This window comes from Solanum lycopersicum, chromosome 3 (genome assembly GCF_036512215.1).
Source record: "Solanum lycopersicum chromosome 3, SLM_r2.1".
Lineage (NCBI taxonomy): Eukaryota > Viridiplantae > Streptophyta > Magnoliopsida > Solanales > Solanaceae > Solanum > Solanum lycopersicum.
Window position 1 is genome coordinate 33,049,011 of NC_090802.1, and position 72,089 is coordinate 33,121,099.

Below are 72,089 nucleotides of genomic sequence, written 5' to 3' on the forward strand. Positions count from 1 at the left end.
TTATCCCAAAATACTTGAAACCATGATTTGCTACAACACTAACATCAAGGAATAATATCACAAGAATGAATAAGAGTCAAATATATCATGATAAGCAAGACAACTACTCACAAGTCCTTATCAAGTAAAAAAGTGCAATGACCAAGCAAAGCCCTAAAACCTTACTCAATCAAGTATCCCAACAAGAAAATATGACCAATGTACAACTTTACATATCATGGCATTTAGGTTTACATTTCATCATATATTAACATTACAACCCAAGGCATATTCATAAATGAACTAATCAACATATAGTATCAACAATCTGCCATGGTCATCATGTATAAATTATATATTATCATCACATAAATATATATAATAACCTCTTCCTAAGAATCCCCTCAAGGATAACTAGTGCAATGTTCAGGTAGAGTCACATACCCCTACCTAGAGTAAGCTAGACCCCTTAGGTTATCCAAGTTAAAGTTCAAGTCCTTTAATTCATTTTACCTTCTCGGAACATCTTGCCCTAACTGACGTAGACCACATGAGCTGGTGTAGAATCCGGTTTCATAAAACCCTACACCAAAAGAAGGCGGACTACTTGCTAAGGTAGTACCAAAAATATGAAACGTAACAACTACGTGGATCCACTAGCTAGTATTCCTATGGGGGCAACATAGTTCAAGAACTAGAAGATATAGTTGGGACCCTCTTTATGCGCCATGCATTATAGTCTCCATTCTCTCGAGTAAATAGCGTTCCTACCTTCCTTATGTGGAAAAGGACACTCCTCAATCTAGTTTACTCAGTGCTAAGCTAGAGTCCCTTTTTGAAATGTCTTTAAGCCTTTAATTATCAAACATAGCTTAATTTAGGCCATAGGGTATACCCCTTGTATAATCATCATCATCAATAGATCAATAAGAATTCAATGAGTATAAGTTATTTTATCACAATTAATATAAGTGAGGTTAACAGATTAACATTTCATAGCATATTAAGGCACTTTGATAGATTTCACCATCCTTATATCACATACACCTTAATCAACCTCACAATAGTCAAGACATTTTAATTCAACATCATACCACCCTATAATCCTAGTATAAGGCATACTCCAATGTAATATCATGACTTAACAACAATTAATCACAATTGCAAATAAAGATAGAGATTCTAAGACTTACCAAGTCTTCCTCAAAGTCTATTATCAAGGTCTTACCATCAACCTATAACTAAACCCAATTTGGGGAGTAACATCATCACACAATGATAACCAATAATATAACAAGGCCAATTGCATCTCTATAACACAATTCAACTCTAGATCACAACTTGAGATAAGATACTTAGGCTAATTTCACATTATAATTCATAACCTAAATCACACCTCAAGAACTGGAATGATAGGCCTATAATTCATCTTAATTTAATCATAATAACACCATAAGATAGAAATCTAATCAACAACCAATTCAATTGAATGATCACAATACAATATAGGTCAAGATCACTACCTAGGATTTGGGTTGGAGGATCATATTCTTCAATTTAGACCAAACCATCAACAATTACCATAAACAAGTGGAACTAAATGTTAATATACTCAATATAACAGTGAGAAATCATTAACAACTCAATCCATAACTTCAATTAACCCATAAGAAAACTCAACTTTTGAAATCTATTTTGAAAAACCCCTTTGAGGAAAGAGTCTGAAAGGTGAATAGAACCCATACCTTAATGTTTTTCAACAATTTTATGGTGAATTCATCCCTTTTTAGCCCCCAAACCCTAATCCTTTCTATTCTTCAATGGTGAGTTCATGTAGAGAGAGAAATAAGAGAGAAGGAAGAGAGTTTATTTATGAGTTGTCTTTAGATTAATGAGGGTTGAGGGTATTTATAGTGGGACTTAATCAACTCAATTAGTCTCCCTTTAATACCCAACTAACCCCTAAACAACTTAATTTATTAAATAAGGTGAATTAAAAACATGCAGCAACTTAGGACCCTCAAAGACGAGACCCCACTTACGGGCCGTCTGTGAGTCAACGGACATCCCCCCTTCATCCTACACTCCGTAGTCTTGGTCAGAGACTGTGCAGGTGAGGGGATTCCTCCAATTGTCTAAGTATGGGACTATGGTGGCACCGATTCCCCGTCAATCCATACATAGACCGTAGCCTGAACCTCTTTACTCCGTCGATGAGTTCAGAAGTTGTGTGGGTGAAGGGGCCTTCTATACAAGACTAAGTGTGGGATGACTGTGGCATCGATGCCCCGTCGATCCACACATGGTCGTCTTCTGTACTGTTGATGCACACTGCCAGGCAGTGTTGCATCAATCTACAATGGTCCTCCTCAAGGGCCCTTGGTTGGTCCTTGGGGAGTCGTACCCGTACGTTTCAACCATGAAACAACTCAAACACCTATTTTCTACCTTTTCACCATTTTTCGTACACTTTTGACTCCTAAAAGTTAGTCAAATAGGCTAAGACACACTAACATCCCTTTGAATCAACTTCTCGAACTTCATGGACGTTCTTAGTTGTTTTGGTTCTTAAACCTCCTAAATTACCTATATTCATTAAAATGGACTTAGAAACATTACTTAGACTTTATGAAACCTATGTTAGGTTTTACGACGTGTCTTGGATTTTCAAGGTGTTACAACTATCAAACCCAAACTTTTTGTACAATGATGTTGGCATCAAGTTTATACTTGCTACAAGATCACATAATATACATGCATGGATGCTCTACTCTATAGTGATCTAAACTGTAAAGCTACCCAGATATTTCTATTTCGGTGGGTAACTTATTTTGTATTTGGGAGCTGCACTCTTTAGTAAGTGATACAATTTCATATTCTTACAACCTCATTTTATTTGCCTCCATCTCCTTGATATACTTTTCATACCTAGATAAAACCTGCAAAACATTTACTAATAAAAAATTAATGTGAACTTGGTTAAAAAGAGAGAGAAACTTACCGAAACATTTGTCCTGCTTTTATTTTTTAAACTATGGAGAAAATGTGGAGGTATCTTCATTATTATTTTCACTCTCCTTGGTTTCACTATATTTGCTTGCAGGTTCCACATTTCGTTTCTTTGGAGCCAACTCCTCCAACTGCAACCCGCTGAGTGTACCTACCAAATTTACTTGGTTGGGATTAGGATCAGTGTTCCCAACAACCCTCTTTGAGGTCGTAAGTTGTGGGCACTAGATAATTACCCAAATTGTTTCTCCATAATCTTTGTAGCTAATTGGGTATGTCTCAAATAGGCAGCGAAATGACCTTGATCAGCCATGATCTTCTTGAACATCTCTTCCATGCTCATGTTACTTTGCTGAATATTAGGCTTCTCCCTTTCGGTTTTTTGTTGATACCCATATGCATTTCTTGGGGTCTATATTGATTTTGGCTTATGCCTTGTTATGATTTACTCCCCAAGAGAAGTTTGGATGATTCTGCCAATTGGGATTATAGGAGTTCCCATAATTCTGATGACCTCCTTCACGTTGTGCATTACCTATAAAATTCATAAAATTTGTGTTTACTCCACATACCTCGGCATTGTGATATCCTCATCCACAAATTTCACACCATATAAGTGGTTATTAGAATGCATTTACATGAGCTGGTTGTAGGCCCAATGATAGGTTGTTGAAATGGGTGTTCACCATATTCTGCATCGCAACAATTTGTGCAGTTAATCCTGTCACTGCATCTATCTCCAACATTCCAACAATCTTCTGTACTACCGGTTTAGCACCTCCTCCATTCCACTCAGCATTGCATCGTGAAATCTTGTTCAACAGGATAAACAACTCAACATAAGCTTTCTCCAAACTCTATCATGTACCAGCACTACGTTAGACTGATGATGGTGAGGAAATCTCAACAACATCACTTTAAACTTGTCCCAACCATGGTACAAGTTCTCAACCTCTTTGTCGAAAGCTTAGGATGTCACTCCTTAGCTTAGCCATTTTCCTAGATGGAAAAAGTATGATAAGGAACTTCTGCAAGATCGTCCCACAAGGTTATGAAGTTCACAAACTCTGAAGCCAACCATCATTTTACTTCCCCCAGCACATAAAAGGGAAATAAAGTGAGCCTCGCGTAATCTATATTCACTCAAACTGGAGTGTAAGTATCAGTAATTACAATGAAATTTTGGATATAAACTTGTGGATCCTCGTGCGATAAACTTCTGAAATTCCTATTAGTGTGCAAAAATTACACCATACTTTACTTCCTTTCAAATATTTCACCAACATTAGGGTTTTGAATGCATGAAATCACACTAGTGGCATGTGGAATTGCCACGTCTCTCCCTTTCATCTTAGCCATACCGCTATAGGTTTTTTGTGTTCAACTCTTGCTACATGAGTTACTAGTTCACTAGCAATAGAAGGGATTGGGTAAGTGAGTCTTCTTTTCCTTCTCCCGTAATGAATAAATCTTTCTGGTTCAGTTAAAGGCTCTACCGAATCCTGACCGTCTTCTAATTTGTGAATTAAATACCACCTACAAACTGCATAACTAAGATAAAGTTGTCAACACTTGCTTCTCAACTTCAGAAATTAGAAAAATCAAATACTTTCTAATTCTGAAGTCCCCTGCACCGGCGCAAAAAACTTGTTGCAACAAAATCACACACACAAGTGTGTGTGGTCGTTCAATTATTGAAGTAGTTCTTACTAAGAGTTTAGTATTTTTCCACAGACTTAAAAATAGAATGTTCGATTTTTCAAGTGCTTTCAACTGAACACAAGTGTTATTAAGGTCGAAAGAGTGATTGAATTTGTACTCTAAACTTTAAATAAAGGTTAAATAAAAGTAATTCAATTTCTAAGGGTTTCAACAATAATAAGTTAAAGTCCAGGGCTGTAGCTCACATCAGGAACCATGAAAATTATCTTGTTGAACGGATATTTATTACTATCAAGTCAATGATCACAGGGTTAAAGATATAATTATGGTATCTCGGCCTCTAATCGCCTACGATAAATGAAAACCTAACTACATCGTTGAGCGGGGATAAACTAGACCAATTACTGAGCATTACTATTTCTTCCTGTATAATGACCAAGCAAGGTTTCTAGTTATATACTTATCCTATATACAAATCAATTCTAATTCTTAATAGAAAATCATGCTCCTCATGCCCCACGTTTTATCCTCTTATTCCTCTCCTGAGTACAATATAGATAATATATTTATTTAAGTGGTGATGAAGCACGAAATACGAAAAATAAGAAAATAAAAGAGATTCATATGATAGTTAATTTCAATCCATTAAACTTGGATATTCATGTTTTCCATTGCCCATTTTAGTGCTCGTTTCTTTATCTAAGCTCACCTACACAACTTATCATATTGGTTAATATAGATGAAGTTAAAAAACTTGACACATCTATAAATTAACATAAAACTATTACAAACTTAGCCAAAATAGGGTGGTATTAGGTTCCTAGGCATATAAATACGCCTAAGATCATGAAACACCAACTCGATTTGACCCAAATGACTCAAGAACAAAATAAAATAAAAGAAAGAAAAAGAAAAATATTTTTCTCTTGGAAAGAACTGTGACATAAAGAAAACCCCTGGAGTTTATTAAATTAACCACTATTAATAGAGACAATTCTAATTTTAGCTTATATGCAATATATTCATTGTGAGAACAAAACCTTCTTGAAAAGCACCAAGCACAAATTCTACGCAAGCATGGGTAGTAAAACAACAAAAATGTGAGACCAACTCTCCTATCAAGAAATCAATCACCCACACAAGCATGCCCAACAAGACATATTTCAATATTCACAAAAGAAAATTATGAAATCAACTGTCAAACTGTCACAAAAATTAAAATTTACTCCCTTTGTTTAAAAAAGAATCACCTCCTTTCCTTTTTAGTCTGTTTAAAAAAGAATGACCTTTTTTTTACATTTTAATTTCAGCTTTCCACGTGGCATGTTTAAGCCACAAGATCAAAGGGAAATTTTGTACATTTGACCTAACTTTAATTTATGATCATAACATTCAAAAGTCTTCTTTATATTTTTAAACTCCGTGCCAAGTCATAGCAGGTCGATTTTTGTGAACGGATGGAGTAACACATTAGTAATTTGAAACGACCCCTAGGAATTTTCGGTGGCTTAGCTGGTTGGTTACCTGAAATCCCACCTTATTGATGAGGGTTAAATTCCCACATTATGATGCCCTCCCTATTTCCCCTTCTGCACCCCTATTTTTAAAAATAAAAAGATGTTTTAAACAACCCCCTTCCCCCGAAACAAAACGTATCATTGTCCTTAATGCTATTGCTTGCTCAAAATGAGGGATAAAGGAAAGTGATCATACCCACCTTGTATACTTGAACCTATTTTGCCTTCAATAAGTTGGGACTCACTTTTCTCTATTGTATCACCCTCTCAATGTCAGGTTAATATTCCATGGAGACTTTTCCCTTTCCTTATCAATTGCAGATTGCATGGTCGTGATTTTGTCCTCAAAGAGCTCAACACTTGTGCTCAATTTTTCTACTTTTGAATCAGTCCCTACATGATATCTCTTGACATGGTATCTAATATCAATTTTTTTTCCTCTGACACATATTTTTCTCATGTATGTCTCATGGTGATTAAGAGTCTTGATCGCACATATTCATCTATCCTTTTTATGAATGTGCATCAAAATTTATGACAATGATTCATGATAATTTTGGGATATGGTAAATGTAACACCTCAAAAATGGAAAATATAGATAGGGATTGAAACTTGATAGAACATTGTTGATGCACTGGTTCTATGATCTCATGTATGGACCATGAGAGGCAATACACATTGGGAAACCATTTGTGGGTGACACTTGGAAAGGTTGTGTCTATGAAATTGATACACAAGCGCAAAAAATGACTCGCGGATGATATAACAACTCGTGTTTTTGTCTCATAGTCGCACCTTTAGACTTAGTGATTCAAGAAAGTTTGGATTACGAGTGAGTGTATATGAGTCATACATGGATATACGTTCAATAGTCAGTGTTCGTATTACACTTTAGGGAATCCTTGATACTCAAAGTATGAGAGGGTCTATGGTTTGTATAAGGTTCTACAGATTGTGGTAATCAATTCCTTGTATGAAATCAGATATTTGGGCTTTCTTGGTTCACAAAGAACTAGTACGGCCTGTGTTCGAATGTACGAACCATACATGGATTCGTAAAAGTGATTTGACTGTTTTAGTTCAAGGGTATTTATATATCTTCCTACCCTTTAAATCTCTATGCTACTTCATTTTATGTTTGACACTATAATTGTTTCTCTTAAGACTCTAACCATACTATTCACTCTCATTCTTTCAGAACCCTAAAACTTTATAATGTTTTGTTCTCTAAGTTTCTCTCAAGGTGATTCAAGGGCTTCCATAAGTTCAAGTCTTCTTTACAAATTTTAATCTAAGGCTCTATCAAGGTATATAAAAACTTCATTGATATGTCCTCTTCACCAATTGAGTCCCAAAGAAACCCTAAAATCTCTTTTATGAATCCCTAATTCTACGGTTTCATGGTTTTTTTGTGGATTCAATTGTGATTATAAGTTTATTCTAATTATTGATCTTATCATGCATTATTTGATCGTATTTACAGGTTTTCAATGATTTGCATATGAAACCATACTATACAAGTGATTTTGATATGAAATCAAGCTTTGATGATATGCACACATTGTAAATTAAGGATGTTTATAAACTAAAGATGCTTTTGAATAAAGTATCATCATATTTTATGAAATTAGATTACTTTCAATTGAAGTATTCTAATTATGAAAGATTTTCATTATTTAGATGCCTTAGGTTAAGTATCTCTTATGAATTGATTATGTTATGAAATAATGATATTCTAAGTAGCTATGATTACGATATTTCTATGATTGACTTGTTATTTCTAGATTCTTACATTTAAAGGAATATGAACATGAATTTGATATGATCATGTATATTCTCTATTAGGAGCTTACTTAACATCAAGTTGTACTAGTGACGATTACCAAGTTCCAAAACTACGTCTCTATGATAGGATGTTCCAATTGGGAAATAGCTAGTGGATCCACATAAACTTATAATTATGGTCCTTACTTTGCTGATTAAGACATTCTCTTTTCAGTGTGGAAGTAGTACACTATCTTTATGTCATATTATTCATGGTTTATGTAGGTTAACAATATCTCCCACATAGTTATGAAATGATGTATAATTTAAGCATGATCTAATTTTCAGAATATTGCATTGACTTTGTCCTATGTTTATGAACTCAATTTATCAAATTCTATCAGGTTTTACTTATTCATTATGTGAAGAGCATCCTTTGAAGGTACCATGATTCTTCCCGAAGTCAAACCGTACTTGTGCTTTAGGTTTTAAGTCTTGGCGGTGAATTTGGCCTTTAGTCTATGTCCATATCAGGGAGCCTGTTGCAATAATCTTAGCTACTGATATGTGTTGATACTTTTCCCGAAAACCAGTAGATAAAGAACGACTTGGGTGTGACATCAACTTCCTTTGCTCTTATTGATTTCACACTTATGTGAGTGTTAGGGTCATCTTGCTTTGCTTGTTGATTCAACCTTCTAGATATGAAATATGAAATTTCCATACTATTTCAGGAAAATATGGATCTAGAGAGTTGAGAATATTTCTCTAATAACGTAATATCTAACTCTAAATCAATATGTTGGAAAACTCCCTCTTGAATGAGTCACATCTAAAATCTCTTCCTTTATGATTTTATATTTTTTCTAGACATGTTAATAGTGTACTTCCATGCCAAGTATCCCAAGCCGCAATTTATGAGTAGATTGATCAGTTTGTTGAGATGGTTGTGTACTAGATAAAGTTATTACGTTACAAGACAATTGGGAGACAAATCCAAGCAAAAGTATCTATTTGATATTTTCTATAATGAAAAAGGGAAATAAACCTACAATAATTTACGATAGAAAAGTAATAAGAGTGTAAAAAGAAGTCAACAATGAAACTCAAAGTGAGACGTACATTTTCGCATACACGAGATTGTAAACCTCCAATACAAGCGCCATCTTCAATCAGAAAATTGACAACCATTTGAGCATAACACTGTTAATTGGTATTTCACCAATTGAAAACTAAAGTTTGCAAGTGAATTTATAGTCCAAGGTTTAAGAAGCAGTGAAGTTCCTCTCCTGAACAACATTGCACCTTCGAAATACTGGCTAGCCATTGCGAAGCGCAAGTGTTTCCCAGTTGGTGCCATGACCAAAATTGGTCCAAATTCAACATATGAATTCATAATGCAACTCCAATAGATACTCAGACTTCCCCAAAGGATTCACAAGCCATTCATATACAATTTTCAGTGATTTATATTAAGAAGAACGTCGATTTGTATATCATTGAAAATTATCCAGCACACAAATAGGTAACTTAGGACTTTTACAAACTCTTATTCACAATATCATCGTCACCACAAGATTAAAATCACTGACATCATATCATAAACACAAAGTAATAGCACTCATTCACAAATTTTAGCCCCAAAATTACATATTTAGATAATGACAAATTTTCCCTTATGAATGACATCAACATTTCATTGTAGAACAATTTCGTGTACTAAATAAACACAGTGGGTTACTCAAACTTCACCCGAAAATAGGGATTTTAAGCAAACAAAGGCCTATTTTACATGATAAACATCATATTTAAGCACATTTACTTCAGATCTCACAACTTTACACAGTAAAATTTCTTTTCAAGACACAAATTTAAAGTTCAAGCAAGTGGATTCTGGAGTAAGACTTAACTAAAGAATGAAATCATTACCATATTATCAAATTATGAAACTTAAAGTTAGGAAATAGAGTAACATACCAGATTTGTAGATCGTGAAGTAATATATCAAGAACTCCAATGGTGGGTCTTCAACTTTGAACTCAAGAACACATTCAAAAATTAAAATTTTTAGATTTTCAAAGTAAGTTTACTAATTTGGGGAAAGAAGGATTGAGTGTATATAGGGAAAAGAGAGATGTGCATGGGAGATTTAGCAGTTGAGATAAGAAGGATTTATGTAGGTGGATGAATGTGCGAATGGAGGTTAAGGGAAATATACAAGGAAAGACGTGAAGGTTTTAGTACTTTTGGGGGGAAATGTGGTCAAAATAAGGTCCTTTGAGTTTTCAACAGTCAAAAAAAAAAATTCTTTATCAAAGTTGACTGTGATAGGCGACAAGCCAATCACATTCAGCGCGATGCCATTCATAGAGCAAATCTTGTGAATTAGTGTTAGTGTATTGTGTTAGACTAGCGCTTCAAATACGTTGAACAATAGTCAATTGGTTGTTCATCGTTCAAGCACATATTCTAAAGAGTGTTTTTCTCGAATATCTGATGAGAACCTGCGTTTAATTGATGATGTATACCATGCAACCATTGTTTCACCTGTCTAGCCTCGATGGTCTGTACTCTCAATCTTTCATTACTATTGCTTAGCATGTTTCCACAAACCATAAAAACACATCAAACAACAACTATTGTAAAAAGACATAAAGAAAAATAGTTCATTTGCCTCCAAGAAGCTCTTGATTTAAAATCGCGTCACGATGCAAGTACCTCAAGCTAGCTTAGTGTTGGTGGCAATTTCCTTTCTCGTGGATGTTTCATCAGCTCATGCACATAGTATTCCACGGATACTACCCTGCACTCAGCATGTGTCTTTATAGTCATGCCAACCTTCATCTTTACTAATTCATGACCAACTATAAATTGGAGCTCTCCAAGCTCCACATTAACAATTTCTTTTTCTTTAGCGGGTATGGTCGGCCCATAATGACAGGTACCTACAACTCAACATCACAGTCTAACACCACAAAATCCATCGGCGAGCCTTTGATTAATACGTCAAATAATATAGTAACCAGTTTCGCATAGAGAAACCCGCCATCAATAATTTCATAGGATTGAGTTTGAGATTCCATAGACCCAATGTTTTAAAAATCATGAAAAAAAACATCAAGTTGATACTTACCCCTAAGTCACATTAAGGCCTTATCAATTTTCGGCACCCCAATGGTGCACTGATTGGTAAAAGCTCTCAAATCTTCTTTCTTTGTGGCAAATTAATTTGCCAAACAGTGTTGAAAAGCTGAGACATTTCAAGTGTGTTCACGTTAACCACCCTCTTCTTTTAGAGCAAATTTTTCATAATTATTTAGTACCTTGATATGTGCAATTGAGCATAAATAAATTGAGTATTCATGGAACTTTTTTAAGATAACTACAAACTTCTTGAAAAGATCATCATCTTTCTTCTTCATAACCTTTTGAGGATAAGGAGAGGGAAACTCTAGGAGGATTGACCAGTCCATGATTTGGACTCATTTAGGGTTTTGTTTTAATAAATTTAGTGTCTTCAAATGCATATTTTGTCCCTATAATTGATATAAATTCTTGATTTCAAGGATTTGAAATGAAGAACAAATAATGAACACTAAGGGGCAAAAAGGAATAAGGCAGCTTAAAGAATGAAAAAAAGAGGACATGAGGATCACCTAACCTATTAGGCAAGTCATTGAATGGCCTTGGTCCTACCTTATATTCCAATGTGCTAATTCTTGCAGGAGAAAATCATTTAAGCGATCGAAAGGAGTAATTGGTGAGTTGCTAAACTGTTCCGCGATACAGTGTTTTATCGCCCAAAGTAACAGAACCTCAAGGATGTTGAAGGAAAAGGCGAAATGATGATACAAATGACGAAGGGTGGATGCCGAGTGTAACAAACTTTTTCGAAAACTATAAATAAAATTTTAAATTCTTAGTTTACTATCTAAAAATTGAGAAATCAGATAGAGAGTAATTCACCTAGATGTCAACATTGTCTTAAGCTTTTGGAATATTTGAAAATTTTCAAGAAATTGGAAGTGGATGTTCAAGATTCTTCATTGTAAACTTGTGTAAAGACAATATCAATAATACCCAGTTAATGGAAACACCAGTTGGTATCGATTCCTTGCATTTTACTATGTCTAGATAAAACTCCAATTGTTATAGTGTGACTATGGGTTGATATAACTGTTGGGTATTGCTAATTGATAGTTTATTGTCATGTAAAAGTGATTTCGTGCAGTATTTGTGGTTGAATTTAATGGGTTGTAGTTGCATGGGTTCAACGAGAGAGAGTGAATCCTAAACCCTTTCCACACATTCAGCTCGAGAGAGTGAATAGACTAAGGTGAAGGTTGTGCTTAATTGTTGCTTATTGGTGTTCGAGAGAAACTGATTTGATTCGAGGTAAACTACTCAAGAGAGAGTTCATCCCACTAAAGTCTAGCTTATCTACTAATATGCAGTTGTTTTCCACTAATTTTAATTACCCGGTTGTTTGTCTTATCCCATAATCGTATCACATCCGAAGAATCGCATGTCCATACTTGTGTTTTCGTGTATTTTCTATTTTAGTTGATAATTGAGTGAAAAAACCCTTTTGATAACTGACACTTGTGTCACCCTTTTAATTTGTGATGTCGTTACTCGTAAATGTCTTTAGTCATGATTAACTTGAACTGATTTACACGTGGCTACTAATTCTCCAACCACTCCCTATGGGATTCCAACCCAACTCTTGATTGAGTTATATTACTGACTAACAATTGTTGACAATTAGTATTGGATGAAGTGATACATTAATCAAGGATCAACACCCCTTTCTTCACAAACATTCACTTTTTCCTCCTTGGACAACTCTTCATCGGTCAGAGCACAAATAGATACACTAGGCTTTACCTCATGTCAACTTCTTTTCTAGAAATTTCCTTTGACATTACATTGGTTCCTTCATGAACTTTACCAATCCTTGTGACTATTTCCATGCAATGAATATCATTCTTTCGGTTTAGTGGGGTGTCACTTCGGAGTATGCCTTTGGCGGTAGGATTCATTTGAGATGATAAATGGTTCATTTGTGTCTCTAAGTGTTTGATTGAAGCAAAGTGAGAGCTAACAGTTTGAGTCAAATTCAAAACATCTTTCTTGAGTTCCTTGACCCCGTTGTCCGTAGACTCAACTCTTTTTAGAACTCAGTTCAACATCTCTTCAATTTAAGAACCACTTGATCACTCACACTTCTTTTTTCTTGGTTTTGAGGAGGATTAGATTTTTTGGAAGGTACATATGGATTCAAACTTCGATGGTTATACCCATCATCTCCTCTAACTCTATCTTGATTGCACAATTGTCTTCGTGGTCTCTCCATTGACCATATCTATCTCTTCAACCTTGATTATCTTTTCGAGGACGCTAAGAACTTTGATTTATCACTTGATATCCTAGTCAAGATCCCAAACCTTGATTTTTTTCCAAAAATCTAACATCCTCATCAAACAAAGCATAATTAGTCTCATCTTGGTTATTTGTTAATCTCGTTCCTCCTCTTTCTTTCTCATATCATTTGTCATTGTTGAGGCAATAGCTCTAGCGCCTTTAACCCTATCTTAATTATGCCATGCTACATTAGTTTTTGTCACTTTGTTAAGAGAGATGGTATCTTGAAGGTAGGTAAGGTTCATGAAAGAACCTCCAGTCAAGTTGTTTACTACTCCTTGATTCACATAGTAGAAAATTTGGAGTAAAACTTGATCCGATAGCCTATGGTTTAGACATTATGTTAACTTCTTCTTGAAACTCAGTCACACATCGTGTATAATTTCTGTCGAGATTTGTTCATAATTGTTTATCTCATCCCTCAATTTCAACATCTCAGAGGAAGGATAAATTCTATCGAGAAAATTAGTCTTTAATTTCTCTCAAGTGGTAATTGATCCTCAATGTAACTGTCCAAGACATGTGGTAGCCTCTCTGGTCAATGAGAAAGGAAACAACCTTAGTCGAACTGAATTTTGGTTTATGTTTCACATCTTGAAATGGAGACAAACTTCCACAAAATTTCTGAAGAGTTAGTTTGCGTCTTCCACTTCTTTGCGTTTGAATAACCTCTCATTTGTAGCAAATGAAGCATCCGACTTGTCACTTGATATACGACATCATGTACCTCTGTTGATTGGTGAATTGCTTAGGCTACACCTAAATCCATGGGTGTTTTTTCAGTGGTAAATTCATTTGCAAAGCCCACACCATCAACACTTTCGTTGTCACCTGTTTGGTCCATTTTACCCCCTTTTGCAAGCAACAACACAAAATAACAATAACACAAAATGCATAACAATGCAAATCTAGGAACGAACAAAAGACAATCGTTAACAAATCCCCAATAATGACGCCATTTTTTATAAACGCTCAACTATGTCTCTTTTTCCAGGGCATAAGTGATCGATCGTATGCAAAATAATAAACCAAGTCATGAGTTCAAAGGGTTGTGTCTTCTAGTAAAGGTCAATACTTTTCAGATAAGACATAAAAATCGCTTGTACTATCCTTTGTTGACTATAAATAGAGGGGTTTCGTTTGATTTTTCAACATTTTTTTTATCTTCTTCTTCTTGCATTTTTTTTGTCTGATTTTTTACGGTTGAGTGAGTTCGAGCTTTAGCGAAATATGAGGTACCACTATTCTAATGAAGTAAATTGTCTATCCTCGGAAGGTATATTTCATAACATCGAATACTTTAGGAAAATAATTTTGCTGATATAATATTAATTTTGTGCTTAATATATTAATTAGTATGTAATGCTCTAATATATAAAGTTAACAAGATGTAGTCTAAATTTATTTGTTTGTGTTAACAATTTCTCTTATATTTTAGATAAAAACTTGTAATATCTTTTACCAAAATTTAGAGAATGGTCTTGATTTGTTTTTGATGCTCAAGACAAAAGAATGACTTTATTTATCAATGTTACTTATGCGATTTAGATTGTCATGAAGTTTGTTTTAAAATAGTTATTACTATATGAACATTAGACCTTTTATTTTGCTTATTTATTATTTTTCTTTTAACAAATCATGGTTGGTTGAATAAATTTAATTTAATGAAAAAATTACTGAAGTACACGTCTTATATTTTCCTTATTTTCAATATCCCTTTTTATTTCAAAAATCTCTAAAATCCTTATTTCTCTATTAATGTATTTAATGTATCCGAACTACATATTAATGTATCTAAGCCAATATTTAATGTATCCAATTTATTTTATACTATATTCAAGCTAGTGTATAATATATCCGAGCTAGTTCTTAATGTATCTGATCTGCATATTATGTATTTGTTTTATGTTATAATGTATCTGAGGTACTCTTTGATTTATCTATAAGGTACAAATTTTAAGAGATTATTGTAATTAAAAAATAGGGATAAAATGCAATTTACTCTTTACACTATGAAATTTATGTAAATTATACAAAATTTAAAATCATTTACAAATATATGAACTTATCTGCTATCCTCGATCCAAACCCGGTGAAAAAAAAAGCATAAGAAGAGTCCGATAATGGCCGGTCTTTAAAGGCCGTTAAGAAAGAGGCTTAAGTCATCGATTCCAATCCGATAACGCTTTTCTTTTTATTGGTATGCCGCTCGGCGAGCAAGGAGCGAGCTAAGTAAATCTTACCTGAAAATAAGTAAGATTCGATTTTTTTTCCTTTGTCTTTTTTATTTTGTCATTTTTTTTTCTCCATGATCCCAATTATTATATAATAGAAACTATAAGAATCCCAAAACATCAATAATATGTATAAAAACATTAGTCTTAGTTTTTTTTTCAATTTCTAAACAGGTGTAAGATTAACAGTTGATTATATATATGATTTCACAAATACACTATATTCTTTTAACTTTAATTTTTATTTTACCGGTAAAAAAAGAAAACTTTTCTCAATTATCGTAATTGTTCTCTTCACATGTTCAAATGACATCTAAACAATTTAACGTGAAATACATGTTCAAAACACATCTGGTTAGATGACAAGAAGAATACATAACAAATATCATTTATAAGATAATATTCCTGAAATGCGATAAATTACATGATTGAGCATCATCAAATTAAAACAAATATATACATTGTTGCATTTAACTAACAAAATTTTTCATTTAACAAAAGAATTGCAATATTTTTCGGGCTAAACTTATTATTCAAATGAATTGGTAATAACATGCAACACACGTATAAAAAAAACTAGTATATATGCTTAGGAGGTTTTGCTAACTTGTAAAACAATATTCATCTATGATGCGGATTCTACATGTGCCTAGTACACATTTAGAAATGGAGAGGAACGAGAAAATGCCAAATTCTCAAAGGGCGACGGACGAGAGAACGAGAGGTAGACAAATACACAAATGCACAGAGGGTCACGAGAAGGAGAGATACACAAATACACAAATAGAGGGGGATGAGAGAAGCAAAGATACACAAATATAGAGAATAAAGTAGAACGAGAGAAGCGAGCCATAGAGGTGAGAAGCACCTAAGAAAGGGAGAGTAAGTGTCGCTAGATTTACCTAATATTAAAAGAAAAGTTGAGTTTACCTTGGTTTGTGAAATTTCCACTTTTATTATTTCACGCTTAAATCAAAGAAGCATTTTGCACTGCTATATATCGATATATTCCGAACAAGCAAATCTTTGCTGTTCTAATTTACACATTTTTGAATCAGAGTCAAAGTCACAATATAAGTTACTACAACTTATTAGACATGAGAATGAAAGCCCAATGGAACGCAAAAACCAAAAGAGATTTAATGGCCAGGACTAGTAGAAGCATTAACATTGTGTGAACTTCCAAGTTCTTCAGTGAAGCAATCTTGGCAAAGGCACGACTATGCCATAATTAATCAAGAATTTACAATTTCTCCATCATCACTGTACAACTGCTGAAGCACCACGAAAGATATGTGTCCCTTCTTTGATAAAGGTAAGCTTGCATCCTTAAGTATTTCTCTCTCAGATTTCACTGTTTTCTTTTGCAGACAATCTGATTCTAAAAATTCAAAATGAATTTCCTGTACGAACTGTCTTCTCATTAGACCGTGGTCATGGTTGTGCCTGTGTGCATATAATTGGTATTTAAATTTATTTTAATGGCATTTCTGCAGATTGCAAAGTGACCTCCTGCCCAGAAGCTAGTTGCTCATATTCAGCACTGGCCTCAGGGGTGTCTTCTTCACTGGGTGGAACCAATTGCCAAAAGAGTGGCAAATATTTGTCCCAGTCTTTGAGGATAACAGAGCCTTTTGTGCTGCCAGTTTTTTCCTAGAAAGAATGAATACGCTAATATTAGAACATAGTACACCTCAACCACACGTTCAAGAAGTCGAGAACAAAAATGAAGAACTAATCTAAATGGCCTCACCCAACTGTGTAAACTAAAAATAGTGAGTGAATGCATAACGTGAACTTCATATCTAATATGTACATAGCCTGTATAATCATTGTATAACTTGTGTATATCAATTACGAGAAGTAAACAGTGAATCCGGTCGACTACTTGTACAATCCCAAGAAAAATGAGGTGGATACCATTCATGCAAAGCAGACACACCATCAATTGACTGTATTACTGACTAAAGCCATGTGGTGAACTTATGGCCAAAACCCATTAATTAATCATAGGATAAAGAAAGATAAAAGTCCCCCCGCCCCAAACACACACACACATTAAATTATAGATGGAAATATACTAGAAAAAGTTTGACAGGAGCTAATCAAATTGGATTGTGGGCAGATAAATGGCAAATTCTTAAAACATGTAATTATGCCCCAATGAGCTGTATCATTAATCTAGCATGTCTGTGTGCCCATATGCAGCCACATACAAAATACAGAAGTACTTACCACATGAGCTTCAATTAGGTTCTTTAGCTGTGTTTGACCCACCGGAGCAACCACTCTTTGGATCTTAACAATCTCCTTGTTTACCTTTACAAAATGGTGAAAGTATCAGAAAATGTGCAAAGAAGAACACACAGTTTCAAGAAATCAAATCAAATTTGCTAATGCATGTTGGTAAAGCTTAGTCATATAAAAAGCTACATATGAGTTTATGATTCAAATTGGAGAGTAAATGTCATTGCTATGAAATCACCACATGGTCTGCCAAGAGATTTTGGTACTTTTCAATCTTTCATAACAAGGCAATAATGCCTGCTTACTTCACATGGTCTACGAAGAGAAAGTTTTTCTTTTCAAATCCTACTCTAGTGGGGCAAGAATGTCTGCAGCTTTGGTGACTGCCAAACATCAGATATTTTGTTGCAGACTTCTAATTTATAGATCTACTATAGAGTTTGAATTCTAGAAGTATTCTACCAATCAATGAAGTGGAACAAGAATCATCAGAGACCAAAGTTTAAATTCTGAAGAAATGAAAATACACACGGCGATTTCGTCATTTATCTAAATATTGATGTGCAGGAATACCATGTGCGACTGAAAGATAATAAATACCCAATGGAAAAATTGAGGTATGAGTAAGCTGTGACTGATTGAACCAAGGACTAGGATGAATCTACGGACAAACCAAGAAGGTCATTCACAAGATTTCAAGCTAAGGAATTGCAAAAAAGGGTGGTTTGGCTTTTAGTGAGAAATAAAGAAGATGCTAATTGTGGAAGAGGATCTCAAGACTCAAGGAGATGATTGGCAAGTGTTACAATTATTTTATGGGCCAAACTGAAGTCAAAGAGGATATAGATTGAGGGCCGACCACCAACCAAAGAAGGCCTAAATCATCCCACAAAGAAGGCCACCTTCGCGGCAAGTACGGGGTAAAGGCTCTTAAAACTACCCACAAAGTAGGAGTTTTTCCTTCAATTTAGGCAACCTTACTTCCCATGGTTTTAGGAGACTTAGTCATACTTTCCTAGTATGGAATATAATGGGCACATTTAAATGTTTCCCTGGGTAGTTGCGATTTATTTCTTTTCCTATTCCTGAGGATGTTGGACTTGTATCAAAAATAACACTTCTCCATCTATTAGATCAGAAATGCCACAACATTTTCTTAGGTCTACAATTGTCCCTTTCTTAGTGGAACAATTACATGAAATTGGTGACCAGGATTAATTAATCAAAGGAAAATGACCTAAATATACACCTTTTTTTACCATATTCTCTAAAATTTCCTACAATTTAAAAATTACAAAAATTCCTACTCTCTCCTATTGTCGGATACATCACTTAACATGATATATCGGTCGGATACATCATTTTACGCGATGTATCAGGACATTGAGTGATGTATCCGAAACTGAGACGCAATTTATCGGGACGTCGAGGGATGATCCGATATCGGGATACGATGTTTGGGACGTTTTTGGATGTATCCGGATTCCACCAAATTTAAGGATTTTTTGTTATTTGGAAAAGAGTAGGGATAGGATCTATTCGCTCTTAACACTATCAGGTTTGTGTAAAATTCCATTAATTGATCATGTGACTATCTTATTGGTCCACATATTCTTAGACCCAACCCAAAGACCCAATTATCCGTTGTAAAAAACACAAACCCAAAAAGTACCATGTTTCTGCAAGCATCTTAGAATTGGATGTTCATTTAAAGATTGGATTACTGCTGCAAGTTCCTCCATCCTTATCACCCCTTCATTTCCATTAAAACAACACATTTTTTTCTCCCAAGATTTTAAAGTAGTACAAAATAAAAATCCATTTTCTGGAGGGTTTTTTTACTATTGGTTAGAGAAGACAATTAAAATATAGTAAAATATGTCCGTCCGTCTATCTTATATTATATTAAAAATGAGAACCCCAAGCATAAAAGTTAAATTCCATATATGCCTTGTTTATTTTATGTAACTAAATATCCCATTTATTAATATATACATATAAAAAGGCTACATATAGAGGTAAATATTGTTGCTTTGAATAGTCACCACAAACTATCAGACCCGATTTTGAAGAAAATCCACTTGTTTGGAAAGGAACTAATCATTGCTTATCTTGGTTGACAAAATTTTGAGATTATACCAAAAAAATACTTTGATGGAGCATTGCCAAAGATATTTGAAAAATTTAATCAATGCCCTAGCCATGTTTGCCTTCTTCCAATTCTCTCTTTTCAAAAACACAAAAATGTATAGATTTTCAGATATACATACATTCCATGTGCTTTTATTTAGGCGGGATGACCTGAGAGACTCTTATACTTGGTTCGAATTGTAAACTAGACTCTTCTACTCATGACATTGTCAACTAAACACTAATGTTATGAAACCATGAGTAGGTTATATGTTGTGGCGGCTGAATTCATTATGGCGGCCAAGTTGTTATTTTTAGTGTCTTGGTTACATATTAGCAGTTGCTTTGGTACGTTTGGTCGTAAATCTTCAAGCCTCAAGCACTTCTTCCTCCTGGATTTGCACCCCCCACCCCTCTTCTTTGCTTCAAGCTAATCCAATTCCTTTTCTAAATCATTTAATTTCATTAGATTTTACGCACATTATATATATCTAAGATATATATATAATATTCCATTTTTCACAAATTGATGTTATTTTTATAATTTTGTCAATTGCTTCAATTTTTACTTTAAATTGAGAATTTAAGGTGAAACTCTTTTGAGTATTTCACGTGATACTGGTTTATCACTCATAACTTTGAATTTTTTTTTCAAGTGAAATTGATGTAAAAATTGAAAACTCCAAAATTAAAAAGTTTAAAGGACTAAAATCCCTTTTATTTGACCTAAATACTCTTCTTCTAAAAGAAACATCAGCTACTCCTTCATTAACAATCAGAATCATTCAATTCATAAATGTGTCTTTTTATCCTTACCCAAGGGTGTGGCCTAATAGTCAATGAAGTGAGTTAAACAACACATGTCTGAAGGTTCAAACCCCGAGACAAAATCACTAGATGATTTCTTCCATCTGTTCAAGCTTGGTGGACAGAGTTACCTAACATTATAGCCTCTATAACAAACCTCCCCTTATAATATATATATATATATATATATATATATATGTATATATATATATATGTATGTATATATATATATATATATATGTATATATATATAGGGGTTTCTAACACGACCATATACTTCTAAAGCTATAAAATCACGCATGGCGCCAATGAAGTTACAGAACATCCCTTTAGGAGATAACAAAATTTCCTTTAGTTGATATATTTGGTTTCAATTATGTCATCTAAGAAAGAAATCGCCTGAAGCAACTTACTGCCTCAACTTTCTTAAAATTGAAGTCAAGATCACTTAATCCAAGTTCTTGAGTTGTTTCTCTAGCTGAAGTAATTAGTTTACCCAATGAATTGTAACTACTAGGTCCCATTCAAGATTCTTAGGATCTTTGGTGAAATTCTTAAATTCTATTCTTGAATTTTTGTTTTTGAGGTAGGCATAGAAGTGAGGTTTGACACAAAATATCCGCAAGAGAGAGAGATTCAAGTATTTTGGGTTATAATTCAAGGGAGTGGGGATATCAACGATGCTATCACACATTGTATTGGTGCGGCATGGATGACGCGAAAGGTTGCCTCTGGAGTCTCGTGTGATAAGAAGGTACCATCGGAACTCAAGGGTGTGTTCTATAGTGTGGTGGTTTGACCGACATTGTTGTATGGGATTGAGCATTGGCCATTCAAGAACTCCCATGTACAGAAGATGCATGTTAGATGCATGTTGCAGAGATGAGAATGTTGAGTTGGATGAGTGATCATACTAGGAACGATAAGATCAAAAATGAGGATCGGGAATAAGGTGGGACAGGCCTCTATGATGGACTAGATGATAGAAGCAAGACTGACATGTTTGGACGTGTGAAGGGAAAATGATAGACACACCAGTGAGAAGGTGCGAGAGGTTGGTTATGAAGAGTACATACAGAGCCAAAGGTAGGCCGAAAAAGTATTGGGAGAGGTGATAAGATAGAATATGATGCAGATTAAGGCTACCAAGGATATGACCCTAGATAGGATGGTGTAGAGGAAACATATTAGGATAGAAGATCAGTAGGTAGTGTAGTGTTGTCTTAGGGTGGCTAGGGTTTGCGATGGTACTAGTTGTAGTACTGTAGTTCTTGTTTATTTATTTATTTTCATTTTTTATTATTGTTTTAAATAATCTATCCTAGTATTTTTTTTATGGAGTTTTGACTATCACATGATTTTATTATTGTTTTGGCTCCTCTCTGGTAGACTTTTGCACTGCTTCCTTGTTATTTGCGTATTCTCTTTATTGTTTCCTTTTTTATACTGAGATTTGTTGCACTAGAGTCGAGGGACTTCGAAAACAATCTATCTTCCTCCATGAGGTAGTGGTAAGGTATGTGTACATTTTACCCTCCGCAAACGTCACTTTTGGGATTTCATTGGGTATTGTTGTTATTGTTGTTGAATTTCTCTCTTTATTTTTTTTTTAAGCTTCCGCAGTTTCCTTTAAGTTTGTTATTCAATTCTTGAACCCCCAAGGTAATCCTTATCAATCATAGACACCATTGTATAAATAATAAAAGTTTCAAATAAATATGCATTAATCTTCTATATCAGTTCTCGACAAACTGAGATCATCTTGGTCTTCTCTTTTGCACGAATTTTAAGGAAACTCTGCAATTTAATATGATTATTTTGAGAGTCTAAAATGACCTATGTAGGATACAGATTCATAAACTTTGTAACAAATCTAAAAGGCACTCGAATACATCAGTGTTGTGATAGACGAGCAAATATTCATAAAGGTGACTCAAATCTCACCTTAGGTACAAATGTTTCGTCCTCATCTAGAATGTATGCCAAACCTCCAGTCATACCAGCAGCTACATTTCTACCAACCCTGTTGTAAACAAGAAAACATAGCTCAAATCCATGTCCCGAATTCTGCACTGTCCAAATTGTACCTTCAAATCTCTTATGACAATGAGTAGAGCATGAACAAGAAGTAATACTTACTTTCCAAGCACAACAACACATCCTCCTGTCATGTACTCACAACAGTGGTCCCCAGTGCCTTCTACAACAGCTTGAGCAAGAGAATTCCTCACAGCAAAACGCTCTCCTGCTTTACCTCTGACAAATACTTGACCACCTGTTGCTCCATATAAGCAGGTGTTCCCTACTATGGTAGCATCCTCTGGAACAAATCCAGTATTTTCAACGGGAGTTACAACCAACTCTCCTCCAGCCATGCCCTTTTGAAATTTCATTCAGTAACATCATTTAGTATGGATGAATTATTCAAGTAAACTACTTCTCAATCCCAAAATAGTTGGGGTCAAACTAAATGAATCCTGATTTCTCATTTAAACTCATATCATATTATCATGACAAATAAGATAGAATTGAAAAATATGTTTAAAATATATAATAATAACAACAACAACAACAACAATAATAATAATAATAATAACTTTAAAAGCATGGTCAAGAAATGTTGATTAAGCTTTTGTGCCATTCATTAAAAGACACAACAATAGACAAAATTGTCATTTGCTTATTTCATCAAATCATTGTCATTTAATTGTTATCCTAATATTCAGGACTTTGAAGTTAATCAAAGTTAAAGCTATTAAATCTTTACTTATTTGTAATAAATAAGAACTCTTATCATTTAATACTTTTGACTAAAATTTTAGTTCCTAAATCTTTCTTTAATTGCACCATATGTCCTTACATTTAAGACTTTCAAAAACTAATATTTCTCCTTTATACAAAATCTTAAATTATGTTTATAAAATTAATTAAATAAATAAAAGAATTAAAAATACCAAAGAATGAGGTTCATCTTTTAAAATAACTTCTTCACAAAGTTCCTGTACTATTATTTTATCATTGAGATAGATTTAACATTTATTTTAGCGTCAATTGCTATTTTTTTTAAGAAAAAAACTGTTCCTCTTGTATATATTTTTGTTGGTGTTAGCGAGATTCACAAACACTAATCTAATTATAATAATAATAATAATTATAATAATAAGAATAATAATAGAAGTTCCATACAAGCCTAAAACCTATTATATTCATAAACTTCATATAGTAAGCTCTACCCAGCCTGGCAATATTACTTCGCAGTTTGCACATCAGAGAAATCACATGCAGCATGTGATCCAGAAATAAACTACACCAATTACCAATGCCCAGTTAGGGAACCATAACAGAGTTTCATATCCACATGGAGCATATGGATAAGATATAGGTTGTCCAACAAACCTTTCCTACATAGTCATTAGCTTCTCCAATAAGTCTGATGTTCATTCCAGGTGTCAGAAAACAAGCAAAAGATTGGCCAGCACTCCCGGTAAATCTGCATAGTGGAGAAAGAGTTGACTTGTTCATGCTGATCTAGGACTCTAAATATAATAATTGCAAATACAAAAGACAAATCACAAAAGATAATCTTACGTTATGTTCAGCTGTCCGGCAAAACCAGTATCACCATATTTCTTAGCCACGGCACCCGCAATGCGACCACATACAGCACGGTCAATATTATATATTTCAACTGTCTTGTTGACCACCTTTTCATTCTCAATTGCATCAGATATCTGCACATTAATACTTTTCCATAGGTTCCTTGTAATTTCCTCAACAACATGGGAATTTAATGGATTTTTCATTTCAACAAGGCACCAAATAAACATGTATTACAAACACGGAAATGGGAGACACTTCTCTCTCTGTGCCAGAGACTTTCCAACATTCTTTTTTTGTTATTCCTTTTAACCACTTTCCATCGAAGAAAAATTTCTCTGAATAGGACAGGAGTAAAACATGTATGACAAGAATCAGTTATCACTATGGAATGCTGTCTCCTGATATGGCTTTGGATAATTCTCACATCATTTGCTACCATTTAGGGTTGAGTTAGGCCTTGGGTTCATTTTCTTCACATCATCACATGGTATCCAGACCCATCCCTGTACTTGGATTACCCAATGTCGGGCCCTATGTTATGTTGTTGAAACTTTAATTATGCAGCCCTGAGTGTGCAGCCCTGTGGCTGTTAAGAGTCCCATATAGGGTGAGGGTATGGGTTGTTGTCTACTTATATGACCTAGGGAAATTCACATCTATGAGCTAGCTCGTGGGATTGAGTTAAGGCTTAACGTTCATTTCCTTAACATGATTCATTGGATATTTTGATTCATGCAATGAAATTTTTTAAGTGATCTTACCTTTGGATCTGCAAGCAAAACATCATCAAGAACAGGACCATTACTATGAACTTCCTGATTCCTTATCATACTGCTGCTCCATTCAGGCAACCCAACATTCTAAAATCATAATGAAATGTCTTGATTCTTCTTGTCAAATAAAATAGGAAGAAAGTAATATACAAACAACTACAAGTAACTTGATCAATTGACCGATAGATCAACTGTTTTTGAAAATACTTACAGAAAGGATGTAACTAAGATCAAGATGCCGAGTTTTCATTAATGATATATCTCGAGGTCTAAGTATATCTGTGCGCCCAATTATGTCATCCAGTTTCTCATAGCCTAGTTGAGCCAACATGCCTCTCACCTGGTCAAAGATAGTGGAAAAATAAATTAAGCAGAAAAACAAAGGAGGACATGCTGATCAGATCAAATTTAAAATTTGCAGTAAATGAAATAAAAACATGACAAATAATTAGATCATCAAATTCTTGCTTGCAATTTTTTTGTGAAGTGACCATTGAATATACATATTTGTTCTTCCAGTTCCACATAAGGAACTTGAGAACTGCAATCCACACACAATTGATCATCCTCATATCACTTATATATGTGTGTTTAATCTTTACTCTGAAACTGTATCATGAAAAACAATGTTTGTTGGCTACTATCAGCAGCATATCTGGGGGGGTTGTTTCTCAGGAAGAATATCTAAGATAAGGATCTCTTGTGAGAGAGATTGAAGATGAGGTTGAGCAAGTGATAGGGACATATTATTAGGAGGGGAAATTACATAGTTGAAGTCTACAAGTACAAACTATCCACATATATGTCTTTATTTATATTCTTTCGGATTGCAAGAAATTCGGAGAAAATATGAGAGACTTCTTTTACGAAGGAAATGAGGGTGTAAAGAAGTTTTTGGTGGCATGTGGTAGACAAAACAAGATAAAGACTTCCTACACATGAAGGGGAACTATGTACACGGACATTCTCTAATCTCAATGCAGAAATACTGAGAAGTAAGTGTGGAGATTCACTCGGCAGGAGTACTCCTTATGGTGAGAAGTGTAATAAATGCCTAATATGAAATTAGTGAACAGTATATGTTTCCGGGTGAGGTAATACTCTTTTACAGGGTAAGTGTGCTATAGTGGATCATGAAGGGAACGAATACGTTCACAGGGCAAATGGGGTAGCCGTTAGAAATATAGAGAAAATATACGATTATCCTGGAAGGATACTGGACTAAAGAAACAACTTTGTAGGACGCACATTGGTAGCATCCATGGCAGTTCAACGTCATTAAAAGACATGGATGAAACTTTGGAAGCTTCAAGAAGACGCATGACAAGATCTAAAACAAGGAAATTTCAAGACAAACTCAATGAGCAATTAAAAGTGTGCTATGATGGAACACAATCTCCAACCAAAGGAGATTTTTTGACTTAGTCATACATTTATTTGGAGGGCCAAATTGAAGTTCTAAAGGAGGTGGATGGAGCCCAAATCTTCCCCAAAAGGGAGAAAATACAGCAGCCCAAAATTAGGATTTATTTAACCTAATTTCTAGACTCTATATTAAAAAGTTATATTTCTATGTTGACTGCATTGGACTATGTATGGACAACCGCCTTCTATGACCCTAGGTATTTCTTTCCTATTGAATATTATCTTAGCCCAGCCCCCTTTTCCTTATTGTTCCTTCATTGAAACATATATTTTAAAGAATATTATTATTGAGAGTTCATCTGAACCTTTGGTGGCAGATTGCTTCGGGAATTATCTTTTGACCACCTAGTTCATAATACAAGGCAGATAACTTCTTTGATATCTTTAGTTACTTCTTGGTATATTTAGAAAACAACTAGTACCAATTACTAATTGTTGTCTAATGTTACTCATGAAGCGGTCACGATATGATTCTAAGTTGATTTGTTTCTTAAGTAAAGGTGTTTGGTTCATCCAATAACCAATTTGATGTTATTTGGATCTTGTTAAATCATAAAAACTTGCGTTTGTGGATCTTCTTGGAACTATTTATTTGAATTCTCATATCTTTTAATTTTTCTTTAGTCTTCTTAATTTGTTCCTTAGTTTTGCTTCCACATTTATACTAGTTCATACTCAAGTTTTGAGAATCCCATCCATTGAGCTATCACACATCCACATGTTTTAGATTTGGTAAACAAACATAGAGGTTAAAATGGTTGACTACCGGATGAGAGATTAAAGAGATCATTCGAGATATTACTTCAAAAGGACCATTTATAACTGAAATTGAGTAGTTCTTAGAGAAACTACAATGACAGCTTAGAGACGGGTGAAGTCAGCAGGATGGCATGGAGGGGGTAAGTAGTGAAATTGTTAAGAAAGTTGTATGAACATTGTAAATGGCATTGTGTATCGATAAGGATTAGCCAGATCTAATCAGATCGATGATGTAATTAGGTAGAATATTCCTTCCTATCTTAAAACTTGTATATTCACTATCTAAGACCGAATTAGTATAAGGAATAATCAATCGGAGTTTACACACAGATAAGAGAATAATCAATTCACAACTTGGGACTTCCAGAAGAAAGAAAGATCGTCGTCATGCAACTTTCTAGCGACTGCGAACCTGTTTCAATTGCCTCCTATTTTCACGAGTGTTGTGCATAAACCGACACCACCACAACGTCGGGCATATTTCGACAACAAAAACCCATCCAGCCATGCGAAAAAGGTGTCTTCATGCGCTTCCACATGCTAAATAGGAAAAAAAATCTGGTACGGTCTATGACATGTGCCAAAGCGTGTGTCCATTTATGATAAAGAGAAGGCTTGTTCCTTTGGTTCTTAGGGATTTTCCGACCATGAACTATGGTTCCGACGAGGTCCAATGAGTTTTTCTAGTGAACTATCATTTCCAACAGCTCTTTTTGCAAATTCTCAACACTGTAGTAGCCACTTACTTGTTCTCACTCGACCTATCAATGTTTTGTGGGGATTTCAGCTGTGGGAACTATGTCTTCCAGCAAGTATAGTCAATTTTCCTGTTTTTCTTCATTGTAACAACATTGATCTTGGAATGTTTTCGACATTTGTCGTACCAAAGCAGGTAATTGTTCTCAAAATCACTTTGTGAATTCTTATGGCCAGAATTGAGCATTTACAGCAAGTTTAAACTTTCTGGCGACAAAATTAAGTCATTTCTGAGCCATGGTTGCAACAAAAGGGACTCCAATATTTCAAATAATCGGATGATTATTGGTTTATTAGTCGGATTTTACTGTGTTGCTTCAACTCAAAGCACATAAGCAGACAACTCGTGAGATAACTTATAATGTTCAAACAAGTAATAGTGTGACTTGCGCCCTCAATCTTGTTCTTCCTGTATTTGAGTCATTCATTTAAGTGGATCCGGTCACGTTTCTAGTGATAAATCTCTTTTTTCTACATTTCTTACTCCAGATTTCTTCGGCAGTCGCAATGGTTCTCATACCATGGCATCTGGAATAGGTCAAGCTAGCCCATGTGCGTCCTTAACTTTCTCTAGGTTTCTGGTGATATTTTTAATCTCTTATCCATTAATCACTTATCCCAAATCTTAAATCACTTACACCTTATCTTCCTTCCGTAGTATCCCTGCTACTGATTCACTCGATCTATTACATACCAAGTTGGACATCTCAGCTTATCATAACTTCAGAAAATGGTACCTTGTTGGTGTCACATGTCTACTCTAAAGTGTGACTCAGGTTAACTCGGTAACCATATTTCCTCTTATTTCCCTTGACATCTTGATAACAAGGAAGAGCTTCAGGTCCTCGTAGAGTAACTTCTACCCTAGGTGATTTGGATTTTCCATACGAAAAATCCATCTGAGTTGTTTTAATACTTTCAGACATCAATGCTAAAAGCCGGTACCGATTTGGGTTTCTATGCGCAAATCATGTTCCATCGCATTTTTGGCTGATGTAGTTCTCACATCATGTTATCTCATTAATCGTATTCCTACCTTATCTATCAAGAATCAAGTTCACATCTGGTTTTGTTACCCCACATGTCTTACTCTCTTTCACCTCGTGTCACTGGGAGCACGTGCTTCATGCATAACCTCCAACAAAAGTAGTCTTCATTTTTATCAGGTATATAATTTCATTTCAAAAATCAAAAGGCCAATATCGACCGTATACAAAAAAGTATACCAAACAGTTACGAACCTACAAAAGAATATGGTTCTGAACAAAAGGCACTCAATCCTCTATACATTCAGGACTACATGTGTTACTGCCCAAAACTCATTTCTGCCCCTTCAGAAGCACTTCTATTTCTCTCTCCAAATGATCCACATCAAAGCCTGAGGTGCAGCATTCCAAGTTCTGGTCTTTCTCCAGCTTCTTCCAGCTTTCCAAAGCAACCAACATGTCCTTCACAGGACCTTGGCATCACCCAAGACATACCAAACCAACTGATCATATCTCACCATAATCTCTTGGCCAGGCTGCAGTGTAGTAGAAGATGGTAACATCTTCGCCTGCCTCTTTGCATATATAATACCAGCTGAACAGACTTTCTATGGATTTCCACAATCAAATCACCTCTCTACCAGATAACCATGTGAAAAAGCACACCTTCCTCAGCACCTTAGGAATCCAAATCGACTTTACACATAACAGAAAAAGTTTCCTCTGCCCTCACCAAAAACATCTCATTATAGAAAACAAGCAATTATTCCCCAGTTTCTATCTCATTGTATTGTATCTTTTAAAGGCTCACAATGTTGATGGTGTAAAGCTAGTAAATTTTTAAATTCACTCCCCTCCCCATCCTGGAAATCCCTTCTGAACCTCAAATTCCACAGCGTTTCTTCCCCTTGTGTCCCCCTAAAGTTGTTTGAATATCGCCTCCTTCTGAAAAGATACCCTATAAATGCTTGGAAACTTATCTTATAACTAAGCATCTCCATAACATATATTTCCGCCAAAACTACCTCTACTCCCATATCCTACCCTCAATGAGATATAATCATAATATACTGGTAAGCACAAGAAACATAGATCTGGTTGTCGGCAATTCCAGATCTCGGCGGAAAAGCCCACTGGTGGTGCCAGAATAGGGTTCCAGTTATCGGAATCCAAAATAAATTGATAGAAAGGCTTGCAAGGCCTAGGTTACCTCAACAGAAAAAAAAATGGCTCGAAAGAAAATGTTGAAACAAGCCTTGTGCGCTGGCACATGTGTCATAGGTGTCGGAGGTTTAAGCCGAGTGTGATTGGAGTTCTACCGGAGTGTTTTTCTGGGGTTTGGTCACTGGAGCTTTCCGAGCTTGATGTCACTGTTGGTTTTCGCGAACACTGAAGGAAAGAAGAAGATGACGCAAACAACTGTTACAATCACCAAAATTAACGCACGACACATTGTCTGTATTTTCACGTTTTTCTCACCGATACTCTAATACCATGTGAGAAAGGAGAAAAATACTACTCACTCCGTCCCATTTTATATGAGTTAGTTTGACTCGGCACGGAGTTTAAGAAATAAAGAAGACTTTTGGAACTTGTGGTCTAACGTAATTTATAGATATTTGTGTGACTATAAATCATTTCATTAAGGGTAAAATGGACATTTTAAAGTTAAATTATTACTTAGTATAGAAATGTGTCATTCTTTTTGGCACCGACTAAAAAAGAAAGTAACTCATCAAATTGGGACAGAAGGAGTATTAAATTGTGTTTTCTACATTATTATATTGAGCCCTAGTTATAGACACTAGATTACAATCCTTTTCAAGTAAGACAATATATACGATCCTGTTCTTGTTCAAATTCTAACGTAAATGATCAATGTAACCATGACATTTTCTCAATGGAATACTGCAAAGTAAACCTAGGAAATGAACAGTCTGTGTATTTTCTATAGAAATACAAATGATCATAAGGTTACCTCTTCAGCAACATACAAAAAGTAGTTAACAAGGTCTCCTGGAACACCTGGGAACCGAGCTCGTAACTCCTCTCTCTAACGGTTTTTGAGAACCAAAATGTTAGAAAAATTCAAAGATTATCAATAAATATGATGAAGATGATTGAAAATGGGACATAGGCTACCTGACTGGCAACACCAACTGGACAATTGTTAGTATGGCATATGCGAGCCATCACACAACCCGTGGCTATCATTGCTACCGAACCAAATCCATACTCATCTGCACCCATTGCTGCAGCCATCATGACATCAAAACCACTTTTAAATCCACCATCAACTCTAAGAACAACCCTTTCTCTTAACCCATTTTCAATGAGTGTCTGCACACAACCATTCAAAGAATTAAAACAGAAAAAGAACATCATACATAAAACGAAGAAAGTATTAAATGTAACGACCTTCCATGTAATAAGAAAAATTACTAGATAGACACTGAAAATGCTCATTTCTACAGTAAAAAGATAACCTGGTGTGTCTCTGTAAGTCCAAGCTCCCAGGGGCCACCAGCATGCTTAATTGAACTTACTGGGCTTGCTCCAGTTCCCCCATCATGCCCTGATATCTGCAAATAACAACCGCCAAAAAGACTTAGCTTACTATGCTTGATTTTCAAAATAACATCAAAAATTTGAATTTTTCGTAAACAAATTAGGCATACAGATATACAAATGTCAACTTGAGTGGGAATGCTGATTTTTATATGATTATGATCAATTGTGATCAGATATGATTTGTAGGACTAGTATCTAAATTGAACTGATAAAATCAGATCTGCCATTAAATCAAGTATTTCAGGAAATTGCATCAGCTGAAATAATTGGTTGACTCTCAAATCTCCTAGAACTAAGGGATCAGGTTACTAGTTTGTTTGTTTCTCTATAATATAAATCTATACCTCTATATATGAATACGATTGAGCACTTTTAGTACCAAAACTTCCACAAAGGTATCACCTTCTCCTCTCCCAATCGTCCTACTCCAAACAAGAAAGGTTCTACAGTTAACACCAGATACATCACAAAAGAGGCCATCTGTTAAACCCTACAATAACTATGAGGTATAACTTGCCAAGACTATACAAATGATTGTACTTAGGTTAACTAAAAATTCAACATCATTGGAGAAACCATTAATTCAATTCTGCTGCTTAGATACAAATTAAAGGTACATGAAATAAATCGATATATTTCAACTAGTATCTCAACATAATATGTAATAATTGCAGAAGTGATTGTCAATGAGGTGCTCCGATTCTATTTTGAACCTATTATTGGATCATTCTTTGTTTCCATTTCTACCTAATGACACAAAAGGTAAATTAGTTTTAGGCTTTCAAATATCTTAACATTAAGAATGTAAAAGATGATAGCAACCTATCCCTCCAATCTATAGAAATTGATAATATAATTTTTATATAATTGTACCAGGCCAAAAACTAATTTAATTTTACATAAAAAGGATGTGAGACAACCAACTGTAACATCCAAAGTATCATTTTGATAGGGAATAGGACATTTGGAACTACACCTTAATGATGTTTTGGATTTACCAACAGGAAAAAAATAAAGTAATGGTCATTTGAATTTCAACTCCTACAAAGCTTCAAGTCATTTAATTTTGGAGGGAAAGGAACAAGAAAGCATCTGAAGGTATAAAAAATGATTACTAGAAGATGAAGGTCTTGCCATTTATTTCTAGTTAATTTATGGTGCAAACATGAGGTTCCACTTAGTATAGATGACTAGCGCTTATTTGAAGAAAAACACATTAATGGTCTCTAGTTTTGCCACTTACATACTGAGAATTCTTCCACCTCCTTCATAAGCTATTATTACTTCATTTTTTTTAAAAAAAAAAAAGGAAAACGAAATTGCAAGTGGTCCACCATAATAGCCAGCTGAAAAATGTTTGATAGCTGAGCTAGCTCGCAGTCTCTCTCTCAGGATGCACAAAGCACAAAGGACGCATTGCTACAGGCACAACTATTTGGTTACCTGTATGATATCAGCATTTCCCTTTGCCACCCCAGAAGCCACAGTACCAATACCAGCTTCAGCGACAAGCTTTACAGATACCTTAGCTCTTGGGTTGACCTGCTCATGAATGAAAGCAGAATATTATTTTTTACAGATACCTTAGCTTCTGGGTTAGCTCATGAATGAAAATCGCCATAGAAAAGAAGAAGAAAACACGCATTTCACCTGATGAAGATCATAAATCAACTGAGCAAGATCCTCGATAGAATAAATATCATGGTGTGGTGGTGGAGATATAAGAGGAACTCCAGGTTTTGAATTCCTTAGTCTAGCAATGTAAGCGCTAACTTTTTTACCAGGCAATTGGCCACCTTCACCTGGCTTTGCACCTTGAGCAATTTTAATTTCTAACTGGTCGGCATTAGCTAGAAATGTAGGAGTGACACCAAAGCGTCCAGAAGCAACCTGAAAAGGTCGTAAGGAAGTCATGTGTGTTCTCCACAAGTCATCAGGAAAATAACATACCTTTAAAACACCATGTAGCTCAGACTTCTCAAGAAAGTCAACGAATGCATGTTGGATTCTCAAAAAGTACACATTTTTGGAGAATCCGACAAGGGTGCGGCATCAAAGGGAAGAGCCACATAACTTAGATGAGAAGGACGAACAAACCTCAGAGCAAACTCATAGTGCACATACCTGCTTAATTGCACTTGTTGCAGTATCTCCATTTTGCAGACCTTTAAGGTGGGGAAGTGTTGGAGAATATCCATCAATGACATCAGTAAGCGGCTTCCAGCGAATTGGATCCTGTTTGAAATTAACAATCAAAATATCATCTTTTCTGTAGAATAGTCGGTGATAAAGAACAATTCCAACGGTACTGTACTTAACAAAACAAAGGTATAACATACCTCACCACCTTCTCCTGAGTTCGACTTTCCACCCAATCTATTCATTGCAATTGCAATAGCTTCATGAGTTTCCCTTGAAATAGCTCCAAGTGACATGCCACCAGTGCAAAACCGCTGCACAATTGCTGAAGCAGGTTCCACTCTTCCAACGGGTATAGGCGACCGATCACTTTTGAATTCAAGAAGATCTCTGAGAACCTGCAATAAATAGATATCTTCAGAAACGACAATCTGTCTTTGTGTATTCACCCTTCTTTCATCTTTAACAGATTGAACAGAGGGGAAATTACTAGAAGGCTTATGTCAGCAATTACTATTAATGCATCTTATACTTCCGCTTTTCCACGAGTGATATTCGGCTGTGCATAAACAACAGAAGGGAAATTACTATAAGGTTTATGTCAGCAATTAGATTAATGTATCTTACGTATCCGCTTTTTCAAGAATGGTATTTGGTTGTGCATAAACAACAGAGGGAAAATTACCAGAAGGTTTATGTCAGCAATCACAATTAATGCCTCTTATGCATTCGCTTTTTCAAGGGTGATATTTGGCTGTGCATAAACAGAGGGGAAAGTACTAGAAGGTTTATGTCAGAGTAATCCAGTGTTGTCAAAGGTGAGCTTAAACTCTGAAGCGAGGCTCAAAACGTGTTGAGTGCTTCGCATTGCTTTATGTCCTTCGGTGTCATCAAGTTCTAAGGCACATTTTTCCTTGCGAATGAACCTTTGCTCAAGAGGTGACACTAAACAATTGATATTTCACCTTATCATAAAAAAAATCAATTTCTTTGTTCATATATTTATCATTAATGTTTATAATCATTAGCACTGGATAAAACATATATATTTGTATTTTTTCTCCCTTTGGACCTTGTTCCATTTAAGCCCACACTTTATTTGCACTTTGTACTTGAAGCCCCAATGGACCTTAGAGCCTTTTTGCGTTTTTCGCCTTTGATAACACAGCAATTACAATGAATGCATCTTATGCATCCGCTTTTTCAACTGTGATATTTGGTTGTGCATAAACAACAGAGGGGAAATTAGTTATTAGAAGGTTTATGTCAGCAATTGCAATTAAATATCTCTTATGCATCCGCTTTCTAAGAGTGATACTTGGCTGTGCATAAACACTAGAGGCCAAATTACAAGAAGGTTTATGCCACTAGTTACTATTAATTGCATCTTATGCATCCACTTTTCAAGGGTGATATTTGGCTGTGCATAAACAACAGAGGGAAAATTACTCAAAGGTTTATGTAAGCAATTACTGTTAATGCATCTTATGCATCTGCTTTTTCAAGAGTGATATTCGGCTGAGCATAAGCAACAGAGGAGAAATTAGTAGAATGTTTTATGTCAGCAATTACTATTAATAAGCAACAGAGGAGAAATTACTAGAATGTTTTATGTCAGCAATTACTATTAATGCACCTTATGCATCCGCCTTTTTCGGAGTAATATTTGGCTGTGGATGCATCAGGAAATACGTAAAGTAAGTAGTAGTAAACTACAGGATTGAATTAGATATCCAGATGATAAGAAAATGCAAAGATATCCAAGTACAAGAAACAGAATCTAGTAAAACAACTCACGTTTACAGGTCGATTAGCCAAATGCTGCTGATATACTGAATATGCACTTTCACTCTTTTGGCGGACAGCTTTATGGAGCAGTTTTGACATCTCTGGGTTGTTTCCATGGTATTCACCTTTTAATTAAAGGGAAGAGAGAGTCAAAGAAATGAAAACGAAAAGGAACACAGGCCCATATCTATTAAGACTTCATCTTGAGACAAAGATACCAACACTACTTTTCATTTCTTAAAAAATAAAGGATGATTAAAAGAGTATCTTTTGATTCACAAAATACAGCTCGAAATGACATCCCTATTTCATGTCGAAAATACCAGATTGCAGCCCTTGTGACAATTAAGGTAAGCGCACCATATTGATTTTTCCTTCACCGTCTAGCTTTTGCTCAAGAGGAGCAACAAGGAGGCACAAGTTTAACAAGATGAGATTCAAAGAAAGCTGGTTTCTTGGAGGAACTTGGAACTATAGGACTAGCCAGCAGGTACACACGACTCTGTTATTTCTTGGACCCTTCTCTCAAAAAAGACTCTGCAAAATGCACATAGAGGGGGAAGGAAATAGAATCACAACTGTCCTCACTGAACTCTGACGATGCACAAGTTATTCTGGTCAGACATCGAAAAGTGAAGGTGGCAGAAGCTAATCGACACTATCTAGTTTACATCTCTTATCCCTTCAAATATTTGTTTAAAAGTAACCTAGTCTTAAAATCAAGAAAATTAAGACACGTCACCATTCCCTTTGTAATCCCTTAAGTAGGTATGGGAGTAAGATATACGCACACTTTACCCCTAACTTTGAGAGGCTACTCTGACCTACACCTATACCTATACAAGTTCCTTTTTTTTGGATAACAGTGCTATCCGGGTCAGCTACCCTCTTTACTAGCTTTTGGAGTCTAGAATGTTAGAAAAACAACAGACACATAAGAAATAGAATGCCAAAAGCTGTTTAACAAACTCAGCAGACCACCATTATGAGTTGACATGAGAATCTTAATTTGGTAAATCTTGGCTTCCTAACGACTACCTCTCTACAAGCTTGGAGTATAGCATGTTAAGAAACTCTACCAGAGCTCTCACATGCAATGTTTTTATCTTAAAATAGAAAGACACAAGAAACTGGCACGGTATATACAGACTTTAAACACCATTAAAAGTCAATACAGTTTAACAATATTTGCGTAGGTTTCATAGATCTGGATACTGTATGATGAAAAGATAAACTTCCAAAACCTCTATGTTTTAGCCTCTAGAAAAATATACCTCCTTGTCTGAATTGTAAGAACCCATAATTCTCTAGTCGTTTTGCTGTATCTTCAGAAAAGGCCTTCACCCAGAATGATAAAGTCTCTCTTGCCAGCTGCGAAAAAGCACAGATTGTAAGTATACCGCCATGTCTACTGAGCCAACATTTTGCAGAACTTCAGAGATCAAGATGAACTTTTAACCAAATATTTATTTCGATTTGTCATCAATTATGCAAAGAAGCGAAACAATCATGTTAATTCTAAAGCCTAGCTATTTCTGCCTAACTAAATCAAAGGTTTTCCCAGTATTCTGATTGGACCACTGCATAAGCCAATCAACTATCACATATCAATATTTAAAGCTGAAGCTTACAAAACAGGTATCCCACTGAAATTGGAGCTAAAAAGTTACACACTTTCAATATACTCCCAAATTCCAATACTTTCTCTATCTTTATTCTCTTGAAGAAGCTAGATTTCCCAAAATGAATGTGATCAACATCTTATGCTGTAAGAAAGCAATTAAAGCAGCGAACAAATATTTATACGTAAGATACAATAGGATGTGGGGAGTGCTATGCTTGGTAACTGGATAAGGAAAGGGAAAGTACCGAGGGGGAAAAGGAGCGAAAGGAAGAGGGAAATAAGTGAGTCCCAAAAGAACAAACTTCCTTTTTCCCTTCACTTACCCTATTTCTTTTGTCATACCAAGCAAGTGAAGAGAAAAAATAATTCCCACTCTCCGCTTTCTTCCCTTTACCTAATTGCCGACATAGTTTAAGATTTTCAACACTATTTACAAAAATTGATACACGATTAACCATTCACAGATCAGATGCTTCATCTCTTAATACCTCATCAAGGGTTAGTCCACCAATGCTCGATTTACTGCCACAGAATGCAATATCCATGACCTCCTTCCCCAATCCATAGATTTCAAATATCTGTGCACCACAATAACTGAACCAAATAGTTTTTGGTGAGAGAAGCTGATGAGGAAATGTAGAAGAGTAAACTGACATAAAGCAGACAGAAAAAAACAAGAGAAGAAAGAAGGACTACAATAGGAAAATTTCTGGCTCAAACTACATTGGCAGGTACCTGGCGAGCAATGAGATCCCCATTTTTGAAAGAATTTTGAGAAGCCCAGATTTAATTGCCTGCAATTGAGGGGGAAAAGATCAAGTCAAAATAGTCTTTTTTGAACTGCAAGCATCTGTCAGTTGTGTCTTCAAAAGTTATGTAGGTAAAAGCAAAAGGCACGTCTGAACCCTAAAATTCCATTAGCAAAACATATCTCCAACATGCTCTGTATTAAAAGTGCCAACCAGGAAACAAAATTTTAGTAAATATACAATCACAAGAAAAGGAATACCTTGCAAAAGTTCTTTTGAGCTTGTTCAATGGTAACACTAGGCATTTTCCCATTTCGCATCAAATTCACAGTTTTAGTGCTCAAGCGCCATTGTCGACATGTCTCAAATGCCAAGTATGGACATACAGCACTGAATGACAAAGAATATATAAGTCGTTGCTGAATACAACAGTAGAATTGACCCCAGATGATATACATGAAGGGCAAAAGATAACTTTACCACAGTGGTCAAATAAATTGAACTAATCTAATATGTTCAGTAACAGATCACAGATAAAGAGGGTGGTATGTCATACAGACTGAACGATATATTTTCCATCTTTTGGATTAAAGTCAACTCCAGTATCTGTTCTGGTTAGTATGTTGTACAGACTGACAAAAGAGTACAGATTGATGCACTTCAAATCACCTAGACATCTTGTAATGAGGAGGGGAAATAAAACCAGAAAGGAGTTTTATATCTTGAAAATAACCTTGCGCCAAATCCGATCAAGCAAGCAAACTGATGAGTACTGAAGCATTGGGCAGTATCAGCAACAATTGAAGCAGACATTCTAAGGCCATTTTGAATCAGATGCTGGTGAACGGCACCTACAGCAAGAAGTATTGGAATTGCAGGGCGAGTAGCTTCCTGGAGGCAGCAAGGAATTAAGTTTAATTGCAGTTGTTAACTACAACAAGAGCATTTAAATTCCTATCAGTGAAAAATTAAGAGGGTTAATAGATTAACAGATCAAAAAGACAGACTGCTATAGTAGAAATTGGACTTTCCAAGGAACGACATCAGAGAGGAAATTCAGAAAGCATCAGTCTTCAAAGATATCAAGAAACAGAAAAGAAAACAAGTAAAAGATGATGAACTCAACAATTCAAAAATTTCTTGAAATAAATACTGTTACTCAAGGGGTAAACTAAGCAGCAACAACATACCCTGTGTAATTCCATAAGGGGTTAACTAAAAATAGCTCAAAATCGAAAAACTTAGACTTGCATATAGTTAGAGAAACCAGCACCTGAACAAAATGTCAATTAACTATGCACACAATGCCACCACTAAAGGAACTAAAAGACAGATTAGTAGCACGAAAATTGCCAAAAGAGAGCATACCAATTCGTCAGACCTATCAGAGAGAACAAGCAGTTGAGAACCATTTCTGACAGCCTCATCAGCTGCTTCACATAGTTTATCCAGTGACCTTTTCAAGGACCCATCAACTCCTTTCCCAACATCAAAAAATGTCGGCAAAACATGAGGTCTCAAGTGTAAATCTTTCAAAAGAGATTCAAGCTCTCCTTCATTAAGTACAGGACTAGGCAAAATAACCTGACCAAAAACAAAACGATGAATAATAGAAAACCATAAATGATACATATTACATCTATAAAACATAAGATCAAATATTTAAAACTACAGAATACAGATTATCAAAAGTTGAAAGGAAGTACACGAGTTGACCAACCTGAGAAGCATTTTCAGGTCCAGCCTCTAGTATATTTCTACGCTTGCCAAGATTGACTTCAAGGGACATGACTAATCCTTCTCGGAGGGGATCAATAGCTGGATTTGTAACCTGATATAGATGCACATAAACCATATCAGACCAGTGACTCTAAACCATTCAGCCAAATATCAAGTCATCAAAAACATCTTTCAGCCAATTTCCTTGTGACAAGACTCATTCAAAAAGACAAGCATACATATAATAAAAAAGACTCGTTCAGAAAGAGACAGACACAAGTTGGACATCCTACGAAGCTACACTATAAATGCTGGAAGAATAACTGACATATCTAATGACATTGATGGCACTTCATGGAAACATCCAGGACTGCAGAAATCAACATTGCCCACCTGAGCAAACCGTTGCTTGAAATAATCATATAGCATATGCGGCTTTTGAGATAATACAGCCAAGGGAATATCGTCTCCCATGCAAAATGTAGGCTCCTTCCCTTGTGCTGCCATACTTTCAATAACCATTTGAACATCCTCACTAGAATAGCCATACGCCCTGTTTTATGGAAATGAAATGATAACATAAAATTAATACTGATGAGATATAAATAATTTGTCAGGAGAACTTGCACAACAGATTCTAGCCACAACAAGTTATTTACTTCACCAGACGCATCAACAAATTAAGCAGAAAAATTCAGGTGCAACTAGCAATGAGAATCGTCTTCTTGCTTCATTAACATACAGATGAAATTTGTAGTACCTTAATTTGTGTTGGACCAAATCTTCATGTCCAATGAGAAGTTATAGCTCTCAACACATAACTTTAACCAAAAAAATGGGAAGTGATGACCAAAAGAAATACCAGTGAAGTACTCCTTCCTTTGTCTCTGATCTTCGAATGACAACACAAACTTCGAGGATTCTCAAAGCAAGCAGTAGATTTGTATTATCTGATATGAAAATCAGATCAGATATGCTCGGCGTTCAGATTTTAGAGATAAGACTTAGATTAGATTATCACTTAATTCTAGACTATCTAGAATAAAGGGGACGGTTTGCTTACTTCTATAAGTTGTACACTTTGAATGAATACAACATACTATTCGATAGCAAAACTTCTATGGAATGAAAGCATTAGCCTTTTTTCATATGATCATGGCTAAAACAGCCTTTACTAGGCAAAAAACCCCAGCAGCAACAATAGAAGCTAATAGTTTTGAAGTGCAACCCCAAACATGACTACCATGAATCGAATCATTAATCATCTCATTTGCCCTTTCAACTAACATCACATAGGTTGAATGGGAAGAATTAACTCGAGTGAATTGAAAACAACATAGCATTCCTGATACAAAATAACAGCTACTTCAGCTTATGAAAGAAGAGTGTATTGAATATTCTGTAACAGATTTTCAATCAGTACTACTTGGGAGAACATGGAAATATGACCATGCAACTAGACATGATGGGAGAATCAATCGGTGATCAGTCACAAAAACCGGTCATCGACACATACTTTAACCAATGACACCTATGCAAGTTGGTGAGGCATACCGGAAGATGAAAGAGCTTACGGAGAAGGGCACCAGTGAGGTGAAGGAAGTGTTGAGGAAATCACCAAAGAGGACAGTGAGAAAAGGAAGGAGTCTAAGAGGAAGAATAAGGTGGTTCTCTCATCCAGACAAAGATTTGAATGTTTGTAAGCAAGTTAGGCATTTTAGATATTTAAATGCCAACTTGAAGGGGAGGGTTGATTTGTATTATCTGATTCAGACCACATGTGATCAAATTAGATCAGAAAAGTTAGGGAAGTTTCAGATTTTAGAGATCAGGTTTAGATTAGAATTATCCATTAAATTCTGGACTGTCTAGAATCAAGGGAAAAAAGATTTGTTTTCTTCAGTAAATTATGCAGTATTTGAATGAATAGAACATACTATTCCGGTGCCAAAACTTTCAGAAACTATATATGCAACTGATCGTCACCCAGACTCTCTTGCTTTTTCCTCAACTAAGTGACTCTCCCTTCGCTTGTTTCCTTGACCTTCTCTATTATCTCTTCTCTTGTTTTCTTGCAAAATTAAGACTTGCGCTTGCTGCATTTGTAAGGTACAACGGATCCTTCACTTTGCCCCTTTCTTTTCTGAACTAGCAGTATCTGGAAAAACGTTTTCCTGCTACACACAATTGCCACTTTGTGGGATATTACAGTTGGTATGTTGTTGATGCTGTTGTTGTTGTTACACAGCCATTGGTAAGTTTCTTCTGTTCCTCAAAGAAGAGATTAGAGATCCAATATTTGATCTTTTTACACTGTTGATCCACATTCTATATTTGCCAACTTCTGTGAACAGAGACTTGCGTGCAAATTTAATATTCTCACCCTACAGCAATACAATCTATGAAGATGGAGACTGTCACCAACAAATCTAGGTACAAGTTTCCTCTTGTGTATCCTCCTTGCTTTCGTTCTTCATTACACATCCAAGAGAGAAAGTGTCACCAACAAATCTAGGTACAAGTCTCCTCTTGGTATCCTCCTTGCTCATTCTTTATTTCACGTCCAAGAGAGAAATTAAGAACTTGCAGATAGTGTTTTTGTCATCAACCTAATCTATAGGTACAAAAGGATGCATAGATTTATACATCAAGACATGCAAAATAAGGAAAAACTTGAAAAGAGGGCAAACTATTATCTACTTAATCCTGTCTCAAAACTTCAATTGATGCATATGATGCAGAAATATGAATATCTTTTAAACATTAGCATACAGCATCAATATTTGATGATATTGCTCACGAAGAAAGTCTTGCATTAATAAGACCATAATCCTCACTGTGCCAAAAGTACCAAGTTCAAGCTGTATCATTGTCCATCTTTCCAAACAACAAAATCACTGCTTAATTGAAACTGTATGTGATGAAGTCCAAACCTCCTTAGAAGCATATGCAATGCTCAGAGTATTGTCATTGCAGTTGTCCGTTTCACACTACTGAATGTTAAATGAAGAAAAATCTAAAAGAGATCACACTAATTAAAGAAAGCATAATTATAAATGAACAGATAGAAACTCCAGGAGACACGCAATAGAACAAATAAATTATCCATGGTAAATATAATCACCATATCTTTCTAGTCTTGACTAATAGGCAGGACAAATGCGATTATAGCAGTAGGGACAGAAGACACAATAATCATAAATCAAATATCATCTATTGCAGAGAATTGGATTTCATCTGACGCACTTGAACAACAAAAATAAAAAAACCTTATATGCAAAGTGAAGTTCCAAAGTCTTACTGCTGGCGTCTTAGAATTGTTTCACCATCCATTACTGTTGTTGAAAAAAAGTTCATAGGCTTCAAAGATCGCAAATTTTCTTTAATCCACTCCCCATATGGATTGGACAATGCAACTCGCCTTTTGACCTCTGTATTCTCGAATACCTATGGTAATCAAAAACCAAATTAAAAGAAACAAGTCATGGACATAAAGAGCTTTTGGGTCTGGAATGGAATGATAGGCTGATGAAGGATATGAACAAACATCACTTATTATTATTATTATTATTAGTAGTAGTAGTAGTAGTAGTAGTAGTAGTAGTAGTATCATTAATTATTAAAAATAACAACAACAATAAAAATAATAATAAAAAATAATAACAATTATTATAATATGAACTAATAATTGAAGAACATTAAAATGCCATGCAGTTACAATATTGAATCTCTAACAAACCTGACCACTTGAAAGATCAACGCTTATCATCATACCAGGACCTAAACGCCCTTTCATTGTTACATTTGATTCATCCATGGGTATCACACCAACCTAACCAAAAGAAAGAACCCCTCCAGTCACTGTAATTAATATCCAGTGGTAAAGACAACAGAATCATCAAAGCAATGCCCATAATAATAAATTATATACATTTGGAGAACACGGATTGGAAAAAAGTGGAATTATTCAGCTTGATTTATCTTAGGAAGGGTTAGGAGAAACATGATCCAGAGACGAGACATAGTCTATGGCTTCTGCAAAACTTGAAATCAGAATTAGGCTTCTGAAAAATGAGCAAACTTACACACCTCAGATGCAACATAGACAACGTTGTCTTTGGTTCGCCAATATCTAGCAGGACGAAGTCCATTACGATCAAGACAAGCACCAACTATTTTCCCGTCACTGTGAAAATGGAAGGAACAAGACCAAAAATAAGTAAGACGCTATGAGTAATAATTGAGACAAAAGTTTGAAAATATAACATTTTTTTAGGTGTATTATACACCAAGCAGTCTTAGTTTCGTCGTTCAACAAGCAGATCCAGCAACTGCATATCAATGTTTCTCGTTTTTAGGGGATAAGTCATCTTAAATCTAATTGAAAATATGTTTTCAAGGATATTAAATACATCACCAAACAGAGCATTTGCTTTCTCGAATCTATACGGACGTTAAATCAAAATTAAGTAGAAAATATTGAAGAGCAAATCACTAACAGGAATAAGAAGTCCTAATATATTGAATCAGACCATGTGGACAACATCACTAAAGCATTTCATATCTAATGAATGGGATTCACATCCGTAGTGACAGGAACTTCAGATTTCACATCAGTGAAGAATGTCGATTTCTCACATCTATTCAGAGCAAGTAGATCTCAGCAACACAGAAGTTTTGACAAAAAAGATCAAGAAGACATAGAAAAAGAAAGACATCTGGTCTGATTGAAAGACCATGACATGCTTGACTTCACAATATTAGGATATGAACTCCTTTCTTTGTGAAAGGGAGACTTACAGAAAATGGCTGTTAGATAGACTCCGTAGTTATAGCGAAGTGTAAATGGCTGTGCCACATTGAATAATGTAATTGTAAATAATGAGAATTATATATATATAAAAAAAAAAAGGAACCAGGCTTAAGACGTTAGTCTTCACACAAACTCTCATTCTCTCTGATTTATCTTATTTCTTAAGAGACCATTATATTCCTCAAATAATCAGCTCTCACTTTCATGTGACCAGAACTCTCAAATCCAAATGACATTTTAATTGGAATAAACGAAAGCTCTAAGAAATATCGTACAATGAAATAAAGAACCAGGTGGGAATGTCTTTTATGTAGTATTTTTTTTCTCAATCCCGTTTATCTAAGGAGACCATCTTATTCTAAAATCAAGAGGTCTCACTTTCTATGACCAAAATTGCTAAATCAAAATTACATTTTTATTGGAATGAAGTTAAACAAAAAATATCCATCAATAAAAGAAAGATCCACATAAAAATGTATTTTCTGTACTGTTTCTTTTTCCCCGATCCCTTCTAACTGTCACATTAGCTGATAGATTAAACCATGGCAACTAGAGAAGGTAAGGCTAGCCCACTATCCTCTTTGACTTTAGATTGTAGTTCTTTACATTGCTTGTTGTTTTTTCAGTCTTACCTATTAGTACCTCAATCAACTAAATATTTTTTTACAAAGGTAATGTTCTCGATCAATTAATTGTTAAGTAAATTTATTCAATACCTTTGCTGTTATGAAGGACCTAAATACGGAATGAAGAATTGGTGATAGGCATGACTAACAAGGATACTAAACCATCCACGCCATCCAAATTATCTTCTTTTAAGCTCGTGAAGTTACTGCATGGATTGTCGGGGCATTCTAATCTATCAGGATTGTCAAAATAGGAATAGGAATACGAATAGTGGATAAAATCCTACTTGGAAAATGATTGCATTATAGTTGTGAGAAATGGAGAAAAATATTTTTGAAATTGTGTATCGACATTATTACATTGAGACCGTATTTATAGAACTATATTAAACTCCTTTTCTAAATAGGATTCTTATTCCTATTGTAATTCTTATTCCTATTCTAAATAGGATTGTAATTCTTATTCTTATTCTAAGACTCCCCACAAGCTGGTGCATACAAATCATATGTAGTACGAGAACTGGCGAGGGACTTGCTGAAGATATCTGCAAGCTGATCATTTGACCTCACAAATTTCATAACAATATCTCCTGAGAGTATTTCTCTAACAAAGTGACGGTCAATTTCAATGTTCTTAGTCCTTTCATGAAATACGGGATTTGATGCAATATGAAGGGTTGGATGATTATCACACACAAGTTCCATCCGACAGATTTCGCCAAATTTTAGCTCTCTCAACACAAGTTCATGTTTCTTAAAGAATGTCTAAGGCATACTTGCGTTGAGAAATAACAGTACCTAATTATCCTTAAAAGAATAATAATACACGATCTAGACTGAGCAACCTCAATACCAAGAAAATACTTTAGTTTGCCAAGGTCTTTAGTCTGGAAATGCATATAGAGTTGTTGCTTCAAATTTAGTAATACCATCTTGATTATTGCCACTGATAACAATATCATCAACTTAAACAACCAAATAAATACACCGATTTGGTGTAAAATGTCGATAAAACAGAGAGTAATGAGCTCAAGTATGAGTCATGCCAAACAATTGCATTATTGTGCTAATTGCTAAACCAGGCTCGAGGAGATCGTTTCAGACCATAGAGTGACTTACGCAATCGACATACAAGGCTACTACACTCCCCCTAAGCAACAAAACCAGCTGATTGCTCCATATAGACTTCTTTCGCAAGATCACCATATAGAAAAGCATTTTCGATGTCTAATTGATAACGAAGCCAATGACGAATGGAATAAAAGCCATAGATAGAAAAAAGATGGACATATGCTATTTTATCCATGGGAGCAAAAGTATCACTACAATCGAGCCCAAATATCTAGTATACCTTTGGCAATAAGGCAAGCCTTAAGCCGATCGACTTGACCGTCTGGGCCAATTTTGACTGCATAAACCCACTAACAACAGTAGATTCTCCGTTCAACGATGGCTTTGTATCGATTGTTGAGATCCTCTTCGAAGACGACATGCTCGCGGGTCACTCTTACTAGATAGGTGGCTTATGCCCCTAGGATTGGACTAGCTGGCTAGGCAACCTTGATATATTGAGATCCTCTTCGAAGTTGACATGCCCCCGAGTCACTCTTGCTAGTTGGTTGGGAGTTGACTGAATTGTTGGGTATTTGTGGTTACTTGGGTTGGGAGCCTGATTTTTCGCTTCTTGAGTTTAGATATCTGGTACTCTTCTCTCTCATCTCTCAGTGAACTTAGCTATTTTGTGTACATGTTGGGCATATGGATTTAAACTTGCATACAAGTGTGCCTTTTGGAGTTATAAGGTTTTGTGGGGTTTAGTTTTGTTGTACATAGATTTACTTTGGTATGTTAGTGTGCTCTCTTTCTTATCCGCTTTGACCTCTGTTTGTGTCTAGATTCTATTGTTTCATGGTCTTTACCTTTCTTGATCAGTCAACATATGATGCCTAGTGAGTACCTTTGTTTTAGTACTCATGTTGTACGCTACATCTGTTTCCTGATGCAGGTCCTAGTACAAACTACCATCAGTGATCGTTCGTGCTATCAACAACTTTTTAGGATCGGACACGAGGATGTGCACTTGACGTCCTGGATCAGTTGTCTCCTTCTGTACTTATACAGCTAGACTTTTGCTTTTTGAGACAAGCTTTGCTTTGGTACACTTTTGGGACTTGTACACTTATTTTTAAACAACTTTGTACTTGTGATTTCCAAATTCTGGGAAGGATCTTATTTATATAGTTTTTGGTTTGCTTTCAATTCTATTTTGTTCTGTGGTTTAATTTGATTTATGTCTAGTTCTACCCTTGTATTCATTACTTGTTGTTTTAGGTTACGGGTTGGCTTACCTACTGGCGTGTTATAGTAGGTGACATCATGACTCGAGAAATTGGGATATGAATACCAAACATTGTAGCAAGAATTTGGAAGCAGTCATGTTGTTGCTATCATGCCTCAGCCGCTAACCAACCCCTTGAGACTCCATTTTGATTTTAATTAAGATTTGATATAAATGCATTTCACTAGTTGAGTACATATGCATCCAGAAAATATAAGAAGTTGAAATAGAACTGGCATTCAGAAGATCACCTGAATAAGAGTAAGGCTGGCCCATCCCAAGCTTCCATCTGACCTTTGTAGTAATTATAAAAATCAAGAACCTAAAATGATCAAATACTCAGTCATGGAAAAGTGATTTAAGGGTAACATACTAATAATCATCTCATGCATTACATTTATTTGTTATATTCTTACAATTCAGAAGGTAAAAAAAACATGGTAAAGGAAGCATCAAGAAAAGTACATTTTGACAAAGTAACACAGAGAAATTATCTCAGTACAAATTCCAAAAATGTCTTAGCATAGAAAACAAGATATGGACCACCACAAGAGCCGGTCTAATATTTGGAAACTACAGAACTTGACACGAATATAATAAATATCACATGCCAACATGGAATACCTCCGGATATTTAATTGACAATGTTGGATGATTTTGATATGCTTCTGGGACGAGAATCATCAGTGCTTCCTCAGGAGCCCGACCACTTCTTATGAGTAACTGATCCCAAAAAAGAGCTATTTGTGAAAAAATCCATTTATGTGTCTATGGAAGAGAGAAAACAAAGCAGCAAGGAAAAAGGACTTACAACAAAAAGTCATGTTTTAAAAGTCTACGTGAAGCAAGTTATAACATCAGTGAAGAAAAAGTGATAAGTAGCATAAGATGTTTTTTTGTAACCAAAAGGAATAAGATGTTGGAAGAGATGTTATCATTACTCATCCAGAAGCAATTTAAAGTGAACATAAGTACCAGCAACTGAAATACAGTAAGATTCTCTTACCTAAGGAAACCATCTCAAAGAACATCTAAAGTCAAACAGTTCCTAGTGGTGAGAAAAAAAAAATAGTACTATGCCTTCAATAATAACTAATAGTCTGATTGGCCAAGCTTAATTTTTCCTCAAAAGTGCTTATTTTTAAAAGCGATGTGTTGGCCAAACTTTTGATAGAAAAAAAATTGCTTCTAGGTAGTAGCAGAAGTTGTTTTTCATAAGCTAAAAAAGGTTAACTTTTCCCTAAAATTACTTTTGAGAAAATACACTTAAAACACTTTTAAAAAGCTCAGCAAAACACTACTTATTATACAAAAGTGCTTTTTAAATTTATCGAACAAACACAAACTGATCACCAAATTACTCTTTTGAATAGCACTTTCAGAAAAAAGACTTCCCAAAATAAGCTGATTTAGAAACTTGGTCAAACAAGCTATAATACTAGATAACTAAAGAGGCAGTGATCCGAAGAATTAAAATAGTGATCCATACTTCAGCAGTACTATCTAAATTTGCAGAATCAGATGCCTTTGGGTTGCCAAAAGGACGGATTTCATCCTCTCGGTCACGCCAAACAGCTGACTTCAATGAGGCCTCTCTGGATTGCATCCAATTCAAGTTTCCCTGCATATGTTTGTGAATGTGAAAATAACAGAACAATACAAGTAGCCAGCAACTCATAGAAATGTTACTGAAACCTATATTTTACCTGTATAGTGTTGATCTCTCCATTATGACCTAGAAACCTCATTGGTTGAGCAAGAGGCCACCTGGGACTGGTGTTTGTACTGAATCTACGATGATAAATAGCAAGAGGAGATGTATAGAGCTCATTTTGTAAGTCATAATAGAACCTCCCGAGGACTTCAGAACGGAGCATTCCCTTGTAAACTATTGTTTGATTGGACAATGAACAGAAATAAAGTTCATTTCCCCAAATTTCTGAGTTCACAGCCCTCTCAATGAGTTTTCTACAGATATAGAGTTCTCTTTCAATGTCATCAACATTTTCCTCTTTAACAACTCGAACAAAAACCTGTTGTATGTTGGGCATTGTTACTTTTGCATAATATCCAACTACAGAAGAATCTACTGGAACCGACCTCCATCCAAGCACCTCAAGACCCTCGTTGTTAAAGATATTGGAAATAACTACAGATAATATGAAACAAATAAGAAAAAATACAACAATCATATTCCATCAAGAGAGGATCTCATGAGAAACAAGCTTATAGGAAAAACTACCAGAAAAATATACAAGTTAGAGAGCCACAAAATATACAATTTTGGAACCCCACAATATCAATAACTTGGGAAATCTTGAAATACCTCAATAAGGACATCCAGGCCAAGGTAGGAGTGGCTTTGGTGGAAGACAAGATGCAGGAAGTAAGGCACGTGAAGAAAAGATGTCTAGATGCCCCAGTGTGAAGGTGTGAGACGCTGGGCATGGATAGTTTCAAGAAAGGTAGACACAGTTTGAAGAAATATTGGGGAAGGGTGATTAGACAGGACATGGTGCAGTTTCAGCTTATCGAGGACATGACCTTAGAAAGGATCCTGTGGAGGACGCGGATTAGGGTAGAGGACTAGTAGGTAGAAGTGTGTGGCTTGTTATCTGTCCATACTAGAAGTTGACGTACCTGTAGTATCTGGTCCTTAAATTATGCTATTATCTATTTTCTTGTCCTTTTCACTCTCATCTTTTGTTGAAGTTATTGTCTTGTTACTATCTGTTATTTCTTGTACTTCTGTTACTTCATTTTCTGAACTGTTTGGACATTTTCTCTTGAGCTGGGCGTCTATCAAAAACAGCCACTTTACCTGAGGTAGAGTTAAGGACTGTGTATACCCTACCTCCCTAGACCCCCATTTTGTGGGATTATACTGGGTATGTCGTCGTTGTTGTTGAATTTTTGGAGGGAAAAACAAAGATCTACTTAATTATCTAAAGGGAAGAAGAACTGATGTGGTTCAAAGTCATATATAGAGCTTTCAATCTTTTCCACACTACAAGGAGGTAAAGACATAAACTGAGAAAGTTATCATGGATAAAAAGAGACACAGAGGTTCTGTATATCTATAGCAAGAATCCTCAATAATCAAGTAATGAGTATAGGTTATTATGTTGTAATAGGAAGTACGTGTTAGCAGAACCTCTTGAGTCATAATTAAGAGACTGACCTTTCTTGGCTTCATTCATCTGGTTAGAATCATTCGGAAGAAAAACCATCCCAACGCCAGTATGAAGCTTGTCAAAGACAGCAATTCCTTCTTTCTCAGCCCAATCATTGAAAAGATCCCAAGGAATCGAAGTCATCAATCCAGAACCATCACCAGAATCATTGTCAGCTCCACAACCTCCACGATGTTCCATGCAGCCAAGGGCTACAAGAGCATCCTTGACGATCCCATGTGACGCTTTATTGTCCAAATTTGCAATAAAACCAACCCCACATGCGCCTCTTTCAGATAATATGTCATCCAAGTCAGCAACCTGAAAAGGTTTCCACCGAAAGATAAAATAATCATGTGGAGTAATTTAACATAGTTATGTAAAAATGTTAATAGATTATTTTTGCTCAAGTAAATAGTTTCATCAATGACATCAAGATGCATGAATTACAAAGGATGAGGACTGCAAAAGGGGATCAGCTCCTATACATATGCCTAGACTTCTAAGAAGCTGATGAAGTCCAGAAAGTGAATATTCCACCAGAACACCTGCGATTCCCTTCACTCCAAACAATCCAGAAAAGACAAAATTAAATCATGCTCCAGATTACACCCAAGCAACACAGAAAAAAGTGACAAGATCACCCCAGTAATACTCCACGAATCTACCATCTCCAAGATCAAGAACCTTGAACAGAGATGTGCTTAATTTTACCAATGCATAACACTTTCTTTAAGTAAATAAACAAAGGGATTTTTTCAAAAATATACAGCCCAACACAATAAATTGCACCAATAAAGCCATTTTTGTTTACATCAGAGTCAGGAACTTTTGGTGCAACTGAAGAGGCGTTTCACTAGGCACTAGAAATGTCAAGGTCAACTTGCCTAATTGACTATTCTGAAGAAAGAGACTACTATCTTACAGAATTAACCCTTCTCGCAGAAGTGTTTATCCACCAGTATACAATATTACAATATTATACACTTAAGGTAAACAATGTATCAACCTTGTATAGGAAGTGTTTATACGCACATTTACACTGTTATATAAAATTATACAATACTATACAAAAAATGGGTTTCGTCTCCTTCAAACTTCAACACACAAAACTCCAGATGAAATGGTCAAAAACATCACCAAATCTTCATCAGATAGCTTCAAGTTTAACCAAATGACATTCCCAATGAACTTCAATCATCAATTCGTCAAAAATTTCAATAAATCAAAAAATCTGTGTGTGAGTAATCAAGCGTTCAGAAACCCCAATAATGAAGTTTTTGATTTTTCACTTCAATTCACCCAATAATATTTAAATATGTACAATAAACTTGAATATCACTCTCAGTCAGTTTCTAAGCATCAAAAAGTGGAAATCTTAATCATCAATATAGGAATTATTGCATCTTCCTAAATGTTTCAAATTATATACAAGATGGGCTAACTAGGGAAAGGTCTGATAATATGGGCTCATTTTGGTTATAACCTTGGGCCAAGTGGTCAAGGGTAAGACCATCTCCAACCCACCTCTATTTTACTCTCCATTCTCTATATTTGAAGAGTAAAATAGAGAATGGGCACTCCACCCCACCTCCAAACTCTCTATTATCCAAATTTAGAGAGTTGAGTAGTAGTTCTCCAAATTCTATTTTACTTTTTCAAGATTTTATTATTATTTTCATTACTTTCCAATTATAATAATATTTTACATATAGTTTTATTAATTAAATATTTAATATTCATAAGTCCTTGTAAATGTAATATAATATTTTTAAAAATATATAATTTAATATGTACTACTTTAATTTAAAATTAATGTATTCTTTTATAATTTTCACCAATAATAAAATTTTATTTTTTTATTAATTTTCATTATAAAGAATACACAAAATAAAATGGTAAGATGAAAATTTAAATTTAAATACAAGATAACAATACAGTAGATAACATAATAATTTAAATACAACATAAAATACAATAAAACATAATAATTAATTCGCGATGAAACAAGAACCATGTCAAAAAGATGTTGAACGAGAATTCAGAGTTTTGCAATTATTGCAAGTCCATCACGTTTTCGAAGAAAGAAAGTGTTGCATGATATAATGACTACATATATTATACTACACAACGTTATAATAGAGGATGAATGTGATCTTAATGCACCAATTCAAGATGTCGTAGAGGCTTCAACTCCAACGACATTAATGGTGTTAGATGAAAATCTCCGATTTGAACAATTTTTAGCTAGACATAATAAAATTACGGACAAAAATGATCATTTTGAATTACGTAATGCATTAATAGAGCATTTATGGGAGCAACGTAAGAATTTCGAAAATTGAGTGATTATGTAATGTTTATATAATCATATTTCAATTTTATTTGAATTTGTTCATTAATTTATTTATAATATAATATTCTTGGGCAATTTATGGTATTTGAAAGTTTGAATAAAATGTAATAATTAAATAAAAAAATTTAAAAAATAATTTTTTGCATCACATGAGAATTATATAAAATAATTATTGGGAAAAAATAAATGATTTATATCATGAAATAAGAAATTAAGAATAAAATAGAAATAATAATATCATATTGAGGAAAGAGAAAAAGATTCTTTTTTAGAGAGTAAAATAGAGAATTGAGTTGGAGTTGGTTGTCTGAAGAAATAGAAAACTCTATATTTGGAGTGTAAAATAGAGTGAAGGGTTGGAGATGTCCTAAGGTCTCCTAAAGAACAATAATTACCTGAAAATATCCTTCACATGTAAAAGAGAAAAGAGCTGTAATAGCTATGCAGTGGGTGAAGGCAACAGTCCCAAAATCTAAAACATCCGACACTAAAGATATTTCAGCCCCAAAACCAAATATGGCATTTATAGAAGCTTTCATTAGTTCCTGGTGGAAAACTAATTTTTGCATAATTGAGAAAAAAGAATTTTTCACAAATGTTATAGGATAGTAACTTTTACATTGAAAAGAACATCAGATTTATCACTTCACAACAAAATTGTGCACGACATATGAGCAGCTACATCATAAGAAACCAGCAGTGTTATTAACTTCTAGCTTCTGTTGATTAACATCTTCCAGCAATATGTTTCATAGCAACATGAGTAAAAGCTTTGGAATTTTACAAAAGGTACAAACTCCAATAAGTATCTTGTATCACTCATTTCATTAGCAGTATTTCAAAGCAAATATACATAATGGAAAAGATATTGCAAGACAATAGTAGTCTTATAATGAGTTCTCACGGTTAATTGGCTTGGATAAAGCATCTAAAAGAAGGTTTGCCTAGTAAAACATGGAGGATCAGAGGAGAAGCAATCACAGTGCAATACATCTACTTGTGTATTATTGACAGCAGAGAACAAGACACAGAGAAAAAGATAGTAAAAGCTTCAGGAGAGCGGTATTTAAAAAGTGTTACGGCAAAATCTTGATCCACATATAACTAAATTACCACATAAGTGTTTGTCCACTTCGATTTTTCCTCTGATGTTTTTAGGAATCAAACATGCCTTTGTTTAAGACTTTCTCCAATTCAGCTTGAATGTCCAAATTTAAGTTTGAATAATGATAAACAGAAAAAATGAAATATAGCTGTTAGTGTTCAATAAGGAGAATATATGGACCACATGACCTATCAAATCATATCATATGGATCCACATGTCACTTTGTAAAAAAAATTAGAATGTGAAGGAAGAATAGTATTGAGTAAATGCAGGTTCTTTGTAACTTTTGATCGCTTGAAAGTTCATGAAAACGTCAGTATTCCATCAGAAGAGGAACCACGATGTGGAAACTTCTACCCAATAACAGAAAATTTAGTGAAGTGGGAAGAAACTCAGTTGAGCAAAAAACCAGGGAGGACTAACCATCAGAAACCTTAAACTACATAATCAGTGACTTCTCATGAAGTAATTATGGAGGTTTAATGAGGAAGAAGCTTCACTCTGGAAACAGGTCATCTCTGACAAGTATAGTCAAGAAAGTCAATGGGTCACCAATGAAGTTATGGTGTTGGTGTGTGGAGAGCTACCAGATAAACATGGACAAAAATGCAAGGAAATACCAAAATCAGAGTTGGAAATGGGCTCAGAACTCTCTTCAGGAAAGATATCTGGACAGGCCAATCCACTCTCCAGAAATCCTTCCCTAATTTAATGCTATTAAGGTACAATCCAGAAGCTACAGTGGGTGAATGTTGGTCTCCCCAAGGTTGGAACCTAACATTTAAAAGACACCTTAACGACTGGGGAGTGGAGAGGATGGCAAACATGCTGAATGTACTAGGGGTCTCCACTGGCACAACTTCTGGTCCAGATTCTTTAAGTTGGAAATACATAGAAGACGAGAACCTCTCAGTGAACAGACTTATAAAGAAGGAAGCAGCTGCTCAACACATGGGGAAGTCTCAAAGCTTTGGAAGTCCTTATGGAAGATTAAGGCCCCTACTAAAATCAAATGTTTCACTTGGTTGGTGGTCAGAAGGGCTTGTCTCACTCAAGAAGTTCTCCAAAAGAAGGGAAGGATACTTGTACCTGGATGTTTTTTGTGTAATCAAATCAGGGAAACAAATAACCATTTGTTCCTGCATTGTAAATTTACTGCTCAACTATGACATCTATTCTAAACCCTCACTAAAATAGAGTGAACAATGACCTAGCGTACAGCTGACCCGTTGAGCTATTGGATCAGAAGAGGTGGCAGCAAAAGCTAGAGGAAGTGGTGACGGATGATACCTTCCTGCATTTGGTGGTCGCTGTGGGAAGAAAGAAATGGGAGATGCTTTGAAGACAAAGTTAAGTCCATTCATGATGTAAAATGGAGCTGTCTAGTCACATTATTATTTTTTTTGTGTAAGGAGAGCTGTATAGAGGAAATGGATGAATTTGTCTATTTCATAGGAGCTTTGTAAATCTAGACTCTATTTTCTCTTATTGTACAAAGTTTTCTAACGTGAACAACATCCCTTAATGCTGAGGAATAGTGGAATACGATAGTACTTTTGTCAAAAATAAAAAATAAAAATACTACTGAGAAACAGAAAATTATAATCTTAAGAAATTAAGTACATCATGAAGAGAAAAACCATATCAAAAGATTCACGTCAAAGGGTGACGAAAATATGAATTGACTATATTCTGGAGTAAAAGCAGAGCTTTTGACATTAATAAACTATTATGATGTAGAATCATAGCTTATAATAGATTCAAATTCAAACTTGAGCAGTAGATTCTACTCTTCTTCAAACATGAAATACCATCTGAGATATACATCAAGCAGCACCCAAATTGCTGTTCAAAAGAAATGTTTTGCAGGCTTAGTTCAAGGTAAACCATAGCCATCAGAATCCTATTTCTTTCAGGATTCTCAAAATTACAAACTAAACTTAGAAAAATAACTATTTCTTTGACATTGAAGTATTTGAACTTTTTTGCTAATTGGTTCAAAGTATTCTAACTTTTTAACTTAACATGCAAAGTAATGGCCAAGCTTTTAGCATGGGAAACTCAAAAAGATCACAATTTTTCATTCATAGAGTACACAGGAGAATGCACCAAACCCACTTTTAAGAAAAATTTCAACAATAAACGACTGTCAACAGGGGAAACAAACCATGAAGGAAAAGCCCAATGACTGATCAAGATCAACTACCTCTCAACCATTATCAAGACTTCAATAAACAGCTCAGATATCACATGGAATAAATCTATATATTCAGTATTTACAAAGTCAAGAGCTGCAATGTACTTAAGGTAAGTAAAATAACAACCTCAAGGTGATAATATTCTGTCAATTGCACTTCACCTTTATGTGATTCAACCAAATAACACAATGAACTTTTGTCACCTAGAAATCTTATGCATTTTGGCAAATCGAAAGTGAGCACACCACATATTGCGAGGACTCCAAGAAGTAATTTCCTAAAAAGATGTTCCATATATGAATTGTCTTCCAATCTCATATAAAGGACTCTGTTCATAATCAATTTAATACATGGAGATTAACATACGACCTACTTTATACTAGTCATAGTACACACACACCAAAAAAAAAAGAGGAGTCTCCCTTCAAATTGATAGAAGGCCAAGGGTTTTTGTTAAGCAAAACTTTTCCAACCTATCACCATCTTCCTAACTAAACTTTTACTCCAACTAATTTGCCAAACTTTCAACAGCTAAGTAATCAAACATCCGTATTTTGATATATAATGAATGATATATGTTTTTTTTCACATATAGCATATTGAAAGCAGCTATTGGACCAAGTCCAATAAAAATTCAACATACTGTGCAAACACACCTTAGGCACTATATCAGAGGACTGGCGAGATGCATTACTGGCACCACGTTGAAGGTCAAGAACAGCATTACACTTTTTATTAATCAAGCTTCTCCTATTAGTGGCGGCATAACCAATCCTTCTACGAATCCGCTTGCTGGATTTACAGTAGAATCCAAGGAAATCAGCAAACAAGCCGTCTTTATTACCAGTTAGAATCTTCGGTGACTGTCCGTAGAGTAACTGCGGAACGTTTGCCACGGAATTCACCGCCATGAAACCTAATCAGAACCCTCCCCTACACAGAGAATCGCAGAGTGAGTGTGAAATAGTTGTAGGTAGAGAGAGAAAAAGTCAATGGTTTAGAGAGAAAGAGAGAATGTGTGGAGAATGGGAAGGATTGGGAGATAAAAAGAAGGGAGTTTTGGAGCCACACTTTGAAGTTGATGTTGAGTGGGAGTATTTTTTGTGTGAAAGGTGACTGTAGGCTGAGATCAAAGGTCAGTTTTTGCAGTAAATGTGATAATGGTGATTCCAAAATTGTTCTCTTCTTTCGGGTTTTCGAAGATTGACAACTAATTTTTTCAACCACATAAAACCAGTGAGAAGCAGTGACAACTGAATACGACCAACAATCAAACAACTTTTATTTTTTTCTTTTTCTACTACTCCTACAGTGTAATCGGTTGGAGATAGACTTGCAAATAATTTCTTTAAAAAATAAAATAGAATAGATAAGATTAGAATATTGCATTTTTGTGGTGTAAATACATTTAACGAGGACACCTGGTGTTACTACTCCCTCGACTCCTAAAGAAATTTATCTTCTTTCAAAATTATCTTTTTATATTGATACAGAAAATTTTAGACAATTAAAGAATTATTTCTTTCTTCAAGCATTTAATTAGGGGTACGTTTCTTTAATTTTTATGAAAAATTTCATGGTTAAGCAAAAATATATCAGTTAATTTATATATAGCTATGATTTGCATTAATTACAATTCAAAATTTACTTCTACTTATAATTACATTTTCGCTCGCCTCTCTCATCTCTTCCCCTCTCTCCTCTCTTCCTCTATCTCTACCGTACCTCTCTCCCCTCTCTCTGGGCTCACCACCCTCCTCTTATTCAGTCATCTCTCCCTCGCCTCTCTCCTCTCCTTGCCCAGTCTCTCTCTCTCGCTTTTCTGCAGTCAATCTCTCTCATTTCATACCAACACAAATATATTTGTATAAAGCGAGACAAATATCTCTCCACCCTATACACTTATAATTATACAAATACAAATCTTCTCTTGCTCATTTTTCTTTTCTCTTTTTCTCTTTCGCTTATACAAACACAAATATATAATTTGTGTTTTGTATTTGTGTAAAGCGAGAGAGACGAGATATACAAATACAAATACACTTATTTCCACTAAATACACTTAAAATTATACAAATACAAATCTCCCTGTCCAGTTCTCTTTTGGTTTTAATTTCTCTCTCGTTTTATACAAAGACAAATTATACAAATACAATGTACAATTTGTGTTTGTATAAAGTGAGAGAGATTTGATATACAAATAGAATGTTTTAACTCAATTCAATTGTATACATATTCAAATTATATGCAGATATAAATGCAATTATTAGTACATATCCATAGTAGTTACATATATACAATCATCTTACTGATTGACATATACAATTCACCTCAGCCTTCACTCTCTGCCCTCTCTCACTTGCCTCTCTTCTCTCTCTCACCACTCTCCTCCTATAATATATAGTTATGAATCGTAATTAGCAAATTATAGTTATAGAGCAGAATTAAGCTATTTTTAGTGGTTATAGGTTATATGCGGAAATTCCCCTTATTTTTAAGCAAAAACCCAAAAAGAAAATATTTACAAAACTCGGTCTAAATGTGACCAAGTTCATCAAACACATCCCTACAAAATAGGGTTTTCTATTTGCTCCTCACTCGCCTTTGCATCTCCTCCACTCTTTAATCGCTATATTTCATTTGTCTATTAACTTTACCTTGCTCGTGCTTCTCCTGTGGATCATCAATATTCTTCATCTATGACTTTAGAAGTGTATTTTCAACTCGTAGAAGTGAGTATTTCATTTTCTTATTGGCTTTTATATATCTTTTCTTCTCCCCTTAACTCTTTCCTTTTGTAAATGTGTATTCCAATAGAGATCTTTGAGTTCAGGGTGAACTCGATGAAGGGTTTGAACCACATGGTTCAATCTCGAACCTTGTTGTAAGTGCATTATCTCTTTATCTTTATTTATTTTTCTCAATTAAACTGTTTACCTATCGTTGTGTTGTTTTCAAATGAAGTCGTGGAGGAAAAGATGGTGTAGCTCCCATCTCCCTCTTCCAAACTCTTGACTAAATTCAATCTTCGATTTGTCGATAAAATTTCAAAACCCCCAATTGGTGCTTTTTATAAGTTGAAATAACATAGGCTAAAAAGCTCAGTCATAGTTATATAACCTTTAGAAAGGCAAAACTTTTCTATGTAAATATTATAATTATGTTCTCTTGATTTCTTTTGATATTATTTTTATAATGGTAATGTTATTTTTCTACTTCTTATTCTAAGTATTGGTATTTGATGCTTATTCATATATTTTTTCTCCCTTTGCTTGGTATCTCACTAAACTCCTAAGACTGCAAAGCACCCCTCTAATTGAAAGTTATGTTGGACAAGTAGTCTGCTAGTTGTTTTGTTTCCTGAAAATATGTTTTAAGTGAATGTTTCTTTGCCTTGATATCTCTTAAATAGATTTTCATGATATCTTCTACTGTCCTAACAACATGTTCTTGAGAGAGTAAGGAAATCATTATCTAAGATTATGTTGTTTAATCTCTTATGTGCATAGTACTGAATATCCTTCCAGCTGCCCATGACATCTGCTTTCATGTTTGTTCCTCTCATTTGTGGTGTGCTTCAGTATAAACCAAATTTCCTCTACAACCCCTTTCATAAAAATAATTTGAGTCTTCTCCTAAATTTCCTTTACTAGTCATGTTTGTCTGTACTTAAATCATCCATTTCCTAGTAACTTCCATTTCACTATTAAATAGTTTAGTATTGGTTTATAGTCTCGAAGTTTTCTAATCATATCTTGCCAATTATGAAATGTGTTCCTTATCCATAAATATTATTTTCATTAGTTGAGTGATTATGTTTTGACATTGTGGTTGTATTCTTGTGTATCTCACCTCTTCCCATGTCTTCTTGAATTTCTTCTTTTTCATAACCTCCACATTATGAAAGGATTTGCGTGGAAGTTTCACCCAATTGTTATTAGTTGTTGCTGATGTAATCTAGCAATACCTATACAAGTAGCAAACTATTTCCTTAATTTTTGTATATGGAAAATGTTAGAAAAAAGTGTTGTGAATTTATCCTTCCCTTTTCACATCAATAGTACGTAAACACAACATTTATTCTCATTCTTTATTAAATTATCATAAGTAGAAATCATCCTTTTCCATACCCTCCAAAAGAGGATGAAATTATGGATGGTAAACCCTTTATACATATGTTCACCATCCGATCCATCTCTTTCCTTTTCTTTCACATAATCTGATATGTTGTTTTCACAATTAATATACATTATGTGTTCTTCATCCACCAAAATTTACCTTTTTATCTTCTTAAATTTGAATAAATATTTCCAACAATATTCTGAAGTCCTTCAAGTTATATGTTTTCCACCTTTCATTCTCTATGAATTCATTAACTTCTTTTTGTTTTTCATTCCTTGCGCTTCTATAAAATGCATTTCTCTTTGTTGGATTCAATTGTCCATCCAAAAAATTGCATTGTCAGCCTTTTGTTACCACCAAATGTCATGATCAATATCTTTCGTTATTCTCAACATCAACATATTTCTCCACCCATGAGAAACTCCATTGTTCTAAGTAAGCTAAGGATGATATTTTTTACAAAATTTGTTCCACATAAATGCACTTCGTAGAGAGGAACTAAAAATCCTGAAATTCCACCATAACTTAGCAACTTTATGTAGAGTTCTGAATCACATTTCCCTCCCTTTTTTGGGATAACACAGCTTGTTCCATGCTTCCAATTCCTTTCTTTGATGTCCATATGATTTTCCCAAAAAATATTTTGTGAAGATTTGATGAAGCTGATCTATAATATATTTTGAAAAATTTATGATTGATATCATCTAAACTGGTAATGACTGGAGCACATGATTTATCAAATAAATTTACCCCAAAATAGTAAATTTTTATGCTTCCATGATAAAACTTTTCTTTTCACTTTTCTAATTTGATCTTCAAAGTTCCCTTTATTCTTTTTCTCATAAAAGATAGGTTAGCAAAAATATCCTGATCATCTATGTTCAAAATGTGAAGGAGAAGATAATTACGTACCAGATGTACAGTTAGAGTAAAGATGGAAGAAGCAAGATATAGAAGATAAGATTTACTGTAAAAATCATAAAATAGATAGTTAGTGTGTCGGCCATAAAAGGCCAATCATGTAAAAAGTATTTTGTTTTCTTGTTTTAGTCATAAAGTAAATAGTGTGTGTGTGTCGGCCAGAAATAAAGAAGAGGCCATTATGTAAAGTAGTAATAGTAAGTATTTTGTTTTCTTGTGTCGGCCGAATATAAAAAGGCCAGGTGTAAAGAAGGATTGTTGGCCGAATATAATACAAAATTAGCTATATGTAAAATGTGTTATATAGAAGAATACACTTGTGCATTTAAAGAATATTATTACAAAGCAAAATACAATTTTGATGAAGCAAAAGAAATAAGAAAACAATATTTTATGAAATTATCAGAGCCATTTAGTACAAAAGTAGTAAAAGATTGGAATGATGAAGGATTAGTAGATACCTTAGGAGCTAGAATAAAATTCCTATCTCAATGGTTTACACAATTATGTGAAAGCCAAAAAGAAAAATTAAAAATGGAAAAAGTACTAAATAAAAATTTAGCATGTTGCAAAAATAGAATGGCACCACAACTTGGATGTACAAATAAAAAACAAAAATCCAAAAGATATAAAAATTATAGAAAAAATATAACTAAGTATAAATATAAACAACCAAGACGAAGGTATTATATAAAAAATTATAAAATAAAAAGACCATATAAACCAAAGAGGAAAATATCCCAATGTACTTGTTACAATTGCGGAAAGATAGGATGCATAGCTAAGGATTGTAAATTACCAAAAGATCCAAAAAGAAAATCAAATAGCAGAATTAATCATAGACAATGAAAAATATATGCAAATAGAATACATAGACTATGAATTAAGTGATAACGACAACATATATGAAGTATCAGATATAGAAACTAAAAATGAAGAAGAAAATTTAGATAATAAAATAGAAGAAGAAATATAATGTAACGACCTGTTTAGTCGTTTTGAGCAGCAGACTTTGATTCTTGAAAAATTGGCAGAAACAACGGACCCCACGACGGACCGTCATGGGCACGACGGACCGTCGAGGGGGTCTCGTTTCAAAACACTTAGAAATTCTGAAAATTGGGTACTGAAATCGACTCTCTGAACTTCGTAACGGAATGGCAGGATGGACCGTCACAGGCGTGACGAACCGTCACAGACTCTTCAGAGAATTGAGTCTCTGAACTCTGAGACGGAGCAGCAGGACGAACCGTCGCAGGCACGACGGCCCGTCAAAGGCTGCGTAATCCCAAGCGGAGTCGGATTTCTTTAAATGTTTTAAGGGACGTTTTGGACTATTCCTGCTATAATTATAAATTTAGTGGGTTAATGTTAATAATTTAACTACTTGAGGGTTAAAAGAGGTAATCTTGAGTTAATTAGTGGGTTACTATTGCCATCTTTTATACTTAATTATATGCTAATTAGGGTAAAAGAAAGAGGGTTTGAATAAGAAAAAGAGAAAAGAACAGAGAGAGGGAGAAACGTACGATCAAGAGTGAGAGAGAAACAAAGAGGATAGCAAAGCTTTGGGGAAATTACTTGCTTGATCACGAATCTTCGGTGGAAGTAGGTTATGGTTTTTATACTATTCGTAGTAAACTCTTAATAGCGAATGATATGTATGGGTAGTATTGTAAACTCTTCTATATGCTTAATTGTATGCTTACATGAACGTGATTATGTAATTGTGATAAAATAAGCATGATGAAGCTATTGAATCCTAAATCTTGAGAAACCCTAATCTACTTTGTTAATGATGATGTCTTAGTGTAAAAGAAGGCTTGATGAACGAAAGTAGTGAGATTAGGAGATCGGGTGTCACGTTCCGACACCAAGATAGTATATGGATTGGGTGCCCCGTTCCGGTACCAGGATAATATATGAGGATCGGAGTGTCACGTTCCGACACCAGGATAGTATATGGATCAGGTGCCACGTTCCAGTACCAGGATAGAATATGGATCGGGTGTCACATTCCGACACCAGGATAGAATATGGATCGGGTGTCACGTTCCGACACCAGGATAGAATGAGGATCGGAGTGTCACGTTCCGACACCAGGATAGTATATGAGGAGTGGAGTGTCACGTACCGACACGAGAGGAATAAAGATAATGAATCTTGAAAGATGTTAATATACTCAATCTAATGAACCTAATCCCCAAATGAGTATGATGAGGAGGCGTGAGTCCTCATTGATGTGCTTGGTGTTGTAACCAAGGGTTATGGTAATTGTAAATGTTGCATACTAAGGATATTAGTTGATTTTATGATGTTATCTGATATATACTGTTTTCTATTTTGAGTTGGCCGATGATACCTACTCAGTACTTGTGTTTGTACTGACGCCAACTTGTATTTGTTTTCTTTGTAAATTGTGGAGTGCAGCAAACGTACCGTTGTCTTCAACTCAACCGCAACTCTAGCCAGTCTTCATTACACCGGATTTCAGGGTGAGCTAACGCTTCTAGCTTGGACTGGATCTTCCTCTTCATGTCTTGATGCCTTGAACTTCCGGCATGGACTAGCTTTTTACTTATTTTAGCTTCTTAGATACTCTTAGATTAGTAATTTGAGGATAGATGTTCTTGTGATGATGACTTCCAGATTTTGGGGATAATAATAGTTGTTGAGTTTTTAGAAGTTATTTAATTAGTTTTTATTAATGAGCTTAAGTCTTCCGCATTACTTTCTGTTGATATTATATTGAAATGTTAAGGTTTAGATTGGTTGGTTCGCTCACATAGGAGGGTAAGTGTGGGTGCCAGTCGCGGCTTGATTTGGGTCGTGACAAACTTGGTATCAGAGCATTAGGTTCGTTGGTCTCATCACACAAGAACGAGTCTAGTAGAGTCTTAAGGAACGGTAGGGGGACGCCTTTACTTTTCTTTGAGAGGCTATAAGACTTTAGAAAAATTCCATTCTTTCATTCTTTCTTTCGTGCTATTACTTGGGTCCAATTGGTATCTAGGCGATACAAATTGGTATCTGACCATCTTCACTCTATTTCGCAGATGGTTAGAACTAGAGCAACAACCGCGCCAACATCAACATCAGCAAGACAAGATGCATCTGAGCCAGCCACTGAGACTGTAGCTCGAAGAGGAGCAGTGGCAAGAGGCCGCGGTAGAGGTCGCGGGAGGACGTCCTCTAGAGAAAGAGGACGAACGCCTGGCCCATCTGGTACTAGGGCAGTGACTCCTCCACCGACTGAGGAAGTAGTAAGAGAAGGGGAGGATGGGGAGAATGAACAGGTGCAGAATGAGGAATTTCCAGCCCAACCTACCCCAGAGATGATAAATCAGGTTTTTGCTTATCTTAGCGGGTTATCTGATCAAGGTCAGACACCTCCAGTGTTTTCTGCACCAGCACCTCAGGCTCCGGAGGTACAACATGCGGCTACTTTGGCTCCCCGCATGGATGCCTCATTGGAAATAGGCACATTTCCTCGTCTGACTACAAGGCCTATAATGACAAATGATCAGCATGAACTTTTCAGTAAGTTCTTGAAATTGAAACCTCCAGTCTTCAAGGGTGCTGAATCTGAGGATGCTTATGATTTTCTGGTTGACTGTCATGAGCTACTACACAAGATGGGTATAGTAGAACGGTTTGGTGTTGAGTTTGTGACTTATCAGTTTCAAGGGAACGCCAAAATGTGGTGGCGGTCACATGTTGAGTGTAAACCAACAGAGGCACCACCTATGACTTGGGCATCATTCTCTAACTTGTTTATGGAGAAGTATATCCCCCGGACTTTGAGGGATAGGAAAAGAGATGAGTCCTTGAGCCTAGAGCAAGGTAGGATGTCGGTTACTGCATATGAGGCTAATTTTCGTGCATTATCCAGGTATGCCACCCAACTTTGTTTTAGTCCACAAGAGCGGATTCGCCATTTTGTGAAGGGGTTGAGATCAGAGTTGCGAATTTCAGCCTTACAGGTAGCGGCTACAGTGAAATCTTTTCAAGAGATGGTAGACTTCGTGATAGAGGTAGAGGGAGTGAAGCCAGATGACTTCACCATAGCATCGACATCAAAAAGGTTTCGAAAGGGAGGTGAGTTTAATGGTTCTTACTCTAGAGGACAGGGTTCAGGAGGTTACTCAGTCCGACCAATTCAGTCTTCAATACAGACTGTAGTTGGGGGTCCACCTCAGACCGGTCAACACTTCTCTGAGAGACCTATGCTTGAATCCAGAGAGTGTTATGGATGTGGGTAGACTGGACACATTAAGAGGTATTGTCCAAAACAAAGTTACAGACCTCCAATAGTTAGGGGTAGAGGTGGTCATGAAAGAGGCCGCTATTCTGGAGGACGAGGCGGTCGAGGTGATGGTGGTCACCAAAACGGCCGGGATGATGGGAAAAATGGATCCACTACAGTACAACATGGTAGGAGCAACGGGCAGACAAACGATAGGGCCCATTTTTACGCCTTCCCTGGGCGGTCTGAAGTGGAGACATCTGATGCTGTCATCATAGGTAATCTTTTGGTTTGTGATTGCATGGCTTCTGTATTGTTTGATACTGGATCCACATTTTCTTATGTATCTTCCTCATTTGCTAATGGTCTTAATTTACATTGTGAATTGCTTGACATACCTATTCGTGTGTCTACTCCGGTGGGTGAGTCTGTGATAGTTGAGAAAGTATATAGGTCTTGTTTGGTGACTTTTGTGGGGATCAATACTTATGTAGACTTGGTTATCTTAGAAATGGTTGATTTTGATGTAATTCTGGGTATGAATTGGCTTTCTCTGAATTTTGCGATCTTGGATTGTAATGCTAAAACGGTGACGTTAGCCAAGCCTTGGACAGATCCATTAGTGTGGGAGGGTGACTACACTTCCAATCCGGTTCGTATCATCTCCTTTCTTCGTGCTAAGAAAATGGTTAGTAAGGGTTGTTTAGCGTTCTTGGCACATCTCAGGGATGATACTACCCAAGTACCTCCAATTGAGTCGGTTTTGATAGTTCGCGAGTTTTTAGATGTGTTTCCTGCAGACCTTCCTGGTATGCCACCAGATAGAGATATTAACTTCTGCATTGATCTTGAACAGGGTACTCGCCCCATTTCTATACCCCCTTATAGAATGGCACCCGCGGAGTTAAGAGAGTTAAAGGCCCAACTTCAAGAGTTGTTGAGCAAAGGCTTCATTAGACCAAGTGCATCTCCTTGGGGTGCTCCGGTGTTATTTGTGAAGAAGAAGGATGGGAGTTTTCGGATGTGCATAGACTACCGGCAGTTGAACAAGGTAACTATTAAGAACAAGTATCCCATTCCTCGCATTGATGACTTGTTCGATCAGTTACAAGGTGCTTGTGTCTTCTCTAAGATTTACTTGAGATCCAGTTATCATTAATTGAAAATACGGGCAACGGATGTGCCAAAGACTGCTTTTCGAACCAGGTATGGGCATTACGAATTTGTAGTGATGTCTTTTGGTCTTATGAATGTCCCTGCTGCTTTCATGAGCTTGATGAACGGGATTTTTAAGCCATATCTCGATCTCTTTGTGATCGTATTTATTGATGATATATTGGTATACTCAAAGAGCAAGAAGGAACATGAGGAGCACTTGAGAATGATATTGGAAATGTTGAGGGAGAAAAAGCTTTATGCCAAATTCTCCAAGTGTGAGTTTTGGCTAGATGCAGTGTCCTTCTTGGGGCACGTGGTGTCTAAGGAGGGCGTGATGGTGGATCCTTCTAAGATTGAGACAGTGAAGAATTGGGTAAGACCTACTAATGTGTCAGAAATAAGAAGCTTTGTTGGTTTAGCTAGCTATTACCGTCGATTTGTCAAGGGATTCTCTTCTATTGCTTCCCAATTGACGAACTTGATTAAGCAGAACGTTCCATTTGTATGGTCGGACGAATGTTAGGAAAGCTTTCAGAAGCTCAAGACTTTGTTGACTACTGCACCAATTCTCACCTTGCCCGTGGAAGGTAAGAATTTCATTGTCTATTGTGATGCATCCTATTCGGGTTTGGGTGTAGTGCTAATGCAAGAGAAGAACGTAATTGCTTATGCTTCAAGGCAATTAAAGATGCACGAACGTAATTATCCGACCCATGATTTGGAATTGGCTGCGGTAGTGTTTGCCTTAAAGCAATGGAGACACTATCTATATGGGGTTAAGTGTGAAGTATACACGGATCATCGTAGCCTACAGTATGTCTTTACTAAAAAAGATTTGAATTTGAGACAGAGGAGATGGATGGAACTACTGAAGGACTACGATATCACTATCTTGTATTATCCGGGAAAGGCTAATGTTGTGGCAGATACCTTAAGTAGAAAGGCAGAAAGCATGGGAAGTCTAGCTCACTTGCAAGTTTCTAGATGTTCATTGGCTAGAGAGGTTCAGACTCTGGCTAACGACTTGATGAGGTTAGAAGTAAATGAGAAGGGAGGATTGTTGACTTGTGTGGAGGCAAAATCTTATTTTCTTGACAAGATTAAGAGAAAACAGTTTGAGGATGAGAAACTAAGTAGAATCCAAGATAAAGTATTTCGAGGAGAGGCTAAGGAAGCACAAATCGATGATGAAGGTGTTTTGAGAATCAAGGGAAGGGTATGTGTACCCCGCGTTGATGATTTGATCAACACTATTCTGACAGAGGCTCATAGTTCAAGGTATTCTATACATCCTGGTGCAAACAAGATGTATCGTGACCTAAAGCAACACTTTTGGTGGAGTAGAAAGAAGCGTGATATTGTTGATTTTATTGCCAAATGTCCAAACTATCAACAAGTAAAGTATGAACACCAGAGGCCCAGAGGAACATTTCAGAAAATGCTCATTCCTGAATGGAAGTGGGAAAGGCTTGCAATGGACTTCGTGGTTGGTCTTCCCAAGACAATGGGTAAGTATGACTCTATCTGGGTGATTGTCGATAGGTTAACTAAGTCTGCTCATTTCATTCCGGTCAAGGTAACTTACAATGCAGAGAAGTTAGCCAAACTTTACATCTCGGAATTGGTGCGATTGCATGGGGTTCCACTCTCTATTATATCATATAGAGGTACGCAGTTTACTTCTAAGTTTTGGAAAACATTGCATGCGGAATTGGGTACTAGGTTGGACCTTAGCACTGCGTTCCATCCTCAGACCGATGGTCAGTCTGAGAGAACGATTCAAGTGTTGGAGGATATGCTTCGTGCATGCGTGATAGAGTTTGGTGGCCATTGGGATAGGTTCTTACCCTTAGCGGAGTTTTCATACAATAATAGCTATCACTCAAGTATTGATATGGCTCCATTCGAAGCATTGTATGGGAGGAGATGTAGGTCTCCCATTGGTTGGTTTGATGCATTTGAGGTTAGACCTTGGGGTACTGACCTTTTGAGGGATTCATTAGAGAAAGTGAAATCTATTCAAGAAAAGCTGTTAGCGGCGCAAAGTAGGCAAAAGGAATATGCAGATAGAAAAGTTAGAGACTTGGAGTTCATGGAGGGTGAACAAGTCTTGCTGAAGGTTTCACCCATGAAAGGGGTGATGCGTTTTGGAAAAAAGGGGTAAATTGAGCCCAAGGTATATTGGTCCCTTTGAAGTACTTAAGCGAGTAGGGGAGGTGGCTTATGAGTTAGCCTTGCCTCTAGGGCTGTCCGGAGTGCATCCGGTATTTCATGTGTCTATGTTGAAAAGATACCATGGGGATGGAAACTACATCATTCGTTGGGATTCAGTTCTGCTTGATGAAAATTTGTCTTATGAGGAGGAGCCTGTTGCCATTTTAGATAGATAAGTTCGCAAGTTGAGGTCAAGGGAGATTGCATCTATCAAAGTTCAATGGAAGAATCGACCAGTCGAAGAAGCCACTTGGGAGAAAGAGGCTGATATGCAAGAAAGATATCCCCAGCTGTTTACAGATTCAAGTACTTCTTTTCGCCCTTGTTTTTCTTCTTATGATTGTTTGAGGAAGAACGATGGGTAAATTGGTATCTATTGTAACGACCTGTTTAGTCGTTTTGAGCAGTAGACTTTGATTCTGAAAAAACTGGTAGAAACAACAGACCCCACGACGGACCGTCATGGGCACGACGGACCGTCGAGGGAATCTCGTTTCAAATTACTTAGAAATTCTAAAAATTGGGTACTGAAATCGACTCTCTGAACTTCGTAACAGAATGGCAGGACGGACCGTCACAGACGTGACGGACCGTCACACACTCTTCAGAGAATTGAGTCTCTGAACTCTGTGACGGAGCAGCAGGAAGGACCGTCGCAGGCATGACGGCCCGTCACAGGCTGCGTAATCCTAGGCGGAGTCGGATTTCTTTAAATGTTTTAAGGGACGTTTTGGACTATTCCTGCTATAATTATAAATTTAGTAGGTTAATGTTAATAATTTAACTACTTAAGGGTTAAAAGAGGTAACCTTGAGTTAATTAGTGGGTTACTGTTGCCATCTTTTATACTTAATTATATGCTAATTAGGGTAAAAGAAAGAGGGTTTGAATAAGAAAAAGAGAAAAGAACAGAGAGAGGGAGAAACGTACAATCAAGAGAGAGAGAAACAAAGAGGATAGCAAAGCTTTGGGGAAATTGCTTGCTTGATCACGAATCTTTGGTGGAAGTATGTTATGGTTTTTATACTATTCGTAGTAAACTCTTAATAGCGAATGATATGTATGGGTAGTATTGTAAACCCTTCTATATGCTTAATTGTATGCTTGCATGAACGTGATTATGTAATTGTGATAAAATAAGCATGATGAAGCTATTGAATCCTAAATCTTGAGAAACCCTAATCTACTTTGTTAATGATGATGCCTTAGTGTAAAAGAAGGCATGATGAACGAAAGTAGTGAGATTAGGGGATCGGGTGTCACGTTCCGACACCAGGATAGTATATGGATCGGGTGCCACGTTCCGGTACCAGGATAGTATATGAGGATCGGAGTGTCACGTTCCGACACCAGGATAGTATATGGATCGGGTGCCACGTTCCGGTACCAGGATATAATATGGATCGGGTGTCACGTTCCGACACCAGGATAGAATATGAATCGGGTGTCACGTTCCGACACCAGGATAAAATGAGGATCGGAGTGTCACGTTCCGACACAAGGATAGTATATGAGGAGCGGAGTGTCACGTACCGACACGAGAGGAATAAAGATAATGAATCTTGAAAGATGTTAATATACTCAATCTAATGAACCTAATCCCCAAATGAGTATGATGAGGAGGCGTGAGTCCTCATTGATGTGCTTGGTGTTGTAACCAAGGGTTATGGTAATTGTAAATGCTGCATACTAAGGATATTAGTTGATTTTATGATGTTATCTGATATATACTGTTTTCTATTTTGAGTTGGCCGATGATACCTACTCAGTACTTGTGTTTGTACTGACGCCTACTTGTATTTGTTTTCTTTGTAAATTGTGGAGTGCAGCAAACGTACCGTCGTCTTCAACTCAACCGCAACTCTAGCCAGTCTTCATTACACCGGATTTCAGGGTGAGCTAACGCTTCTAGCTTGGACTGGATCTTCCTCTTCATGTCTTGATGCCTTGAATTTCCGGCATGGACTAGCTTTTTACTTATTTTAGCTTCTTAGATACTCTTAGATTAGTAATTTGGGGATAGATGTTCTTGTGATGATGACTTCCAGATTTTGGGGATAATAATAGTTGTTGAGTTTTTAGAAGTTATTGAATTTGTTTTTATTAATGAGCTTAAGTCTTCCGTATTACTTTCTGTTGATATTATATTGAAATGTTAAGGTTTAGATTGGTTGGTTCGCTCACATAGGAGGGTAAGTGTGGGTGCCAGTCGCGACTCGATTTGGGTCGTGACATATAATGTCTGAAAACGAAATAATATCTGAAGAAAATTATGAAAATGAAGAATTATCACACCAAAAGATTATATTTGATAATACAGTTTTTGAACAAATAAAAAGGAAGGAATTAGATTTAAGTGTTGAAAAGATACTTGAAATACCTACATTTAAAAAACTGGTTTAAAAGACAAAAAAAAGAATACTATGTAGTTAGTCAAAAAGAACAGGTCATAGACTGTAAATATACAAGCGGAAAAGCATATATACCTATAATAAGCAAACGAATAATAAATAAAGAAACACAAGACATAAAAAATAAAGCAGCTATAAAATATGTACATTTAGGAGGAACAAAAATACTAATAAAAGCTTGTTTCAGAGAAGGAATAGATACACCCATTGAAATATATTTAGCAGATGATAGAATAATACACCCTATAGAAAAAAGTGTAATAAGTGCAGTTAAAGGAAATTTAATATACCAAAAATTTAAATTTATAATAAGTGCTAATTATACAGTAGCATTAACAGATACAAATATAGATAAATCATTAGTATTATATTGAAAAATGTCAGGAATAGAGTTAACACTAGGAAGTAAGGTATTCACAGTAAGATGTAAAAATCTATATATATTAACAACAAAACATAAAATAACAGCAAGGAATAAAATTGATAAGGTAAAAATAGAAAATCATTTTGAAAAAATAATTACTGTAATAGATAATAATGACTATAGCTATAAGGAATTGATACAGAAGGAGATTTGGAAATAGTAAAAGAAAGATTAAGCACCTCAAGTACACCAAATACAAGCATATTAAATATGTTGACTAGAGCTACCTCATCAAGGATGAGTACATCTAAAAGAAAATATGAAATACCACAAAATTTATTAGAAGAAACGACGCCATATCATTATTTTATAATGGGAAT

The 72,089-nt window shown here is 35.6% G+C and overlaps 1 protein-coding gene across 1 annotated transcript; it reads right to left on the reverse strand.

The window, feature by feature from the left end:
• Positions 1–16,525: 16,525 nt before the first annotated feature.
• On the reverse strand, positions 16,526–57,644 carry LOC101246028 (ferredoxin-dependent glutamate synthase, chloroplastic). The gene is made up of 33 exons (XM_004234782.5): positions 56,930–57,644; positions 50,622–50,934; positions 49,147–49,589; positions 48,930–49,061; positions 48,065–48,163; positions 47,692–47,762; positions 43,753–43,849; positions 43,403–43,495; positions 42,965–43,110; positions 40,057–40,216; positions 39,665–39,775; positions 39,313–39,528; positions 38,678–38,835; positions 38,205–38,334; positions 37,931–37,989; positions 37,684–37,789; positions 36,846–36,942; positions 35,581–35,696; positions 33,984–34,181; positions 33,769–33,879; positions 33,295–33,534; positions 33,088–33,186; positions 31,560–31,655; positions 31,216–31,413; positions 31,052–31,126; positions 25,359–25,487; positions 25,136–25,234; positions 24,363–24,505; positions 24,171–24,264; positions 22,914–23,152; positions 22,719–22,797; positions 17,826–17,909; positions 16,526–17,243 (listed from the first exon to the last, which is right to left on the reverse strand). Exons 1-33 carry the CDS (start codon positions 57,182–57,184, stop codon positions 17,064–17,066), a joined length of 4,866 nt encoding a protein of 1,621 aa, XP_004234830.1. The 5' UTR covers positions 57,185–57,644; the 3' UTR covers positions 16,526–17,063.
• Between the last annotated feature and the right edge of the window lie 14,445 nt (positions 57,645–72,089).

Coding starts and splice junctions, on each gene's coding strand:
- LOC101246028 (XM_004234782.5), bottom strand. CDS start 57,184: ATGGCGGTGAATTCCGTGGCAAACGTTCCGCAGTTACTCTACGGACAG. Junction 37,990..38,204: donor CTCAAAAGAACTTTTGCAAG/GTATTCCTTTTC, acceptor CCTCAATTGCAG/GCAATTAAATCTGGGCTTCT. Junction 31,127..31,215: donor CAGTTGGTGTTGCCAGTCAG/GTAGCCTATGTC, acceptor AAAAACCGTTAG/AGAGAGGAGTTACGAGCTCG.